This window comes from Mercenaria mercenaria, chromosome 8 (genome assembly GCF_021730395.1).
Source record: "Mercenaria mercenaria strain notata chromosome 8, MADL_Memer_1, whole genome shotgun sequence".
Taxonomy (NCBI): domain Eukaryota; kingdom Metazoa; phylum Mollusca; class Bivalvia; order Venerida; family Veneridae; genus Mercenaria; species Mercenaria mercenaria.
In genome coordinates, this window is record NC_069368.1 from 50,226,485 (window position 1) to 50,298,573 (window position 72,089).

Consider the following 72,089-nt stretch of genomic DNA (forward strand, 5'->3'; position numbering starts at 1 on the left):
TTTTTGCGTAGGAAGATATTAAAGAAATGGAATTTCATATGCGTAACTTTTATTTAGCTCTATTTATATGCAAATTACAACTTTTGTAAACTACGCTTGATCACTCCATTCTCGATTTTGGACCAAATCCTTGCAGTAAATGGAACATTATCTCATCAAAGCTGTAATAAGGCAAAGATCTAGTTCCCAGTGAACTCCATCTCGTATGTAAACGATATATTTTCCGCACTTCAGAAAGGATTCAAAAGATAAGCTTGATACATTTGAACAACAATGGCTCGTAACATTTAAGTCTGATGAATGCATTCTAAAGGAATAAAATAGTTTTCTATAGAAAAATCAAACCAACAGCTGGAATAAAGATCTGTTATTTGTATTCTGAATATATAATACATTAATTAGCATAACTATGCATTTATTAGGACAAATTGTCACCAGTAACAAAATGGCAGGTATTACAGAAAGCGTGTTAATCATTCTTTCTGTAGCAGTATATAGTAAATCGAGCCTGAAAATGCAAACTGCATTTTACTTGTGCGTAATCTTGTGATATGATAAGTATTACATGTAGTATTCACCGCATTACATGTAACTCTGTTGTCATTTTAACAGGGTATATTTTCTGTAATTCAACAGGGTATATTGTCAAAAATTCTATAGAATGTATTATTCAGCAATTTTACAGGATATATTTGTCAGTCATGTGCTGTCAATATCACATCATTTATAACCAACAATTACAGTTATTGTTAAATATAGTATTTTAAGTTGGTTTCTGTCCTAATGTAAGTCTCAGCCACATGCTTATTAAATACCTGCCATATGGTAGAAATCAGATACATTGAACACTTTTACTTTTTTCAAAAGTTGATATTAGAATCTACTTTGCAAATATGTCATCGTCAAGATTTTCCAAATGCTCCTCGTTAAATGTTATAGATAATTAATGGTGCATGTTGTTCTTCAGCTACAAATGAATATATACATTTATCTGTAATATAATTGACTCGACCAGTAAATAAACTAAACTCTCTTTTATGAAAATTTACAGTACTTTCTTTAATATATACATAGGCTGAACATAGGCTTCTCTTTCTAAATATTGTTCTGTATTTTATGGTGTCTGGTGATATTCGTTATATTTATAACTCGTTTTCAAAGGAAAATATCCATAACCTCGTCGAAAATATTCCATGAAATTATGTTTTATTTGAAACATAGATATTATAATTCATTTATGATATGGTCAGCTTTTATGATATTGTTGAAAAGTAACATCCAAAGGTTTTTAATAGTATAAATGGGAAATTCGAATATTTATGCTAGAACAAAACTGCGTTATCTAGCTGGTTTGTACATGTATCAACACAATTTTTCCTACGCTATGTTTTTCTCTCACTTTTTTGTGATTTTTCGTGTGTGTCCTGTTTTACTTCTTTATTCAGTTTTTGTTTGTTAATAAAACTATGACAAGTCATTTGTTTTTAATTAAAACGGATACATTATTTTACCATTCAAAACAATTTGCAAACTCAAGTTATAAGCTCGATCAATTATAGAAACATAAATTTTCCTTCAAATTACTTTTTTGTTAAAACAAAATCAAAGATAAAAAGCTGGACAGTGCTAAACAACAAGAATAGAAATTCACTGTACTTCCTATCATCATTAAAAGCACGACTTCTTTTATTTACATATAAATGTTCTAGTGTCTGGCATTTACAAGGAATTAATTGAAACGCTATCACCACATATAAATGAGGTTTGGCGATAACGGCAAAATAAAAAGCCAACTGCCCGCCATTCTTATTTATAAGGTTATAAAACTGTTACCATCAAAACAATAAAAGCTGCTCAGCAAGTAAATAAAACTGTATGTTTTAAAAAAGAAATGTAACGAAAATATAAATAAATAGCCATTCTTTGAGCAGGTTATAGCAATGGAACTTTCTAAATAAACAGTTCAAAGTCGGTATCCCGAATTCAAAGCTTTTTTACTTCGAGCTAACCAAAATTTGACTTAAAATGATACATTTTTTAATTTGCGTATTTCGGGATGCCTTTGAGAGCTCAGCTTTTTCAGCCCTTCATTCTGTCTGAGATAAACACATTAAAGTATGTAGCAGACTTAAGCAACGAGATAGCACTGAGCTAACTGAAGTTCACGTAAATGCCGCACATCAGCCCTTCCAGTTCCCGTAATTAATGAAACACCAAGAAAATGCAAAACAAGTTACTAAATCATCAACATTACAGTCATGCAAAACATTTGAACACTCCAAAATGATTTCCCTGGTTTTCTTGGAAAAAAATAGTTTACACTCACTGAAAGGCTTGCCAGTCAATAGTGAAAACTATTTCCCGTGGTCTGAAGACTGAGTGCCAATGGTTTCCAATATTGACCGACAAGCCAGTCAATAAGAGTTTTATTACATTACATCACGATTTAATGTTCACATAATTTATAAAATTTTATCTTATTATGAAAAAAAAATATAAAATGTTACTTTATTACGAATTATGGCCGGTCATAAAGGAGGCGAAAACTTTAATTTTTGAATTATTTTCTTTTTCGGCTATAATTTTCCCACTTTAACTATCCTGGATGTATTATTCAAGTAGTTTTTTCGCACCAGTTTTATTATTTACCGTCAATTAAGTAAACTTGCTATACCCCTTTTTATTTTCATTAATTCGCAATTTAACATTCTTTTGCTAGTATAACTATCTACACACAGCTTTTTATGAAAAACCTATGTTTGTCGTAAATTTGTCCTTGCAGCTACGGGCGTTAAGACAAAAATCTAATTAATAAATCAGACTTTAATAGTATACTTTCCTTAAAGCTGGTCATTTATTGATACCGTAAAACTAGAGTGACTGGCATAATATTGAGATTTTATTGAGAAGTCACACTCTAAAATAAATTAGTTTCGCGACTCGCCCTCACTTAGAATCTGCATAGTTGCGTGTTATACTACCAAAGGATCTTCTAACGTCATTGCGGCCGCAACAAATTGTCTCGTATTCTGACTTAATGTTGTTATTTTTGTCCTTTGCAATCGTCGGGTTTATACGATGTTATTGTGTAATTAGTTCCTACAAAGCCATCACAAACATTAATTCGCACTTATCAGATGTTTGTACGTATTGAGTGTATGGTATACTGACTAAAGGTTAGGGTTAGGTTTAACCGAGGGTTAATAGTGTCCATTCAATGAGTGTGTACATTCAATGTTGGAGAATTAATGCCGACCATGAAGCCACTGGGTCGGGGGATGTGAACATCCTAGCTGTTACGAATAGACCAGATCAAATCAAAATTATTAACTGCGTCCTGAATTTCGTTCAAAAGGATTCATTCAGATGCATTGTGAATTTTCACCAATACAAATAGGGCAATTATTAGGAAAACAATTCTTTGTCTATTTATTTATTTTATGTCAAACAAGTTTTGCCAATATTCTTCTTCGTCGCTATCATAATTTGCAAAAAGTGCGTTTATAATAAACAGTTTACTAGAAAAAATACATCAGTACTGATGATAATATATAATAGGCAGTGAAGCCTTGGTTACAATGTGTGTGCGCAGTGTATCTCTAGTTAAATTTTTGTGCGTAAACAGTGTAGCTCTGGTTGCAATGTGTGCACGCATTGTTGCTGTGGTTGCAATGTGTGTGTAGTGTTACTCTGGTCGCAGTGTACGCCAATTTGAAGCTCTGATTGTAGTGTGCGCCAAGTGAGCTCTGATTACACTGTGCGCTAAGTGTATCTCTGGTTGCACTGTGAGCCAAGTGTAGCTCTGGTTGCAATGTGCGCGCATTGTAGCTCTGGTTGCACTGTGCGCAAAGTGTAGCTCTGGTTGCAATGTGTGAGCAGTGTGGCTCTTGTTGCAGTGTGCGCCAAATGTAGCTTTGGTTGCAATGTGTGTGTAGTGTTGCTCTTGCTGCAGTGTGCGCCAAGTGTAGCTCTAGTTGCAGTGTGTGCCAAGTGTAACTCTTGTTGCAATCTGCGCCAAGTGTAGCTCTGGTTGCAATATGTCCGCTCAGTGTTGCTCTGGATGCAGCGTGCGTCAAGTGCTCTGGTTGCAATATGTGTGCAGTGTTACTCTGGTTGCAGAGTGCGCCAAGTGTCGCTCTCGTTGCAATGTATGTGAAGTGTTGCTCTGGTTGCAGTGTGCGCCAAGTGTAGTTGTGGTTGCAATGTGCGCCACGAGTAGCTCTGGTACCAATGTGTCCGCGCAGTGTTGCTCTGATTGCAGTTAGCACCAAGTGTAGCTCTGGTTGCAATGTGTGTGCAGTGCTGCTCTGGTTGCAGTGTGCGCCAAGTGTACCTCCGGTTGCAATATATGAACAGTGTTGCTCTGGTTGCAGAGTGCGTCAAGTGTAACTCTAGTTGCAATGTGTGTGCAGTGTTGCTTTGGTTGCAGTGTGCGCCAAGTGTAGCTCTGGTTGCAGAGTATGCCAAATGTAGCTCTGTTTGCAATGTGCACCAAGTATAGCTCTGGTTGAAATGTGTGTGGAGTGTAGCTCTGGCTGCAGTGTGCGTCCAGTGTAGCTCTGGTTGCAATCTGCGTGTAGTGTTGCTCTTGTTGCAGTTTGCGCCAAGTGTAACTCTGGTTGCAATGTGCACCAAGGGTAGCTCTGGTTGCAGTGTGCGACAAGTGGTGCTCTGGATGCAATGCGCGCAGTGTTGCTCTGGTTGCAGTGGACACCAAGTATAGCTCAGGTTGCAGTGTGCGCCAAGTGTCGCACTGGTTGTAATGAACGCGTAGTGTAGCTCTAGTTTCAATGTGTGTGTAGTGTAGCTATGAGTGGTTGTAAAATGTTTGCCCAGTGTAGCTCTGGTTGCAATGTGCGCGCAATAATGCTCTGGTTGCAGTGTGAGCGCTGAATGTAGCACTGATTGCAATGTGTGTGCTTGTTGCTCTGGTTGTAGTGTGTGCCAAATGCAGCTCTGGTTGCAATGTACGCATAGTGTAACTCTGGTTGCAATGCGCGTATTGTTGCTCTGGTTGCAGTGTGCGCCAAGTGTAGCTCTGGTTGCAATGTGCGCCAAGTGTTGCTCTGGTAGCAATGTATGTGCAGTGTAGCTCTGGTTGCAGTGTGCAACAAGTGTAGCTCTGGTGGCAGTTTGCACCAAATGTAGCTGATTGCAGTGTGCGTCATGTAAAGCTCTGGTTACAGTGCGCCAAGGTAGCTCAGGTTGCAATGTGCGCATAGTGTTGCTCTGGTTGCAGTGTGCGCCATGTGTAGCTCTAGTTTCAATGTGTGTGCAGTGTAGTTTGGTTAGTTGCAATATGTACGCCAAGTGTAAATCAACCAAACATCTATATAGGCTGAGCACCTATCGCATAGGTGCTCAGCCTATATCCTCTTAACTGAAGCTGCACTCAATATGTTTGCCTTGACTTATGAATGTTAAACGCCTTTATGCTATGGCATATAGCATTCAACTATCATATAGGTATAACTCCAATGTCTGCCTACAACGCTGAACCCCGTCTATAAGCTGGAACTCTCCTACTGTCTCAGTAGATCTCTGCCTTAGCTTTCCGATGCTCTGCCTAAATTTACTATCGTCTATAGCGTTCAACTACCGTTAACGTAAAACTCCTATACGCTATCTATAGGTCAAAGCCTTGTTAAAATTCTGCAACTCTTCTTTAGTCTTTGAACGTCAAACGTCTTCTTTTTAACAATTTATTCACCCTGACAGCATAGTTGCAATTGGTACTGGGATATCCTCGATGTGTCTACATCAATCGCTAAATACAGAATGAATTCTCTGTCATCCGTCTACCTATTTAGCGAGCTTTGATTGGTGCTATATATAGAACTTGTTTCTGTTTGGTCCAAATTAGTACATAGTATTGCTTTAACAATTAGTGGTCCCCTTTAACTATTGTATATAACATAATGCGTGATGCTGGGATCCAGCTATCACCATAATTAACCCAAATCAGTCTTAAATGACCCAACTTTTACTATTTACAACGAATCAACTATAGTTATAGCAATGATACAATGAAAAAGGAGACAAGCACTAAATATGCATACTTGTTACATCAGTAATATATTAAATATACAAATTATTCTGACACTGTAACTTAACGGGGAATAGGAACTAGTATGTAATAATTCAATGATACACGATGCACAAAGCCGTATTTGAATAGTAATACTTAATATGCACAAAGCGGGTTTTGATTCTTAACATCAGTCTGTATCTATATTTTTGTTTACGTTTCTGCCTTCACCAGCTACATGGCAAAGAAATCGTTATGTCTAATTGGTTTGTTAATTTTTGTCTCAGGGGAGCATATGGCAATTTAAACCTATTTATTTTCATAGAAAGAAGGGTCAATGCTCCAACTAATTAAGAATAAAAAGTCATTATACCCTGTCGGAGAATAGAAAACGTTTTTTCTGATCACATTTATGTTTGAATTCAGTCCCCAGCTGATGTTTTGAGCATAAGCATCGAAAATGAATTTCACACCAGCAGGAAGATGGATGTGAACAGTGTCAAGAGCCTTTCTTCTTCTTCTTCTTCTACATAATGCTTGCGCCGTTCGAAAAATGACAAAAATTGCAAAATCGCTGACGCGATTCATGGACTTTTCAGAAGTCCCAGTGTGGTTTATGCCCGTATAAACATAAAAAAATAACATTCAATTAAATATTTTCTATTTTATTCACGCAAAAGAATAAATTTGTGCCATTTATTTAATATTCAAGGTGGCCAACCCAAGGAACTTTTCAGTATCGTACTCACGGGAAAAATATCTCGAGTACTTTTCTTATATCTATTTTAATACTTGACGGATTTTGGTAATGTAAAAGGCGTCTAAGACAGGAAAACTAAGTGGGTTTTTTTTATTTCAAATAAATGTGTCTTCTTGGGTTTCTACATACTTTAAAATTTATCACTTTATTTAAATAAAAAAGACCACAACAGACTTCTCTCAAACTCTTTATTTTAAAGCTGTTCGCATTAATATAAATCCAATTTCATGACACTTTCGTTCTCTTTTTCCAAAAAAAAAAAATACAAAAAATACTAAGAACAATAATTGTTTCATCTTTAAAACGTTTGTGGAAGAAACTGGTAAGAAATGAAAGATAAAAAAATCTTTACGATGTTTATATACCAGTGATGAGGTTGAACTACTCAATCTGGTCACGTCGTTTTAATGTTTCTTAATTTAGCAATATTTGAAATAGTTTCCCATCAAAGGATACGTATTCAATAACTATATTAGCACTGAATGTGTGAGAACTAAAAGCAGTGTTTACCTCATAACTACATACCTTCCATACATTTAAATATGATACAGAACCATTTCCTTAAGTTTAAAATAATAGTATAAAACTATTTCAATAAAAACATCTCGTTTTAAGTAATCTTACATGACTCCAACTGATTGCCAATTAAACAAAGAAGAAGTTCAACCTCTGTATATTCTACAATAAACAATGTTTGACGCGCGGACCGGTAAAAGAACATTATGACTTCAATTACGACATGACGTCCGGTTCATTACTACTCGAACAACTGAAGCCCAGCATAATTTTTACCAAAGACACTTCAATGACCGTGTTTAAGAATGAAAACAATCACAGCCTTCTTGTAGTTTGTCGTCTAATTTACCACGATTCATCATTCAGATGCTTAAGATATTCAACACCTCGGGCTAACGCCCTCGTGGTACAATTCTTGCGCATCAAAACTATGAACCATGATAAAATTTACAACAAACTCGTCGAAAACCTTGATTATTTGTTAAAGAAAGTAAATACAAATGAAATATACACGTACAATAAAATATCTATAACAAAAGTGAATTACACGTGTAACATTTAGGCGCTATTGTGATATTTAATACATCAATGCATTCATTTCTGCAACCATGTGCACACGATTCCGGTGATGGATAAGTGAAGTGATACATATCTTTAAATGTATGAGAAAGGTAAAAGCCCATGGTTTGGTCACACAAATACTGACATTTATGAAAATTTTTGCCAATAATCTCAAGTAGGAATAAACGAAAATCTGGAATGTTTCCTCACATGAAAACGTCGAACATTCCTTCTGTGAAACAAAACAATGTTAAACTAAAGCAAGGATATATCGGACCTTGGTTTATGTTAACAAATCATCTGTGTGAACGTGGCCATTATCATGCCTATAGCTAGCCAATACAAAGTGTACATAATTACAGTCAATTTTAAAAGCAAGACAAGACAAGACAAATTTATTAAGACTTGCACAGTGTACATCGTCTAAACACATATTTGGTCACAAAATAATGAATGTATAATAATAACAGGTATCATATTAACACAGTTGTGTGCATAGATTTTAATGAAATGTTAAGATAAACAATTTTACAAATCAATATTTTGGAGGATAACTACTTATAGTTATGTAATAATATTAAGACAATTGTTTCTTAAAACTAATGCTTCTTTAACAAAGTTTGCTAATATGCTCGATGAGTTCTGGGGAAAAGCCCTACACTTTTCACCTGAAATGTCACGTTCGTAATTGATTTACACAACAAAACAGTAGGTAATAAAATACAAGTAAAACTAGTTAGAATTATGAAAGATTTACAGTTAAAATAACAAGTAAAGAATAATATACATGCGCAAAAATACAAATTAACTATAGCATAGGAAGGAATACAAATACATTCAAACAGCAAACACAATCAGCATTCAAAAATTATACATCAACTATTCGAGGCAAAAAGACAAAATAATTACTTCATTAATAAATTTCATCATTAATGTAACTAACATTTAATAACTCAATGCTGTGCTTGCAACGAACCAAAACAGTTCAATATAAATTACAGTCATATCCCCAGCGCCATGTTTATAGGAGGGAGAATAAATCAGTAATTTATAAAGCTGAGGATATGGTTTTACACTCCTGTCAATATAACATTCAGCTGCGTTCAAAAGTTATTTCAAAGACAAAAATCACAGAAAGGGGAAGATATATTAAAAACTACCCTGACGAGAGTAATGGTTCCTGCACCGTGTTTTTGACTACCGTCTATTATGCCTATCAAGCACGCAACTTTTCATATTTTTCAAAAGTTGTAATAGTTATTGCAAAAAATAAAAAATAAATTAAAAAAACACACACAATCAAAAAGAAATAATTCGACAGAGTAATGGTTTTTGTGCCCGGCCGCTTATCATAACGACAAGTTATCTTCGGATAATAAATACAAGAGAAAGTTTTAACAATTCATTAAAAATACGAGTTATTGTGATCGTATTCTACACATTCTCTCATTGTCATCTATCAGTGTGACAAGTTTCATAAAATTCTATTCAGCAGTTGGAAAGTTAGACCTTAAAATTAAAAAGAAACTATCGAAGATGGAGTTATTGTTTATGAGTTATGTACTTCCTCTTTTCTCTTTGCACTTGTTTCTTTACATTTTCCTTTACTGGTTTTAAAGTTATTGCCCGGACAGAAATGGTCACGTACAGACGGACACGCTCGCGTACTGACAGACGGGTGGGCTGCATTTCTAATCCCCTTGCCGCTTTCGCGATGGGAGATAGTAGGCCCTTCCTGATGCAGGAAGCTATGCCATCAAGATTTCGTCTGATGCATACTGTACTTTCCAAGTCATTATTATGTTTGCATCGTAACGTTGGTCAGTCAAATACTTTAAAAGGCTTTAAAGGTGGTCAATCACATTTAAGCAAAATTTAGTGACATTTTTTACTTTTTGTATATTCTGTTAGGGATTTATTTAAGAAACAAAAATACCCATTAGATCTACTTAGAGTTAGATCCCTGTTAGAAATGTATACTTTATTGATTTTCATAAAAATTTGTAATTACTCCCCTTAAATATGAAAATATTTAAAATGCTTGGTATTTCTTTTTATTTCCATATAATTCCGAGTTTTACATTCGCATTGGATAGATATACCAAATATTTAACAATCTGAATCAAAAGGTGGGTTTTAAAATGCATGTAGCTTCTGAATTTCATTTTTTTTCCATTCTATAGGCAAAGGGAGGTAATAATAATTTTTCAAACTTGCATTTCTAATGAATTCAATCTTTATATGTAATTGTTAATGCAATTATTTTACGAATATAATACAATATATCGGTTAGTTATACATTTTCTTAGGTAAAGTATGTTTATCACATTTATACTTATGATAAAATAATTCGATCTTGGTTGGGCAACTGCAATAGGAAAACCAATTATTAAAAATATCTCCAGTGAAAACCTTACTTGTATTAAGCGCTAACTGAACATAAATGAGTGTAAATGATCAGAAGTTAAAGTTTAAAACAAATCCGTTACTTAGCCAAAATCTGATTATCCACCTTTAATAGGTTGATCAGTTCCTGTTTGTTTCTCACTTATCTTTGAAAGCATTGTACATCTTTAAACAAGAGCTGTCGTAGGACAGCAACGCTCGACTATTCAACAGCCTTGTCATATAAAATATAATATGTAATATAAAAGTCGAAAAAGGGGTTTAATCTTTTTTTAAAAAAAGACAAAATTGAGTTATGGGATCCGTGCGATGTAAGTCAGTTTATCACAGTGAATAAGTGTGTGAAGTTTCAATCGATTCCCACAAGTGGTTACTGAGATACCTGCTCACGTGCAAAAACTTAACCAAATCGGGACGCCGACGCTAATGCACGGATGAGTCCAATAGCCCTATCTATTCTTTGAAACAGTTGAACTAGAAAGACAATCTATTTGATCAATATGGTGTCTGTATCTGATTCGGCGCATTATTTATGTCCGCATACAGGCTTCCTTGTTATTTTTAGTCTGTCTAATCTTAATTTATAGGCTGTAGATAGGCCTCCAGCATTTTCATACTTTCAATTTCCTCTGCTTTCAGCACTGAAAATAAGCAAATGAAATTCTCACATCTACCCTTTAACAAATCCTTCAATAAAGTTCACTAACAACTGCATTGTACATATACTCATATTAGATAAATGAACAATGAATTATATCTAAATACAAGCACAAATTATTATATATGTGTAAGTACAATAAATTACTTATACAAGTAAATACATATATATTTGCATGTACAGTATATTAAATAATGCGGTTTTAATTAATGTTATTTTGTTTTGTAAAATTCCCGTGAGAAATTACATTACTGGTTATGAAATACAATAAGTATTATTACGTTATTTTTGTAATGAAAACCATATATATACATCATCGTACTGCCATTCATAGTTCAATTCTTTCTCATAAATTAATTATGCAAACTATAATTATAATAACTTACTTTCTCTCTTGACGGGATATCTTTCTCCAGCTACAACGCACTCGTTCTCCGACAAGTATATTTTTACACTGCAATTACAGTAATATAAATTAATTCATAACGTTCATAACGGGTGTAACAATAAAGAGTCCCATTGTTGAACCAAGTGTGGTCTTGTCACATTTAATTTGAAAGAATAGACTTTCCGAAAATGGGCAGTATATACTACGCCAGTCTCTCTCGGAGGAAGTATGTTTAAAGCCCTGCTCCGCGGCTATTCAAATTCTATTGTGTGTATGCAACCCATGATTACAATAGGTAAAAGTTAACGGCCACGCGCCACACTTTAGCACGCAAAAGTTAACCACAGGTATTTTATATACAATTTTATATAAAATAGACTCTATTTTGACAGGCGTCTGACTGTTCATAGTCAGGATTTTCATGCTTTAGTGACAATTTAAGGTTAAAAGGTAGGACTAGAGCAGGTCTTTAAAGTTATGCAAACTTATTCTATTCCGCGACAGTGGCAGTGACACTGACCTTGCAAACAACGACAGTGACATTTATATAACTTGATGTTGTTGTGCTAAATACTTCTGCAACTTCAAAATAAAAGTAGAAGATGTGTAAAAATATTGACCGAAGAAGAAAATACAAATCTATGACCACTCTGATCCCTCATGGCATCGGCATTGAAGATATACTAACAAATGATAGCATTTAACTCCACAACTCCAAGGGAATCGAATCAGTGGAGCTGGGATTAGCACGTGCAATTACAACGCTAGTAATCCGTTTGTGACAACTTAACTTGAGTGTAGAGGGAGGAATTTGCACAATACTACCAGAGTGTGTACTAGTTTTTAATAAAATCCGGATAACAGTAAAACTTAGACCCTTTCTACACCCTTAGCAGTGATACTGTCCACAGGAGTATGTGCACTATACACCAAAACTTTAAAAAGAACTGGGTTATGGGTTACATACAAAGTTATGAACCGGAAATAAAGTGAATTATTTTAAGATCCTTTTGACTCCTGTATAAGGTAGAACATCCGAGTTTGTGGAGTGTACTACGCAATTTTGCAGTAAGTAGGCCTACTCGTGCCACGTTAAAATCAAATTGGAACGGGGTAACATATAGACCAGAAAAGGTTTCCGGAGGGACGGACGGGAGGACAGCGATTACTCTAGGGCGTAAATGCGCCCTTAGCATCTTTCTTTCCAGACAGTTTTCAATTAACCAACCATCTGTCCATTTATAGATATTTTAGCAAGTGGATATAAAATTGTAAAATAACTATAAATTACATGTATTCTAACCCAGGCAGTCAGAAACAATACAAGCTATTCTCATGTTCATGATAGTCATACTGATCATATGAGCCGTGCCATGGGAAAACCAACATAGTGGGTATGCGACCAGCATGGATCCAGACCAGCCTGCGCATCCGCGCAGTCTGGTCAGGATACATGCTGTTCGCTAATAGTTTCTCCAATTCCAATAGGCTTTAAAAGCGAACAGCATGGAGCCTGACCAGACTGCGCGGATGCGCAGGCTGGTCTGGATCCATGCTGGTCGCATACCCACCATGTTGGTTTTCTCATGGCACGGCTCATATATATATATATATTACTAACAACTTCAGATTCATGTACTGTTTGATCATTGTCACATTTTCTTAAAAACCTACTTGACAAAAAAGTTAAACACTTTTCACATTACAACAGCAATGTAACAACGCTGAAGAACACGATTTGTGGTTTTTTTGAAGATTTTATAAACAACCTATATTCACGTGTGTTAATAAATTAATGTACCTCAACAATCATTTTAACCTTTAGCCTGCTGTTGGCAGGTGAGCCTGCCTTTGCAACCGTGCAGGCTGATCATGGTCTGCACTGTTCGCTGTTCGACAGTCAGTAAATTTTCAGTGAACACCACTTCAAATGATAAATGGTACTGTCCAAACTGAATGATAGGCCAGTCAATTTTAGAAATTTAGCAGAATAAAGGTTAATTATTACGTCCTGCTGTGTAATAAAACGATCACAGATACGTACGGTTTGCCGTCATAATCGACAAGGCAATGCTGCAGCAGACCACTCCCGAATTTATTTTCTATCTTTTCAACACTACCTTCAGAGAACGGTCTCCACTGGTTATGCTTGTCCTTCCAAGACCACCACGGCTTTAAATCTCCTGCACTTCCTGCACCTCCTGCACCTCCTCCTGAAATAACAGTAGCACCATGTGACCTTTAGTAAAAATAAAGTTACAATTCGATATCTCGAATTCCAATGGATCGAGCGTTATACTTCGAGATAACCGAAATTCGACATAAAATGAGCCGTGCCATGACAAAACCAACATAGTGGCTTTGCGACCAGCATGGATCCAGACCAGCCTGCGCATCCGCGCAGTCTGGTCAGGATCCATGCTGTTCGCTCGCTAACAGTTTCTCTAATTCCAATTGGCTTTGAAAGCGAACAGCATGGATCCTGACCAGACTGCGCGGATGCGCAGGCTGGTCTGGAACTATGCTGGTCGCAAACGCACTATGTTGGTTTTCCCATGGCATGGCATAAAATTATATTTTGTGCACTTGTTATAGGGATGGAATTTGAAAATGTCTTCGAGAAAGCCGGAAATTTGAAATATGCGACTTGTGCTTTCTGTTCACACCAGTAAGCAGTATTTATCAATTAGATTTAAATTGCTGTTATAGTGTTCTGATATGTTGCAACATATCAGAATTTAACATGTGTCAAGCATAAAAACTTTTTTTTTCGGTTGGCATGTGTTACGCACATACCAGTACCATATGAAGTATATACATTACCAGAATTTCCTGCAGTAGGGTCTGGGGTATGGGTGTGGGATCCATGGGTCTCACTCGTTGGGGTTTCAGCGTGAGGCACATCTAATGTTCTGAACAAAAAAGACTGATTTGTTAGATTGCATGTAGTGATGGTTTTACAGAAGTGCATAATTTTCATCTGAATTTTGCAGAACTCATAATTCATATATCCTAAAAATAAACACACATTAAAGACCAAACAAACTGAAATGGTATCTGATCTGGCAAAAGTATGAGAAACTGTATAAAAATATCATATTGACAGCTATGCAAAATTACCTTCTTACTCTGTTAGAAGAACAATGTTTTACTTTCTTACTCTGTTAGAAAAACAATGTTTTGCCTTCTTACTCTGTTAGAAGAACAACGTTTTACCTTCTTACTCTGTTAGAAGATTAACGTTTTACTCTGGTAGAAGAACAACGTTTTACCTTCTTACTCTTTAAGAAGAACAACGTTTTACCTTCTTACTCTTTAAGAAGAACAACGTTTTACCTTCTTACTTTGTAAGAAGAACAACGTTTTATCTTCTTACTCTGTTAGAAGAACACCGTTTTACCTTGTTAGTCTCTGTTAGAAGAACAACGTTTTACCTTCTTACTCTGTAAGAAGAACAACGTTTTACCTTCATACTCTGTTAGAAGAACAACGTTTTACTCTGGTAGAAAAACAATGTTTTAACTTCTTACTCTGTTAGAAGAACAATGTTTTACCTTCTTACTCTGTTAGAAGAGCAATGTTTTATTCTCCTAAACGCAATAAATTCACAGAATATGATACTTACACCTCAAGGTCCCATTTATTTGCGGCACCAAACCGATATGTTTCAATCACTCGAGAAGGCCAACGGACCTGAAAAATCAATCAATATAAACGTAGAATAATTTGTAAGATTAATAATTAACAACAGGCAGTAACATCTTTAATTAGCAATAATTAGTAAGATCATTTATTATCATCACTCAATTTAATAATTAACAAAAATTCAGTAGCTTTAACAATTTTAATTAACAATAGTTAGTTAGATCATTGATTGACAATATTCAATTTATTAACTAACAATAGTCAGTAACATCTTTAATTTACAATAGTTAGTAAGTATTTATTAACAAATGGCAGTAAGATCATTAATTAAAACTAAACTTTAATTTGTAAGATCATTAATGAATAATAGTCAGTAAGATCATTAATTAAAAGATTATAAACAACCCTCTCACACTTAAACTATCACCACCGATTTATACAACCTACCTGGACGTATCTATCTCTCAACTTGCGAACTACGACCCCAACAGTCCCATGGCCTCCGTCCTCATCCCCACGCTCCCAGTCTGTGCCTGAAATGAATTAAAACTTAAGGTTTGGCAGATATGTACATAACTTTTAACTTTTTATCCTTATTAGACTCTTTTTACTTATCAGATGTTTGTTTATATCTACATTTTACTTTTATCTGATACACAAGATGGACTAAATTTGATAAAATAACTGAGTAACAAAGCTTAAACAGACTCAATACGAAGTTGAACCAAACACACCTACAATTAGCAGGTCTCGATTAATTTCCAACTTTTTATGTGAGCATCAAATGAGAAAATCGTTTATTAAGTCATTCCAGTTGAGCATGGGACTTAACCCTTAATGGTGTGGGCTACAAAAACGCATTCCTTGCATCATTTTGGTCGACTGTATGTATGTTATTATGCCAATATTGAAGGGTATTTTCTTGTTTTTATCACGTCCGATCGCATTATTTGGTATCAAAGATTTAAATAAAGAAGTGTATAATTACCTCTAATGACGCAACATCCAACCTCAATATCCCCAGGTGTCACGTGTCTAGGTTCCTGTGCCTTCCTTACATCATACTCCCCTTTGTGGCCATGCCTGTAGGCGCCGATCAGACCATTGTCCCATAGAATGTAAGCGACACCTGTACGGGCAAATTTAAAGACATGAATGTGTGACGGTCATTTCGCAAATGCTCGATTGACTTCCGTTTCGTGTTCAGCCTTATTGTACACATTGGAACTTTATTCCATCCACATTCTTACTGGATTTCAGCTTATATTATAAGCATTACATTTCCTTGAAATTTACACGCCGGGCTTAAGATGATGGTTGCAAAAAATAGTTAGAAATCGGAAAGTATTTACAACAAAGCTATACTCTGAAAGCGTCGCACATAACGAAATTGAATTTAACCTACACGTTGATTGAAATGAACATATATTGCGAAAGAACTCAATTATACCCCTTCTACACACTCAATTTGGGGTACTCGAGAAGAAACCACGCTCGTAAGATATTGCTAATAGATCTAATATGTTTGTTTTAAGTACTTTGATCTGTAATGTTGTATTGGGTTCGAGTGGATTTTGCCAGACCTAGATCCCTAAGACACTTTTGCCCAGTGTGATCTGGTCTGACAAAATCCACTAGAGCCGAATGCATCATTGCAGAGCAAAGTATTGTTTTACAAACACTTTTGATACGACTGAAAACTCGTTAGATCGGTGACTTTTTGACGTACTGAGCGTCGAGATGCCATTATACCGTCATTTTGGACTGATTTTTCCATATTCGATGGAGTTAAACTGTTTTTGTATTCGTTAATGAAATAGATGACGTATTTGACACAAAATGTTCGTAGGTATATGATAAACCCAATCATTATTACCTCCATCGAATTCTACAAGATCTTAACGTAGTCACCTTTACTTTGTATTCGTTACCTTTCTGTTTGTGTCCGACGACGGTTCCTGGCCCGTTATTATCCTGGTCCCCCCATTTCCAGTGTTCGGCTCTTTTCACACGGGAACCAATCGGCGGCAAGCCACTTTGCTCCTCAAACCCAATATTGTCAACGTTTCTGAACAAACCAATGTAAGTAAAATATAATAATACATCAGAATTTATTTTACAGCGTTTTTATAACGAAAAATGCACTGATAAAATGTTTCTTAAAATAAAATTAACAATTACGTGCGGTCATTATGTTTCCAGGCAAAATGTTCAATGGATATGTACGCAATGAAACTAAACACTTACCTCGTTGGGATCCATTCTGGAAGATCTGGAGGATCATCTTTATCTTTGACAAAGTTCTTTGTATTTTTACCCTGCCATTATTGAAAAACAACTCGTTAACTAAACGATTTTCTAACACACTGAACTATACATAATTGAGCCGTGCCATTAGAAAACCAACATAGTGGCTTTGCGAACAGCATGGATCCAGACCAACCTGCGCATCCGCGCAGTCTGGTCAGGAGCTATGCTGTTCGCTAACGGTTTCTCTAATTGCAACAGACTATGAAAGCGAACATCATGGATCCTGACAAGACTTCGCGGATGCGCAGGCTGATCTGGATCCATGCTGATCGCAAAGCAGCTATGTTGGTTTTCTTATGGCGCGGCTCATATACACTTTTTTATTAAGCATATAAGACAAGTTTTCTTTTTTCTGTATTTTAGAAAATGCTTCGAACCCTTATAAATGACAATTGCTTGTAAAATAATGTCTGATCAATTCTGACATTTCAATCAATTAAGAGTACTTGTATATCAAAACACCAAATGTATTTGATAGCCGTCATTAGTTATAGTTGTAGGATTTCTTCAAGTTCTAGATGAACACAACAAGGACAAAGTTTACAGTCATATCAGGTTAGTCACTACACGTCTACATTGAAGGCAGATTTTGCAAAGCAAAAGGAAAAAAAGTTAATATACAATATCAATTATCTAGAAATATGGTTTCAACATAGGTATTTTACGGCACTCTGACCGCAGTAGCAGTCTCAAATAACAGGCCCGACAGCGATAAACTATAATTCTAGTTACTGAGCTGACATGTGACCGCGGCAGCGGTAAACTCTACTCTAGTTACGTGGCTGACGTATGTGACCCAGGTAGCGGTAAACTTTACTCTAGTGACAAGGCTGATTAATGTGACCTTGGCAGCGGTAAAATCTACTCTAGTTACATGGCTGGTATATCTGACCCGGCAGCAGTAAACTCTATTTTAGTTACAAGGCTGAGGGCATTACGTTATACGTGAAACTGACGGCGGTAAGGTTTACTATGATTACATAGCTTCGGGCATTACTAAATACCTGACTACGGCAGCAGTAAGTCGTGTTCTAGTTACAAGGCTAACGGTACTGCTTCACGTGGTCGTTTCTACTATAGTTATAGGGTATAAGGTATTACTTTATACATAACCCCGAAAGCGGTCAACTCTTTACTTTATACGTGACACTGGCAGCTGTAAGCTTTACTCTAGTAACAGGGCTGAGGGAATTACTTTATATATGGTCCAGGTAGCAGTAAGCTCTATTCGAGTTACAGGGCTGAAGGCATTACTTTATGTGTTTCAAAGGCAGCCGTAAGCGAGCAGAGATTATAAATTTATACGTGGCCCTGGCAGCGGTAAACTCTACTTACTCTAGTTGCAGGGCTGAAGATATTACTTCATACATGACCCTGGCAGCGGTAAACTCTACAGGGCTGAGGGTATTACTTTATGTATGACCCTGGCAGCGGTAAACTCTACAGGGCAGAGGGTATTACTTTATACATGACCCTGGCAACGGTAAACTCTACAGGACTGAAGGCATTACTTTTTATATGACCCTGGCAGCGGTTAATTCTACAGGGCTGATGCTACTACTTTATACATGACCCTGGCAGCGGTACACTCTATAGGACTGAGGTCATTACTTCATACATGACCCTGGCAGCGGTACACTCTATAGGACTGAGGTCATTATTTCATACATGACCCTGGCAGCGGTAAACTCTACAGGGCTGAGGGTATTACTTTATACATGACTCTGGCAGCTGTTAACTCTACAGGACTGAAAGCATTACTTTATACATGACCCTGGCAGCGGTTAACTCTACAGGGCTGATGCTTCTACTTTATACATGACCCTGGCAGCGGTACACTCTATAGGACTGAGGTCATTACTTCATACATGACCCTGGCAGCGGTAAACTCTACAGGGCTGAGGTCATTACTTGATACATGACCCTGGCAGCGGTAAACTCTACAGGGCTGAGGGTATTACTTTATACATGACCCTGGTAGCGGTAAACTCTACAGGACTGAGGGCATTACTTTATACATGACCCTGGTAGCGGTAAACTCTACAGGGCTGAGGGTATTACTTTATACATGACCCTGGCAGCGGAAACACTACAGGGCTGAGGGCATTACTTATACATGACCCTGGCAGCGGTAAATTCTACAGGGCTGAAGGCATAACTTTATACACGACTCTGGCTGCGATAAACTCTACAGGGCCGAGGGTATATACCTTTATACGTGATCGTGGCGGCGGTAAACTCTACTCTAGTTACAGGGCTGAGGGTATAAGTTTTATAAGTGGCCCTGGCAACGGTAAAATCTAATCTAGATACAGGATTGAGGGCATTACTTTATATGTGACCCCGGCAGCAATAAACTCTTCATCCTCAGTGTCGGCTATATCGTCTTCCTTCTGTAAAATCTTCTCCAGCAAAGCAAATACATCTGCCTGATAGAAAATACTTCTTTGCATGAATAGACATCACAAACCCTATACATATGTCTGATAGAGGAAAAAAATATGTCTTTATAGATCTAAGTGGCTAGTACGCATAAAGTAAACCCATCTCCGACTGCAATTTTACTAATTATTACTGATAAGTTTAAGTGACTTTCATCATCATCGTCCCGCAGTAAAAAAATCTTTTCATTCATATAGCGTTTCAGCACGTGCATTAACTTGCTCTAACTCATGAAGTATCTAAATAAATAAATTTAAACATCTACAGACCCTAAACAGTGCACAGTTTTAATAAGGAAAGCCAACAATTTGAAAAAAAATGTACTTAGCAATACATATACACATTTAAAGCACGCAGCTGAATAATTGCACAAATGTATCACGTATTTTATCGACGAGGAGCCAATGGCAGGGTTATCAATATATGTGGCTTCAAATAGAAATATACATACACTTTACTGAGATCATAATTTTTTAAGCATCTCATGAAACGTATGCTGTTATCAGCAATATATATTATATATCTCATATTTACCTGGTGTTTCCTGTCTAGTCCAGCATGCGGCATGGTACTCTGCACAAGTTCATAAACATCCGGCTCTTGATTATTTTCCACACCCGCATCGAAATCTACAAATGCACGTCCGATCGCCATCTGCAGACAATCAGACGTTACAGTTACAGTAAAATGGTTGTGCTACAATACATGTATATCATCATGTTATGCATATTAAGCCTAGGGAACTAAATTTTGAAATGAACAGTATACATATTTCGTAGTTGCAGTTTGATATTTTGCTATCTGTGTCGTTGTCATGTATGACCTTGACTGACACAAAGATTCGCAGAATTAGGCCTAAGTTCAACGGTTATGAAAGGGATTTGAATTTTAAATGTAATTTGAGCCGTGCCATGGGAAAACCAACATAGTGGCTTTGCGACCAGATTGGATCCAGACCAGCCTGCGCATCCGCGCAGTCTGGTCAGGATCCATGCTGTTCGCTGACAGTTTCTCCAATCCCAATAGGCTTTAAAAGCGAACAGCATAGATCCTGACCAGACTGCGCGGATGCGCAGGCTGGTCTGGATCCATGCTGGTCGCATACCCAATATGTTGGTTTTCTCATGGCACGGATCATTTAATCTTGGAAATACTGAAACATTTGAATGAGTTTTAATGTGTGCCGGTGCTAGTGGGCGTGAGAGGTGTTGCACATTTCATTACCTCTCATGAACAGACTCAATCAAACTGAGTCTGCTGTGCTTCCAAATGATCGTTTTATAGATTTTATTTACTATCACAAGAGCAATCTTTAAGTGCCGTATGGCGGCTGTAAAAAGTCTCCGCGTACTTGCATTCGGTCCTTTTTCTGGTCCTTTGGGATCCTGAATTCCATTCAAAATCTATGAATGTAGTTTACGTTATGAGAGATATCTCAATAAGGAAATAAATACCATCGCATTGTACCTGATATCTATAGTAGTTTCCCACGCTCTGCACTGATTTAGGTGAAACCAGATCACCGTTAGTTTTGGCTACAAACCCTTCTGCCACCGGTCCATTGCTTTCTCCGACTGGCACGCACATCACACCGTACCCTCGAGACTTGAACGTTATTCCTAAATTGAACAGTTCTCGCTGAACCTGAAGTACACGGACATTTGAATATAGCAACATAGTGGACACGAGCTGATCTTCTCGTGGAAGTAAATGACCATTTACATGACTTGCGGTAGATACTTTATATAACTTAATGTCCTTATCACGTCATCAGGTAAAATGTGATTTCTGTTCTTTTTTTTTTTTTCATTCTTATGTTATGCATATATCCGAATTATTCTTATATCTGAAAAATGTACATCTAATATCATGGTAGAGCAGAACAATGGTAACGTATGCCGATATTCCTTTTTAAGGCGTTTTACATACACTTGTAAAATGTGTTCAGAACCCATTTCGATTAATCTAATAACAGTTTTCTTAATTGTGTGGTGTAAGAAATGCCATAGATTTGCTGTTTCAGGGCACTGCTATGATTCCAAATATCTGTAAATTCGCTTTCACTTGAAGAAATATTTAAACCGTGTGTAAATTTTTAATCTAAGAGCCCGCGCAATATTGAACTGCGCACGCGCAAATCTATATCGAGTTGGTTTACTGCAATAAATGGTTCAATGTGCAATGAAAGGTACTCCTACCATTTGCATTTCGCTTGCCGATTTTTTTTCATTAATTAATTAGTTGTTTAATCATACAAGAAGCTTTCACTGGTCGAATATCTGGCTCGAGAGTAATCATTTAGGCGGTAACGAGGCTCTGTCTTTCATAAATTGCAGCACGTGAGTCATCTTACACCTCGGGTGTAAGACGAGTTTTATAGCACCAGTAAAACACGGGAAAGTCATGCCTGTCATGCAAGAAAAATGTTCCTAAAATATAAATTTTGACATCAAAATTATTATCATATTTTTTTTTCAGTGAAGGAAACTAAGACAATAGCATGGTAGCGTGTTAGGTTGAAGAGTTGTCAACTTTCACATTTTTTCTTTTGTTACGCTCTTTTTAATCTAGAGCATTATAATCAGAGGAGGAGGTGAAAAAGCTTGTTCAAAAGTCAGCTAATAAGTCATGTGAATTAGAGCCTCTTCCTACATGGCTCTTGAAATCTTGTATAAACGAACTTCTCCCAATATTGACGAAAATTGTTAACATCTCTCTAGAAAGTGCAACCGTGCCAGAATCATTTAAAACATCACGAATAAGACCATTGTTAAAAAAGCCAAGTCTTGACCAAAACACACTCAAGAATTACAGGCCTGTTTCCAATCTGCCATTCCTCTCAAAAATCCTTGAGAAAGTGGTAAATAGAAGAAATGAGGAACATCTGACGAACAATCAATTACATGAAATAAACCAGTCAGCATACAGAAAATTTCATTCAACTGAAACCGCGTTGTTAAAAGTTCAGAACGACATTCTCGAATCCCTTGACAAAGGTGACGTCACAGTACTTGTGATGTTGGACCTGTCGGCTGCATTCGACACCATTGACCATAACACCCTTCTTCACAGACTCGAATTTAATTTTGGATTCGCCGATAAACCCCTTCAATGGGTGGCATCATATCTAATAGACCGCTACCAAACAGTATGCATCGATGGCAAACTCTCTAAACCAGTCCTTATGAAATTCAGTGTTCCTCAAGGATCTGTTCTAGGCCCAAAATTCTACACGATGTACACAAAGCCGATCGGGTCCATCTGTAGAAACCACGGTCTAAACCACCACTTTTATGCAGATGACTCCCAACTCTATCTATCGTTTAAACCAGTTGACCAAGCATCAAATGCAACCACAATCACACGAGTTGAACAATGCCTAAAAGAAATTATCTCATGGATGAATTCAAACATGTTAAAATTGAATGCAGACAAAACTGAAGTAATTCTTTTTTCGAGTCAAAAACACTCCAAACATGTTGAAAATCTAGAACTGAAAGTTGGCGAATCGAGCATAAGACCATCAAAAACAGTTCGAAACCTTGGTGCTACACTTGATTCGAACATGCACATGGACCATCATGTTAATTCTGTGACTCGAACATGCTACGGCCAAATACGACACGTTGGTCATATTCGACCATATTTGACAACTGAAGCCACAAAAACCCTGATAAACTCGCTTGTGACCTCACGATTAGATTACTGCAATGCTCTTTTGTACGGCGTGCCAAAATCAACAACGAGCAAACTGCAAAATGTCCAAAACACAGCTGCACGTCTTATTACGAAAACAGCCCGTTTTAAACATATAACACCAATCCTTAAAGATCTTCATTGGCTTCAAATACAAGACAGAATCAAATACAAAATTATCATTCAAACATTCAAGGCCTTGCATGGACAGTCGCCGGTGTATATGAGAGACTTACTGGAGGTATACGTGCCAACTAGAAATCTGAGGTCAGCAAGTGCAGCAACAACCCTTGTGCCACAAAAAAGTCGACTGATTACCTACGGGGATAGAAGTTTCAGGGTTGCCGCCGCAAGACTATGGAACTCTCTCCCTGACAATCTCAGAAAAGATTCATCACTTAATTCATTCAAAAGAGCTCTCAAAACACACCTTTTCAAAATTTTCTACAACACATAGATACCAACTGTGACTGTTTCTACCCATAATAAATATGCCATTGTTATTTTTGTAATACAGAACTACGGCAAGTCATTCGTCGCTGACGAAGATCTCTTAACTGTACAATTCATCATGTAATTAACTAAATTGACAATCCAGCTTTTATTTCATCATGTCACATTTTAAGGGTTATTACGTTCTATGTGTGTGTTTTTCGCAAGACTTGAGTTTCACTTGAAGTGTGTGGTATTTCTATCTAATACAGTACATGATGGCACCATTTACCGGGAGGTTGAACCACTATATGCAGCCCGTCTGGGCGTGCCAGATGTTTAAAGCACTGGTATTGGCAATAGGGGTAAAACGACCTCAAGGGTGGGGGTGCGGTCATGGGTGTTTAATACAATAAGGCTGTAAATATTATCATTGTTCATTTATGATATTGTTGTAATAACTATTATTTTTTATTATTGTGTACAACGCCATTGAATATATCATTTATAAAAAGGCGTTTAATCAAATTGTTCAGTTTCGGTTTTGTGATTGCATATGTCATGTTTTGTTATTTTCCTACATATCTGCGATGTGTCACATGTTTAATTGTAAAGTGCCTTTGAACGTATATTCCATATGAAAAGGGCGCTCAACAAATCTGGTATAATAATAATAATAATCAACCCAAATATTTCTTTTAAAACTAATTTACACGGGGTGTATTTTTATTCCTTGTTTACACGAGGAAATATATACACCGAGCAAAAATTTGCGCATATATAAATGCGATTTGCGCCAGGTTGTACAAAGTTTAAAAATACACATGCAAATTAATGCCGGGTATATTTTGGTTCACGTGATGAAAATATTTGCTTAGACGGTCGCCCGCAAAGTTTGCGCAGTGTACAAATCTTAATTAACGACAAGTCTCACTTATTTGTTTAGGCTAGTAAGTAACTTTTAACCCTTAAATTATCATGCTTCACACGATTGATTCTGGCTTTATGACCAGTATAGATCATGATCAGTCTGCACATCCGTGCAGTCTGATCAAGATCTGCACTGTTCGCTATTCAGTCAGTATCTTTTTGGTATGCATCCCTTTTAACACTTAATGGTACTGTCCAAATCGAAAGATGGACAAGTTCATTAAAAATTTAGAAGAGTACGGGATAATCGTAATGGAAGAACAAATGGACAGAGTAAATTTAAGGCAAACAGTCAAAACTCATACAAATAAAACATCCCACATATAAAACATGGTCACCACAGTTCTGGAGATGATTATACTGATCCATAAGGCCAGCATTTTTTAATTTTCTGGTTTACGGGAGCGCCGACCCTACTTTTTGACAAAACAAAATAAAAATAAGTCATTTTCAGTATTTTTATTTTCATTTTACCCGCCGACCGTCCATAATTGCTGCTGCCAAAAATAAAAGTTTAACTGTATGGTAGAGGTTTTTAATCTAGATCAGTAGACGCATGAAAAATGGCGGCCTACATGAATGTACATTGTGTGAAATTAAATAGGAAAAATATACAAGTTTACAGACAATAATCTTTGGAATAAGTTGGCAGAGATAACAAGTATTGTAAACAAATTGGATCTGAGTAGAAAATACAACATCTAAAGCTCGACATTAGGAGTAATCACCTACGAAAAAAGACCTTCACCTGTCAACGCTGTCCAGATGTTGAAAAATCTGGCGTATCACACGTACGAGATTTGTTGTCTGTATATTATAATTGGACAACGATCAAATTCATGTGGGACTGTCAGAAAAATACCACAATTCATAAAAAAGGAAAGAAACCAAAGAAATGGCAAGACGGAAGGGCAAAAGTGAGTCAACTTGCTAAACACATTTTTTTTTACTTTGAAGTCTTGAGGGGTAGAGAAGAAAAAAAATAACTAATGTCACAATTTTCAGTAGTTCAGTTCTATATAAAGTGCAATTTCAATGTAAAACGACACATGTACCTGCAATTGCTTGACAATGATAAATGTAATAAAAGATTCAAACTAGTCAAAATAATTGGACAGTCCGAGTGGAACTAATGGTCATATGAAAAAGATTCTCTCAATATTTCCTAGAACTGCGTAAAATTAGTTTGACTAAAGTTCTAGCCAGCTACTGTAACTCAAAAGATAATTATCAGACATGAAACTCCCAGCAATATTCTCATGTTCACTTAAGTATATCGATAATATCTGTAAGAAGACCTTTTGAAAGTAAGTATGGGATGAACATTCAGACACTATATGCCACATGTGCTTTTGACACTGAGGAACACATAATGACATATCAAGTAATAAATGTTTTTTTCGGACTCATAACTTAATAATTCCAAGTCCCATCTCAGTGAAGGGAAACTGGCTGATTCGGACCATGGCTGATTCGGCCCAGGCTTATTCGGACCAAATATTTTGGCTGATTCGGACCAAATTCTTTGAACAAAAGTACAAAATAACCATATATTTTGGCTGATCTGGACCACAAACTTTGATTTATGAGTCAATAAGGACCATATATTTTGGATTTTTCAGCAATGTTCAGGAAATAGTCTTGATTATAGGGATTTAACTTGAAGTAAGGACATTTATATGATAAAATATACACCGTACAAGCAGGTAAGAAGTTTTGACAAGCTAAAATGCGTCAGTTATGCATTTAAATAAGCATTTCAATAATTCTTTGCATCAGAAATTAAACTTAATACTCACAAATGTTATTTTTACTCATGATATTAGTTTCAGGAACAATTTGGGCCAAATAAGCCAAGTAAATTTGGGCCGAATCAGCCATGGTCCGAGTCAGCCTGTATTCCAGTGAAGAGTCTTATAAATCTCAGATAATGTTGTTTGAACATCAGTCCAGTGGTTGTTATTTTGTACACATTTTAACTGAATCAGAATTCAGATTGTTTTGGCTTGTCGTACAATATAGGTGGCACTGACAGTCGGTAAAATATAAAACAATATTCAAGCCACTGAAACTTTACCAAAGCAATTTAATTTTAAAGTCCGTGTGCATAATATTTATCAATTCGTAACTTTTCATTTCTAGTATGACAGTGCCTGTCTTTTAAGACTGCATCTCCAGCGAAGTAATATGCATGTATGCAGGATGCAGACCTAAAGTAGTCATTGTATATCCCCATTTTAATAGCAGTTTTTATTCATGTTTATATAATAAACATTATGCAGTGTTCTTATGATATGACAATGTCAACTGTGGTATATGTATATTTTATTATGAAAAATGTTTCCATATGTCTATTTTTACTACAAAATAGTTACATACAAAAACACAAATAGTGGTAGAAAACAACAGTATACTGAGATGATGAGATATAAACCAGTTCAGAATAGTTCATTTATGAGCGTGTATGCAATTTAAGCTTGCAAGCTGGTTTTCTGTGGTTTACAAAAAATAAAAAAATTGTATCCTTTTGGACGTTTTATTTTTATTTATTTGGTCGACTGCTCAAAATTGGGACTTTTATTTTTATTTGTCTCCCCCCCCCCCCCCCCCCCCCCCCCCGACCCAAATTTTTTTGAAAAATCTCCCGTAAACCAGAAAATAAAAAAATGTTGGCCTTAAAATGATTTGATAGATTAGAATTCAAGACACAGGGACTAAAAATTAAATTGATCTACCTTTATCCTGTCCTCACTGTTATCACCGTCTCTGCCTTTAAATTGTGTGTCAATCGTAGCATCAAAGTCGGACACAATAACAACTCTTGGCATGACCACGTGATCCGCCACCTTCACACATTCACCTGCGTTATCAGTAAATTATCAGTCACTGATACAAACGAATAAATTCGATAAAAAGACAGTTTGATCTTTCAGGTAAAACTAACATGATTTTTTTAATTTCATCTTTTTAAATGGCTCTAATTACGTTCCACCAAACTGCAATGACGTCATTACGTTTGTGTCGATAAATAGATCTATATAATTATATATATTTTAACTGGTGGTTTTAAAATATTTTTTCGATGACAACAAATATCAAATCATACAAAAAAACAGGTTATAAAGACAGGAAATATTACCCCGTTGCATTATAGCAGACATAAACAAAATTATAAACACGACTCGGCCGTCTAAAGATATATACTCATCGACTGTCTTGTCCGAAGTCAGCAGATATAAGATATTAAGGTTTAACTTTAACCCAGCAAACTGGTATCTAACTAAAGGCCTTCCAATAGCATAAATTATAGACTGGTGATTCATATGTGGAGTTACAATGTATGTAATAGTATTTATATTATACACTTAGTGATAGGTTTGCCCAATGATCAATATATAGTTTTGACTATTGACCGATGAGCCATACAATAATATTTTTATTACATGACATAACAAATAAATGTTCATATTTTTTCTTCAAATTTTAACTTTAGCCAAACAATTTAGTTTTGAACTATAGTCTGATTAAAAGCAGTTGGGTTGTAATGATAAAGGTTATTCCGTCTTACCAAATATTGAAATTAAGACTATTACCATCTGACTAGATGCAAAAACATCCTAACAAATTTACTTACAAAAATTTGATTAACTAAAAAATAAATATCGATTTAATTACTTATTAAAGTTCACCAGCAAACGTTTTCAGCAGATGTCGACCAAATAAATGTCTATTGCAGGTGCATTAAAATGAAAACATATACTTACTTTGAAGTTCTAGATAGCATAAGGCAAGGGTCAATGACGTCATAAGTGGAGTTCTACCTCCAACCTGAAGACGATCTAAGTTTGAAGAAAAAAAAACAACTAATTAAAATGGTGCGTTGTTTAACAGTGTGCTGCATTCTAACATTAAACATGTATGATATCATGTGATATAAGTCAGCATTTCCAATTTTCCGGCAAACATGGTGATAAAAACAAGGAATATAAATCAAATCTTACTGGCAAACATTTGGAACAACGCACGAAACAAATTCAATAGCATTCAAACTTCGCACTGCAAGAGGCTTGTAAAACAAATCAAAACATTCTTAACGTATCAAGGGAATCTAGATAGTCATGTTTAAAAGGCGGAGATTTGTATACGAGCTATGCCCACGTAGCTTTACCGAAATTTATGAGCGCCATTGGAAGGAACGGCATCACGGAATTTATACAATCCGCTGTCAAAGGTATGTGAGTACCAGAACGCATTGCCATACCTACTGTATTCCTGATCTGGAGGAAATCATTGGTAAACGGCTGCATAATGCCTGTAGATTCTCCGCATGCGATAACAGCGAGATATTCCTCCAACCCAATTTCTCCTGCTGACGTATCTATCCCTACAGAAATTAACTTTGTGATCTATAGTAAATTTATTTCAAATCTATACAGAATGGATTTTATAGTAAGAAGGCAAATTTGAATTTAACGTGAACTAGAAATTAAACGTAATTTTCCAAGGTTGTTCCAAGAACTCTGAAGTCTTCAATCGTCATTTCATACTGTTTATATAACTGTCAGACCTTTCTTTTCCTAACAAATACATCAAGCAAGAAATTAAAGTTCTTATCTTTTTACAGCTGTTAAACTTAAATTCCACCAATTTCATCTAGAGAACAAAGATTCGCAAATTCCTTAACAACCGTGGTATTAGTTTTTGATTGTGTTTCAGACTTTTTACATACAAGGAAATGTTGTTTCCAAGATACAATTTTAGATAAACAAGGAAATAAATTTACTGTGACAAAGTAACGCATAAAGGATATGATTATACTCGATTTGTTACATACCATCTATGACCTTATTGACGAATGTTTTAGCCATTTGAAATGGCTCTCCGCGCATGCTCTCTGAGGTATCAATGATAAGCACTGTGTGAAGAGCTGGAGGCCGGGAATCAAGGCTGTTATCCCTCACTGAAATCATAGTGCCGCATTTATACTTGGCATTTTTCATGTGCATAAAATGAATATCAGAACAGAATGACATATTTTGTCTCTACATATATAGATACGCATATAAAGTTACTCTTGATTAACATACTAGTAACACATTTAACCAAGCATGTCGTCAAGCTGAAAGAACATTAATCAAGAGTCGCCAAGCAGGTGTTGTTTGCATACGTCAATCGTAGTTCAAATACTATCAATAAAAATATCTGCAGCTTGTGTGTGTGTGCTATAGTCTATACGTCTACGAATAGATAGAACCGGGTTGTATATGGAAAGTAGAATGGTTAAGGCTAGCAGGTATTAAATGTCTCCGCTACTACTTTCCATGTAAATTTTACAATTTAAAGCATTTCTAGCCTTTCAGTTCTTGCGAGACTACCCTTTCTTAAAGGTCTGTCTTTAGACGATCAAAAAATACAAAAACAAAATATGGGGTTGATAGTAATGCAATAAAACCATGGTCACGTGACTGAGACACGTGATGAAAACGGTAAATATTGCGTAGATAAACATCAGGAAATACATACTTTCATATTCGACGTAAAATAAAGTTTCTTGTATATTCATTTTAAAATCTTCGACACAAAGTTTAAGCCTATAACTAGCTTAAAATCATCCGGAGACATTCCTCTTTACAATCAAGCATCAATTAAGCTTATAATCTGGCATAAAAAATGGCCTTTACTAGACAGGAAAATGATACTATATATTTATATGAACTATATTTGAGTGATAGAGGCATATCCGGCGAATTACTACCGCCGTATCTTAATAGGTTACAACACTCTAAACAGCTGTTCTTCTTATTCTATAAAAACATTGACATATTTCCAATGGCCACATCAAACATCAAGACCCATTTTAAAGGGAAAGGCAATGATGTTCTCATGTTAAAACCATCTGCTAGTATTTCTTAAATCATTTAAAGAAGTGAAAGAATTTTCAAAATCGGTGTAAGAATGGTAAGGTTATGAGCATTTTAATATTTTATGAAAATGGCGGCCATTTTGTTTCCATTGAAACAAAAAACAATATGGCGGATTTATTCAATTTCTTACTACATATCTGAACTGTATTTACTTATATCTGTTAAATAATTTCTCTGCTTTTTCTTAAATTTCAAACTGCCATATATTTTTTCAATAGTGATCCGATTTTAAAAATTCTTTCAGCGTTATGAAAGGCTTGATGATTGCTTTCATATTAAATTAACTTATTTTCAAGATTGCCTTGCCCTTTAAATGTCTGCAACCGTTATATTTTCTTGAAGAATATTGTAAGTGCTGAATAAAAATCAAAAGAAAAGTGAAGGTCATGTCTGATGCAAGATAAATATTTTCAGTTAAACACAAACTGCAAAATAAGCTGAAAAATGAGACACCAAATTGTAATTGTTTCCGAGACAAGTTCTGTCATGTTATTACTTCCTTATGAAAATGCTACCTACATGTCAAGCAAAGATCCGTCATGTGATTTCAGCAAAAATTTGCAAAGAAAATAAGGAAAATAACTCTACAAAGCAAAATAACTGAGGACTATTTGAATCTGCCATTATGCGATTATCCATTTTTCGCGCCATTTTCCTATTTAGTGTCTGTATGCCTAATACCGGGAGCAGTATGACTTGTCACTTACAATGAGCAGCAGAAGAGACGGCGGCTATGGTTGCTGGGTTTACCTCTACCTTAAGATTCTTCATTAGGTTGATAAAGTCTGTCTCCTGCGGCTGGCTCTTTATGAGTTCCTTGCTAGGCAGTGGTGCCTTCGTCATATCTACAATAGTTCACTTATGTATTCTAGCTGTTTAAGACAGTAATACATATATGGTTTACACGTATTATTTTATAGAATCACCATGTCTGTTTTGTCCGATCATTAACGTAGACAAATATAAACAATATTTACAGTAACGATACAGATCAAACAGACATATGACGTACGGAGCCTCAAAAACTGTTTACACGGTTATTGCATTTTTATTTTTTGTTTATAGTTCTGGCAAATATCCCTTTACAAATTAAATATGTCAAAACTTGGGAGTCAATTTTTTAAGAAGACTATTAGACCTGGTCAACGGAATTTCATTTTCAAATAGGTTAGCTGTCCAAAAGTTGAATAACTAGCAGAAAACTGACGTCAAAAAGCACGTGATGCTATTTATTTATTTTTTTCTTAAGTTTGTAATGCATAACGAAATGAAAAAAAAAATCATAAAAAAAAATTCTGGGCAGATACTTACTGTAAAGATCCGTTTTACCAGTGACCGGTGGTTTGCTGCTGTTAAGAAAACAGAGAAAGTATAACATATTTCATACATGTCGTTTAGACTTACTTTTGTAGAAATGTCTGTTGTCTTATATCTGTCAAGGGTTTTGTTTACCAGTATTAAATACATATAACCAAAATATTTAAGTTGTATTTATTCTTAATACGGTAAGCATAAATAAAGACTGGGGTCTCTCGCTCAACAGACATTTATACACGTTTGTTTGTCTAACTTATAAAGCTGAAATGTAGAAGACTAAATATATATAAACTTATATACACTTGTCAATGTTCTAAACTCATTTTATCATGAAAATAAATAAAATATCACTTTTGCCAATATCTCAAATATATATTTCATTGTACCATAATAGAAAGAACGTGTCAAATGACAATGGTTTGTTAGAATAATCGAACTTCGTTCGCTTGAACACGGACACTTCGAACTTCACCATCCCTCAAACACATCCTCATGTCCCGGCAAAATATCTACACAATGCATAATGTATAGTGTTCCAATGCTCGAACTACCGATAACTCGAACCAATTTTACTGGACCCGTCGAGTTCGGGCGAACGAATTTCGACTATATAATGTTTTATATTTCAATTGCATGAAAGGGTACCTAGTTGCTATTGGCTTGAGAACATTTCTTGGAGGGTCTGAGTTGATTTGAACCGGTGATTCTGATGGATTGCTTCCGACATAGATATCTAGCCTGTAAAAACGAGTTAGCGGTATTCTGAATTATCTTCCCGTTTTGTTTTGTTTTTTTTAAAGAACATTTATGATTTTCAGAATAGATAAAATGGACAGCATCTACCGTTTTATGTTTTTCTATAGATATTACTCCAGTTTTGCATGTTTTTCCGAACGAGGAATTCAAAATAAAACAACAGTGCCAAACTGTCAAATCAGTACAATGAATATCTAAAAAAAATGTAGGAATACCCTCGTTTATCGACTGGCTTTCCTCGTCTGCTATGACGGTTCAAGTTCGGATCTGTGTTATCGTCAGAATTTTCAGGAGAAGGTCGGACTGGCCGTCTTGACTCTGAAATACGAAAATAGTTCAGCTTTTATACATTAATTGCATGGTGGCTGATCTAGGGGCGCATGCGTTGCCAAGTAATAAGATATCATACTACGAGGTTTGATCTGAAATTACTACGCAAACATTAATTTGCTCCTTTTGGGTGTACGCACAGAGCATTGCGAAGAAAAGCATCAAATGTCACATATACTAAACCTGTCAGATGGCATGGCATTCGGACCACCGCATCAATTTAAGGTAAATGGACCCGTAATGACAATCGATAAATTACGTATTTTCCGTATGCAATTTCGGATTATTATACCTCTCTTTTGTCTACAATGATAAAATCCCACTACCCGAGAAAGAGATATTTTGACTATCAAAAACATGATCAACCTTTTTGACACGTAACCGAGCGAAAGTGACTGTCAGGTCATGTGACCGTCATATAAGGGCAATTAACTGCTTCAATTTTTTAGCCAAATTATTGTCTCCCTTGTACAGATTATTATAGTAGTGACGTCAATATTCAATGCGTACACTGCGATTACCGCGCTAAAGATGAAACTATTAAAAACATTTTAAAACTTTTTATGTATTAAATTACCTTCGGTATAATAAAATAAATATCATATATTTATATAATGTTCCGGCTTTTACGGAAGGACATGTGTGAGCTATATTTACGTCCGAAGGATGCCGAACGAGAGTACGTAATAACACGGAAATTGCTGAGTGTCTTTACGGGTCCACTACCTTTAATCAGAAGTACAAGAAAAAGATATAAGCGGGCAGTCAATGCTCGTTTTTCTAAGAGGAGATGAGCGAGTTATTTGTGGGTAAAGTTTGATGAGTGAGTTATTTGTGTGTAAAGTTTGGTCTCTAAGCAAAGGGAAAACTTTTAACTGAACGAGAGATTTTCCGAAGGGTGGACACGTATAAACAACCCATGCTATAGAATAGGAAAATCTTCATTGTGTAAAAGAATTATATTTAACATATACGCTTAAACTAAAAGAGAAGAAAGACTGAGAAAATTGGTAAAAAGACGCCATGAAAAATCATCACTTGTAAAAAGAATCATATTGATATAGCACTTTAGCCAGCAAGTATTATCTAAAGAAGCGATATTTTTGTATGTATATAAACAAGATCATTCCGTGGTGAGTTATATAAGGGATATGCATCACATATTGATCCGCAATATGAGCGTTTTATCATCATTAAAACGACCAGAATGTCGTTGCTTTTAATGTCCGTTTCAAAGGGAAACATCATTAAACAAAAACATCCGTATTTGCCCTGTTAAAATAACACTCTAGCTATACATTATAGTAATTATAAAAGCAGACGGCTAAATACCAAAAACAATAATAATAACATTAACGTGTGGAGTCAGAAAGAACACAAGTACAAGTTTGGAAGAAAAAGCAGAGCACTAATGTACTCACTAGTTTTGTGCTTGGTACCCGCAGTCTGCTGTGCGGCTCCTCCCATATCCCCACCACATACACATTTTCTACCAGACGACACTTTTCTATTTATAGATTCGACAGATTCCTGCAGCTTCCCTAAATCTCCGTATACGTTCTCTCGGAACTCTCTCATTTCTAATATAAGTTTTTGCAATAGTTCCTTGTGATTATTCTGTTCTTTATTCATTAATATAAGACACTGCAACACTTGCTGATCAAGCGGACCATTGTTCTCCCGGCCCGAGTCCGTTCTCGCTGGATTGTCACGCCCACTCATTGTAAACAACTTTATGCCTGCCAATCTATAGTCTCATTTTATGACATGTAACTCCTGAAAATTTCAGAAATTCTAAAATTTATTCATCTATTATATTGTAAAGAATATAATAGGCAAAAATTCATTTAAAATATTAAAATAATACTGAACAAATTTATGAGAGGACCTTATATAGATGCCATAGATCACGTTTTATGAAGATCCACAGTGTGGTTCTCGATAAATAGTCATTAAAATGTATTTTACCTTTATCCCTAGCAATATCTAAAAGGGATCAACTGCCCCCATTTGAACAAATTTGAGAGAAGACCTCATAATGATCCTACAGACCAGGTCTGATGAAAATTCATCTAACCATTTATTAAAAGAATCTGTTTAAAGGTATTTCTAGTTTTAGCTCTAGCAGCCCGTAAAAGAGGCCAGGTGTCCTCAATCGATAAATTTTAGTAAAGGGCCTTATAATAATGCTGCAAATCAAGTTTGATGAAGATCTATCAAGCAGTTCATGAGAAGAAGTCTTTTGAAGGCATTTACATTTTTGTTCTAGTTGCCCCTGAAAGGGGGACCGACTGACCCCACCACCCCAATTATTAAAAATTTGGGAGAGGACTTTTATTGATGCTACAGCCCAACTTTGCTGAAGATTCAACTTTGATGAAGATCCTTCTAGCAGTTCATGAGAAGGAGTCGTTTAAAGGTATTTCTAATTTCGGCCCAAGTGCCGCCATTTGAATAAATTTGGGAGAGGATCTTATAATGATGCTACAGATTAAATTTTATGAAGAACCAATAAGTGGTTCATAAGAAGTCTTTTAAGAGGTCAAGTGTCCCCATCTGAACATTTTTGGGAGAGCGCCTTATAATGATGCTATAGACCAAATGTGATGAAGATCAAATAAGTGGTTCATTAGAAGAAGTCTTACAAACGCATTAGTTCTAGTGGCCCTGGCCCCTAAAAGGGGCCGACTTCCTCCATTTGATCAAAATTGTGGGAGGACCTTATAATGATGCTATACACCAAGTTTGATGAAGATCCTTCTAGCGGTTCATGAGAAGAAGCCGTTTAAATGTATTTCTAACTGTTGGCTCCAGCAACCCCTAAAATGGGCCAAGTGCCCCCATTTGAACAAAATTGGGAAAGGATGATGATGCTACAGACCAATTTGATGAAAATCATTTGAGCGGTTCATGAGAAGAAGTCGTTTTAAAGTATTTCTAAATTTGTCCCTAGCGGTCCCTAAAAGGGGCTAAATGCCAGCGTTTGAACAAACTTGTGACAGGACCTTATAATGATGCTACAGACCAAGTTAGACAATATCAAGGTATTTCTAATTTCGGCTCTAGCAGCCCCTAAAAAGGACCAGGTGCTCCAATTTGAACAAACTTTGGCTAGGACCTTACAATGATGATACTGACAGTTTTATGAACATCCTTCAAACAGCTCATGAGATGAAGCCGTTTGAAGGTATTTCTAACTTTGGCTCTAGCGGAGTGTCCCCATTTAAACAAACTTGAGGACTTTATAATGATAGTTCAGATCAAGTTTGTTGAAAATCCTTCAAACGGTTTATGAGAAGAAGTCGTTTCAGTGTATTTCTAATTTTATCATTAGCGGTCCCTAAAAGGGGGCTAAATGCCCGCGTTTTAACAAACTTGTGACATGACCTTATAATGATGCTACAGACCAAGTTAGACAATATCCCTCTACATAAGAAGAAGGTTTTTTTTTTCTTTCTTCTATTTTAAGCTCTAGCGACCCCTAAAAGAGGCCAAGGTGAACCTATGAACAAACTTCATAGAGGGTCATGTCAGGATGCTACTGACCAAGTTTGTTGTAATTCTGATCAGAGGAGAAGATGCTTAAGTGAAAATGTGGACGACGGCCGTACGGCGAACGCCAGACCATCCACCTATAGTAATAGCTCACCTGAACCTTAGGTTAAGGTGAACTAAAAAGGTTCAAAGATTTTCGAAGTATCATACAGTAGAATCGACGATTTCCAGAGTTTTTATCACAGTGCAGCAAACCAATAAAAATAATGTTTAAAACATATTTTAAATTAGAATTGTAACCGTTGTACACGGATGCACCCACATACTGTGCCATCCTCTAAATAGTAAAGTTTTAGTACAGACTATCTTCACATGAAGTATGTTCATTTTAAAGTTTGAAGCGAATTGTATTCAGGTAAGGTTGTGCATCTGAGCAACTTTGAATCCATTCCTTCAAAAAGTGTATGAGGAATCGAACACACCTAATGTCTTCACTATGGCCTATTTTGTGAAATTAAAAAAAGTGCCATAATTCTAAAAAAGAAAACAACCACAGAAAAAGTCCATTATCTCTGGTCATCTTCACATGATGGTCCTTCATCTGTAAAAACTTTCAAGCATATTTTTTCAAGTGTTTGAGGAGTTCTATATAGCAAAACTATCAAAGGACCATAACTGCAGTAAACAAAATAGTCATAGAAAAAGTTCCTTCATTACGGCCATTTGCACATCAAACTTGTTCATCTGTGAAAGTTTGAAGCAAATCAGGCTAATAGAGTGGGAGGAGTTGGACACACAAAACTTTGCTCTTTATTCTATTTTGCAAAACTAAAAAAAGGGCCATAACTGCAGCAAAAAAGTCACAGAAAACATTCTTCCTTTATGGTCATCTGCACATCAAGCTTGTTCACTGTGAAAGTTTGAAGCAAATCAAGATACTAGTGTCGGAGGAGTTGGACGCACAAGGTTTTTCTCTATATTCTTTACTACAATACTATAAAAGGGCCATAACTGCGGTAAAAATACTCACAGAAAAAAATCCCTCCTTAATGGTCATCTGCACATCAAGCATGTTCATCTGTGAAAGTTTGAAGCAAATCAAGCTAATAATGTGGGTGGTGTTCGACACACAAAAGTTTAGGACGTACGGACGGACGGACGTACGAGCTGCAGCAGCGCTTTAATTTACGTTCCCCACATAATTGTGGGGGCATAGAAGTAAAACACACGCACGCAAACACACACACACACACACACACATAACTATAGTATAAGTGAAGTCGCGGAAACAAGTGACTTACCGCCCAAAAGGTAGAACTATGACAGCGTCCTGGTGCCAGCAGATAGATTTAAATTTGCCTTACGTACGACTTACTATTAGTATCTCCTACGTAGAAGATATAGTATGTCCTATGTAGGAGATACTAAGTCCTATGTAGGAGATACTAAGTTCTACGTCCTACGTAGGAGATACTAAGTCCCACGTAGGAGATACTAACTCCTACGTGGGAGATACTGAGTCCTACGTAGAAGATACTATGAAGTCCTACGTAGGAGACAGTAGTCCTACATATGAGATACTTAAGTCTTACTTTGGAGACACTTAGTCCTACGTAGGAAATACTAAGTCCTACATAGATCTTTAACATATTATATCTCCTACGTAGGCTGGCACTCGTACGCTGCGCCATATAGAACGGATAGATCTAAGTGAAAAAAATGGAATATAACATTTAACAGCATGCTAACCTGACATATGCAAAGTTATCAATATCTGAATATTAAGCACCCACGTCGTCAACAAAATACTTAGCATGCCAATAAATATTGAGAAATGTTATTTTTGTCCACTAATTTACCTGTTAATTAATCCTTTTAAAGGTGATACTCAGCGATGGATGTAAATCCTTATGTAATAGTGTACGAAAGTCGTTGTAGGACTAAAACATATGTACATGGAATTTTAAACATGGGAAACCAAACTCTTAATGTGTATTTTACTTCCGCTTTCACTATATACCTAGTTATTGTTTCATAAACTGACCTAGAACTTAAAGTTGAAATGAAAGTTTTGATAAATAATAGTATTGTAGTTGACAAGGAACAGATCACGACAAGACAAAACGAAACAATGAATCCAACGAAAACGAAAGTGCAATACCTTGAATATTATTATACAACTCACCCCGGAAATTCCTAAGTTATATAGTAATTATTTAATTTAACAAATTAGTTGCAATAACCACCTGTATAATTAATCCTAATTTACGTTTGTATTTATTAGTGTGATAAGCTTCATAAGGAAACTATTAATAGGTCGAGAGCTCACGAAACCGAAAGTAATTTTTTCTGTAATTTTAATTTCCTTATATCAACGCGTGCCACTAGAAAAGAAAAATAAAGTGAAAAGTAGTAGGCCTAGATAAAAGTATCTAAATACATACAACTAACGTGCTCCAAAAACGAAAGTGAGCATTCACTCTCTTTATATAAGTTAAAATATCCTTTACTAAAAAATATTGTACAAAATGTTTTAAAAAGTGTCTGATTTCAAAAATCAACTGTTTTGATTAATATCCAGCAAAATTATACTATTTCGTGGTTAAACAAACATATATTTATAACGTTCAAGGTTTGGAAAACCCAAACCCACTCACTGGTTGGAAGTATGTACAATGTGTCTCACGATGGGACGTTGTGTGCTATTAAACAGGGTGGAATATATGTACGAAAAGGAAAATACAGGGAGAACAAAGAATATATGGGCATTTCATATCGAAAATTCGATAAAAGTATTCAAGTATAAGAAAAGCAAAACTAAAACCCATTTCCTGCTACCTTGTGGGCTCAACCTCCGCGCAGGAATATTGACAATCTACTGTACCGATAAGGGGAGGTAGGGGCCTAACACTGTGTTGGAGTGTAGTACGGCTTAGATAACACGACCTTACTGTCTATTCTGTCCCTTTGTTTAGTTACTATGAGTTAAGGTTTCAAACGCTTAAAATTGTACGCATTTTCTTCAAAATCCAAAATGAAATCGTTTCATTCCTCCCATTAGGCTCTATCTCAGTACTTATTACACGACTGTGTTTACCTATTATCATCTATAAATACACCTTATTCGAATACAAAATTGAGAATTCCTTTGGAAATTAGACCGGATCTATGTAGTTTCTTGTTTCTTTTTTGTCTATATTTCTACACACACAAAAAAATCTAGCCTTTTAGTTTTTTACACCGGGTATTCCGAATGGGTCTAAAATGACGTGCTGATCTTAACATGATATATTTTGAATCACACCTAACTGAATATGTCGGATCAAAAGTAGAGTTTTAAATAATTAATTCCAACAAATATAAAATTTGCAATATTATATATCATGAACACTCAACGTCCCTTTTTTCGATATTAAATTTAGTTGGATCTCCTTTGTTCGAGTTAATTTGAATAGTCTGGGTATGTCAAATTATTGGTTTGAACAAAAAACTCCATATCGTACGTTTAGCTCATTCAAAAGGGCTAAACGACATGCAGTTTATACAAAACTGGAACAGTATTGTTAATAATTCTAGTAAATGTTTGAATTACAGAATGTATAATCAAGAATTTGTATTTGAAAAATATTTCAAATTTCTGCCAATCGATCTTGCTGTCACACTATGTAAATTCAGGTGTATGATTCATAAACTATAATATAGAAAAGGGAAGATTTTATAATATTGCTAGAGAACAAAGAATCTGTCAATTATGAAATAATAACTTGTTAGCTGATGAATTTCATTATCTCTTCAATTGCACCTTCTTTAATAATCGTTAGAAAAAATATATTGACGACTACTAGTATTACTTTTAACATCCTAATGCTTTTAATTTCTCCAAACTGATGAATTGTGAAAACAGAACGACTTTACTTAATTGGCAGTCTAATATATAGTGTCTAGTTTTAAATAATTTGCCAGTTTTTGGGTGATGTTTCCGTAATCAAACTTGGCAATAATCTAGTGACTGCTTGTTCTTCTTAGGCGGCTCGGCATTATTTGGGTGTAGAAAAAATGGATTATTTAGACGGTTTATATAGTTTGCCAATTGTGGTTGCGGGTCCACTACCTTTAATAACAATAATTACATCTCGTTTAACACGCCATGTTGTTGTATGATATACTATGTTTATGTCAGGTGCCCATAAGGGCCTTGACTTGAAATAAACTTCGAACTTTGACAACATATGAGCCGTGCCATGAAAAAACCAACATAGTGGGTTTGCGACCAGCATGGATGCGCAGGCTGGTCTGGATCCATGCTGTTCGCTAATATCTCTAATTCCAATAGGCTTTGAAAGCGAACAGCCCGGTCTGGATCCATGCTGGTCGCAAACCCACTATGTTGGTTTTCTCATGGCACGGCTCAATTATAATTTTTAAACGGTTATTTGGTCTCAATCAAGTTGTAACTAAGTACACACCGTGATACGGGAAAAAGTGATAGATAGTTTGTATAATTTTCTGGAGAATTTATGTCACAACAGCGTGGGAGGTGAACCCGTAATACGCAGGCTCGAATCTCAGGATTCCGGTCTTGTGTACGGATGGTATTATATCATTTTAAAGTCCACTGGATTATCGATTTGATTTAGGATGAAAACCGGGTTTTTTATCGGTAGAAATGAGTAATGACAGTGATTCAGAATACCCGGAAATATAAATCAGATAATGTATTTTATTGACACTTCAGTTATCCCGTATTCGTGAATATATATATACAGTCTATTTATATAGAGAGGGTATTTTTCATACCTGTGTATGTGAGACATGTGTTGGCTTAATATGGATTTTCAGGTTCCTGTGGTAAGTCCAATACTGATTTTATGAAAAACTGGTTTGGATGATACCAGAGTACACTATACTTAACCCTTAGCCTGCTGGCGGCAGATGATTCTGCCTTTGCGACCAGTGCAGACCAAGATCAGCCTGCACATCCGTGCAGTCTGATCATGGTCTGCACTGTTCGCTATTCAGTCAGTAAATTTTCAGTGAAAACCCCTTTGAGTAATAAGTGGTACTGTCCAAATTGAAAGATGGACCAGTCCATTATAGAAATATAGCAGGTTAAGGGTTAATTAATAGATGAAGATGAATTCCATTTGAGATCGCCCAAGAAAAATTGGCACGTGCGTCTGAAAAAAAAATACGTGACCAAGACTATGGTAGCATAAAAAAGTTGTTTGTGAATTTATTTTTGAAGTCGGTCATGTTATTTTTCAAAAAGAAGCTACCAAATGTGGTCGTGTTAACTTGGTAAAACAAAACAAAAAAACTACTCATGTACGGAAGAGTGTATGTTGAATGTTTATCAGTCGTCGGAACCATGATGCAGTATATACTACTTTAACCCAGTTTTAATATCATGACGATTGTATGCATCACATCAGTCAGAATGTCGGTACAAAAATATATGGATCAATATATTCCACATTCAATCACATCATATAAAACTGCATGAAAATGTTTATTTTTAGTCTCTACTGGCAAGCCGACTTGTACACTAAAAACTTCTTACTGTATAGTAAGCTAAATCAGTACAACAAAAGCCACTTCACCTCTCACTAGATAGTATCTTCGCCTTAATGTTTACAGGATGGAGGGGTAATATAGTTTGAGATTCATCCAGCAACGCATCTTCGTTGATCTCTGGGATCAGCTTCCCTGCTAGACCAACATCAAGAGAATTGAAATGCTGATTTTAGCGAAACTTATACTAGTAGAGTATTATTACAATTATGTATGGTGTCACAATAATGTTTAACCTATATGGTATTCTTCGATATATACAGGAAAATGGTCCCATTTCCTTTGCGCTAACGAACCCGCATAAAAATCTCTAAATTTTGCTTTTTAAACATTTGATTTGTATTTTGCTTTAAATCTTGACACTTTTATGCAAACAACATGCATTTCACTGAGTAATAAAAAATGTGCAGTTAGACGTGGCTCGAACCCGAGACCTTTTACTCTATCAGCGGGGGTACCCAGCCGCCTACACATATCCATGTCTTTTAAATAATCAGTTCATATTAGATGACAATTGGGACAAGTAGAATTTTATGTTGATTCTGAAAAATCGTAAATTAAGTACAACAAAATAGTGCGTATTTATAAAAAAAACAAGAGGGCCATGAAGGCCCTGTATCGCTCACCTGACCTATTGACCTAAAGATCATCAAGATTAACATTCTGACCAAGTTTCATCAAGATATGTTCATAAATGTGGCCTCTACAGTGTAAACTAGCTTTTCTTTTGATTTGACCCCGTGACCTAGTTTTTGACCCAACATGACCCAGATTCGAACTTGACCTAAAGATCATCAAGTTTAACATTCTAAGTTTCATGAAGTTACAGTCATAAATGTGGCCTCTAGAGTGTTAACAAGCTTTTCCTTTGATTTGCCCCCATGACCTAATTCTTGACCCAAAATGACCCAGATTCAAACTTGACCGAAAGATCATCAAGTTTAATATTCTGACTAAGTTTCATGAAGATATAGTCATAAATGTGGCCTCTACAGTGTTAACAAGCTTTTCCTTTGATTTAACCTAGTGACCTAGTTTTTGACCGAAGCTGACCCAGGTTTAAACTTGACCTAAAGAGCATCAAGATAAACATTCTGACCAAGTTTCTTTAAGATATGGTCATAAATGTGGCCTCTACAGTGTTAACTAGCTTTTCCTTTGATTTGACCAGGTGACCTAATTTTTAATCCTACATGACCCAGATTCAAACTGGACCTTAAGATCATCAATATTAACATTCTGACCAAGTTTCATGAAGATATAGTCATAAATGCGGCCTCTACAGTGTTAACAAGCTTTTCCTTTGATTTGACCTGGTGACCTAGTTTTTGACCCCAGATGACCCAATATCGAACTCATCCAAGATTTTATGGAGGGTAACATTCTGACTAAGTTTCATTAAGATTGGACCAAAAATGTGACCTCTAGAGTGTTAACAAGCTTTTCCTTTGATTTGACCTGGTGACCTAGTTTTTGACCCCGATGACCGAATATCGAACTCGTCCAAGACTTTATGGAGGGTAACTTCTGGCCAAGTTTCATTAAGATTGGGTCAAATTGTGCCCTCTAGAGTGTTAACAAGCTTTTCCTTTGATTTGACCTGGTGACCTAGTTTTTGAACCCAGATGACCCAATATCGAACTCGTCCAAGATTTTATGGAGGGTAACATTCTGACCAAGTTTCATTAAGATTGGGCCAAAAATGTGACCTCTAGAGTGTTAACAGTCAAATTGTTGACCACGGACGGACGGACGGACGGACGACGACGGACGCCGGACACAGGGTGATCACTAAAGCTCACCTTTGAGCACTTCGTGCTCAGGTGAGCTAAAAAATCGGAGCTCAAGTGAATTGAATGGGCCAATCCGTGAATTGCGGTAGCGGCTCTCATGATTAGTTTGCAGACACAATATAATCAATTCATAATTCTGCCTTCAAAACTGATTGTAAATATGCCTATATCTGCTGGGTATAGAAAAATTTGATTAAATTAGTTGATTTATATGGAACGCGACAGTCTGCTTTTGTCGAACCATATCAGTCTGTGTTTTCTAAATAGTGCCTTATGCTGTGAAATGGCTATTCCATTATGTCAGAACCGCGCTTTGACAGGATTAACATAACTGTTTGTCATAACACAATATTTGGCCAAGTTCACACTTTGACAGAATAATACGACAGTCTGATATACATGTAGTAATTTTTTTATTTATTTGGGTTTTACGGCGCACCAACACAGTATAGGTTATATGGCGCCAAACAGAACTACAAATTTTGGTTCCACGTCTCATTTACATCGAAATAAAAACATGAGGTATGGAATCAAAATTTGCATACCTGCTGGAATCACAGAGTTACTACAAAACCCAGACTATTAAGACCCTATTAGTCCTACATTTTTGAAAACAAGAACATAGATTCTGAAACTTCATATATTGACTGCAGTGAAATCTCCCGACAGACCGCTGCGGGCGTTTCATAGATTAAAGTCAAGTAAATAGTTTAAATTTTGAACATGTCTAAAATAAAGTTTGGAAGTACTTATTATTTCAACAACCCTGCTGGAGAGGTTTCTGTAGATTAAAGCAGCTGCATTTCCTGGACTCAAAGTGAAACTATCGTATTTTGTCCTTTATATATTTATTTATATAGATCTGCAGTTACAGTACTTCTCGCCGAGCTCTCGTTTTAATCATTGTCTCAAATGCGGTATTTCATTACAACTCAAAAGGTATAAATCTGTTACAAGTTATTCATGATCAAACAGTATGGTTTGAAAACTCTACCGTCTTTGTCAACGGCGCTCTTGCAAACTTTGGAGAGGAACTTACAACAGTGCTACATACTAAGTTTGACGACTAACTTACGGATGGAGAAAAAAAAGAGACAAGAGGGCCATGATGGCCCTATATCGCTCACCTGTTATCATTGCACTTGAGGACAAGAAGGTCCTCAGAAAAATATCTAAATCCAAAGGACAGGAACAACAAAGGGAAGAAATTTAACCAAAAAGAAAAAAAAATTCTTACAAGGTATAGATATGTCAAAATACACCTAAAAATTGGAGGTACCATCCATGTTGTACCAAAGAAAAGTGGTCTCGGTTTTTTCCTATGGCCAATAATAAACAAGAGGACCATGATGGTCCTGAATCGCTCACCTCTTCCCACATGACCCAGTTTTGAGTATGATGTCGTTTTTTTCTATTATTTGTGACCTAGTTTTTGAGCTCATGTGACCCAGTTTTGAACTTGACCTAGATATTATCAAGATAAAAATTCTGACCAATTTTCATGAAGATCCATTGAAAAATATGGTCTCTAGAGAGGTCACAAGGTTTTTCTATTATCTGACCTATTGACCTAGTTTTCGAAGGTACGTGACCCTGTTTTAAACTTTACCTAGATATCATCAAGGTGAACATTTTCACTAATTTTCATGAAGATCTCATGAAAAATATGGCCTCTAGAGAGGTCACAAGCTTTTTCTATTTTTATACCTATTGGCCTAGTTTTTGACCGCACGTAACCCAGTTTTGAACTTCGCCTAGATATCATCAAGATGAACATTCAGACCAATTTTCATACAGATCCCATGAAAAATATGGCCTCTAGAGAGGTCAAAAGATTTTAATAATTTTAGACCTACTGACCTAGTTTTTGATTGCAGTTGACCCAGTTTCAAACCTGACCTAGATATCATCAAGATGAACATTCAGACCAACTTTCATACAGATCCCATGAAAAGTATGGCCTCTAGCGAGGTCAAAAGGTTTTTTATTATTTGACCTACTGACCTAGTTTTTTAAGGCACGTGACCCAGTTTCAAACTTGACCTAGATATCATCAAGGTGAACATTCTGACCAATTTTTATAGAGATCCATTCACAAGTATGGTCTCTAGAGAGGTCACAAGGCTTTCTATTTTTAGACCTACTGACCTAGTTTTTGACCGCACGTGACCCTGTTTCAAACTTGACCTAGATATCATCAAGATGAACATTCAGACCAATTTTCATACAGATCTCATGAAATATATGGCCTCTAGAGAGGTCACAAGGTTTTTCTATTTTTAGATTTACTGACCTAGTTTTTGACCGCACGTGACCCGGTTTCGAACTTGACCTAGATATCATCAAGATGAACATTCAGACCAATTTTCATGCAGATCCCATGAAAAATATGGCCTCTAGAGAGGTCACAAGGTTTTTCTATTATTTGACCTACTGACCTAGTTTTTGAAGGCACATGACCTAGTTTCGAATCTGACCTAGATATTATCAAGGTGAACATTCTGACCAATTTTCATGAAGATCTTGTGAAATATATGGCCTCTAGAGAGGTCACAAGGTTTTTCTATTTTTAGACCTACTGACCTAGTTTTTGATGGCACGTGACCCAGTTTCGAACTTGACCTAGATATTATCAAGCTGAACATTCTGACCAATTTTCATGAAGATCTTGTGAAATATATGGCCTCTAGAGAGGTCACAATGTTTTTCTTTTTTTAGACCTACTGACCTAGTTTTTGATGGCACATGACCCAGTTTCGAACTTGACCTAGATATCATCAAGATGAACATTCTGACCAACTTTCATAAAGATCCCATGAAAAATGTGACCCCTAGAGTGGTCACAAGCAAAAGTTTACGGACGGACGGACGCACGGACGCACGAACAGACAACGGACGACGGACACCGCGCGATCACAAAAGCTCACCTTGTCACTTTGTGACAGGTGAGCTAAAAAGTTACTAAAATAAGCTATTTATAGTAACGTAAAAGGGAAGTAATTAAAAAAAAATATTGTAAGTGAACAAAAGAAGGATCTGCCAAATAAATCTGTTGACATAAATGATATTTCAGATCAGTCTCTTCATTAGTTACAGAGATATACCCATTTTAATTTGAAATAAAGGGAGGTAAAATCAGTCCATAATTATCTACCCTGATTGTCTCACTCCAACTAATAACAACTAGAACTGTCACAGGAGTGACTCATACCCCAACCATACGGTCTTGTCACAGAAGAATGGCAACCGTAAGTAATCTTAAAAATACTAAGCATAATATAAAAATGTCAAAAAAGCTTAATACTCAAAAAGAAGTTTACTCGTCTTTGGAGTACTTCATCCTGGGCTTCCACATTTAAGTAATACTAGTATAATTATGTGCCCTGGATGAGGGATGAGGTAAATACAAAAAATCTCTAATATTAGACATACACTAAAGGTGAATACAAAAAAGTGTCTTACCGACCAATGTTACCACAGAAAAATGTATTTACTTTTTACATAGGACTGATAATAAAAAAGTTAGAAAAATACCTAAAAATCTTAAAATAGGATTTCTAAAAATAGACTAATTCCTGAATTTAAGGGGAAGAAACTCAGTACAAAAGTTAAAAAAAGGTTACTTCCCTTTGGCTCTAAGCCAATCAGAATGAGATATAGTGAAAATACATCAAAATTAACCTTAAATTCTAAGTAAAAGGGGACATAATTCAAGAAAAATTGGTGTCAGAGTTATGCACCTTGTGTCACATGATGTGGGTGATGAGGTGGAACATCTATTTTAAGTTTGAATAAAATCCATTCAGTAGTAACTGAAATACAGATAATATACATCAAAATTAACCTTAAATTCTAAGTAAAAAGGGGCATAAGTCATGAAAAATTGGTGTCAGAGTTATGCATCTTGTGTCACATGATGTGGGTGATGAGGTGGAACATCTATTTTAAGTTTGAATCAAATCCATTTTGTAATAACTGGGATATAGTGAAAATACATCAAAATCAACCTTAAATTTAAAATAAAAAGGGGACATAATTCATAAAAAATGAAGTCAGAGTTAAGCACCTTATGTCACATGATGTGGGTGATGAGGTGGAACAACTATTTTAAGTTTGCTTCAAATCCATTTAGTAATAACTGATATATAGTGAAAATACATCAAAATTAACCTAAAATTCTAAGTAAAAGGGGACATAATTGATGAAAACTTTGTGTTAGAGTTATGCACCTTGTGTCACATGATGTGGGTGATAAGGTGGAACATCTATTTTAAGTTTGAATCAAATCCATTTAGTAATAACTGAGATAATAGAATTCGGGACGGGACGCGACATGACAAAACTGACTCCAATATACCCCCCAAACATGTTTGGTTGGGGTATAATAATGAAATTTAAAATAAGTCCTATATATAAATCCATTTTGATTACAATCAGGGGAGGTAATCAGATATAATAAAATAACTCTGGAACCTACAATTGGATCTGATTTGTCACGGAATCCAAGATTTATTGTTGTTGAAGATATTTTGGAAGTTTGTATCAAACAAAACCATAAATGAAGTCTCTATATGGCTGCAAAAGCCAAAATAGCCAATTTTGGACCTTTAAGTGGCCATAACTCTGGAACCCATAATGGAATCTGGCCAGTTCAAAAAAGGAAGCAAGATCTTATGGTGATACAAGTTGTGTGCAAGTTTGGTTAAAATCAAATCATAAATGAAGCTGCTATTGTGCAGACATGGTCAAAATAATTTTAATCAGGGGCCATAACTCTGGAACCCATCATGGGATCTGGCCAGTTCAAGAAAGGAACTGAGATCTTATGGTGACACAAGTTTTGTGCAAGTTTGATTAAATTCAAATCATAAATGAAGCCATGGTCAAAATAGCTAATTCTGGCCCTTTCAGGGGCCATAACTCTGGAACCCACAATGAAATCTCGCCAGTTCAAGAAAGGAACCAAGATCTTATGGTGATACAAGTTTTGTGCAAGTTTGGTTAAAATAAAATCATAAATGAAGCTGCTATTGTGCAGACAAGGTCAAAATAGCTAATTCTGGCCCTTTCAGGGGCCATAACTCTGGAACCCATAAAGGAATCTCGCCAGTTTTAGAAAGGAACCAAGATCTTATGGTGATACAAGTTGTGTGCCAGTTTGGTAAAAATCAAATCATAAATAAAGCTGCTATTGTGCAGACAAGTTCAAAATAGCTAATTTTGGCCATTTCAGGGGCCATAACTCTGGAAACCATGATGGGATCTGGCCAGTTCAAGAAAGGAACCGTGATCTTATGGTGATACAAGTTATGTGCAAGTTTGGTTAAAATAAAATCATAAATGAAACCACTATTGTGCAGACAAGAAATTGTTGACGGACGCATGGACTGACGACGGACGAAGGGTGATCACAAAAGCTCACCTTGTCACTATGTGACAGGTGAGCTAAAAACAAATTCAGATCAAGGGTGGGTTCAGGTGGGTAATGTGTAGAATAAATAGGGAGGCTAAGAACCGTTGTACCACAAGATAAAATAGTCAAGATAAGAACATGTTGCTGCATACCACGTGGGTCGCACAACAGCTTCCTGTCTTATGTTGTCTGTTTATCATATACAATGTTCAACAAAGCTTACCTATAACGTATGCAGCATCTACAGCTTGTGAAAAGCACTAGGACGTTTAATAACAAAACAAGATCTAGTCATAAATAAATTTGTTTTAACAAATTTCCTTACACAAATAATAACACGTAATACACTTATCACATATACTGCCATATATGCAGAGTTAAATTTCAAAATCACAGTCTTTGAAGTATACACAGATCATCTTAATGCTAAACTTTAGCTCCTTTTCAAAATACCAGACTTGCACAGAGAACAGTCAGCACAAAGTTAAATTAAGCACATATTATATCTATACATATAACATATAAAAATTCATTTTAATGTAAGTCAGCAGTTTATCAAAAACAGCAGTTGAATAGATAGTTGGAAGTGTCCGGATAAACACTGCCCCAGGCTGACTACAAATACTCAAGACCCGCACTGGTAGCATAAAAGAATAATCTGGTATGAATTGTATGGACGGAATTAAAAACAAAAGTGAGAATTACGTACAAACCACTGTAAAAATAAGCTGTCTTAACTAACCAATATCAAATTTGTTTGCATAACATATCTATAAAACAACTTCAATGGCTTTAAATTATGGTAAAATATGGCTATGTTCTTATATCAAGAATACCTTTTCATAAAAACTTAAAAAAAAAAATCTCGGCAACAATTCTATGAAGTCTGATCCTCCTCATAACATTTTAATGTACTGATAACATATACTGAATATCACAGACATAACACTGAAATACTGATCAAATCCTTTAACTGAAATAAAACACTAATACACATCGTAATTCATACATCTTGGATTATGGAAATCAGTCATTTTTTTAATATATTCATTTTTTTTAAATCATACATGTGATTTAAAAAAAAACAGAAAATATTCATAATGTAATTCATACATCTTGGATTATGGAAATCAGTCACTTTGTTTTTAAAATATATTTTCATTTTTTTAAAATCAACACTGTGATTAAAAAATAACAGAAAAATATTCCATTTAAACCAAAAATGTCATCAAGTAGTTGTTATAATTATGATTTTCAAATTCTAACTGTTTCTGAAACGCAAATGCCCATTTTCATCAATAAGTAAATAAAGTAATTCACTATTCAGCCATTCTTTTGGAATTCCAGAGATTCATTTTTTAAAAGAAGAATTAGAAATGCCAAATATATGATTTGAGTACTGGACAATCAGGTGACTTTCTGTACAGGTAGTGTCATAGGTATAGGTTCTAGTTGTGCATTTTTCAGTGGAATATTTTTCATCATGGCTTCATACTGTAGGGCATTCTGCTTGCGTTCTTCCTGTAACCAGTGCAACATCTCTATCCTGTCCCACTTCATCTTATCATGGTATGGTCGACCCTGAATATACATGCACACACATCAGTTTATGATAATACTAGGAATGTGTACTCCAGACAAGTGTTCATATAAATATAACAGCATGTACATATAAACAAAGTGTCTTTTACATATCAGTAACAACTTCCTTCAAAAATTCATTGTGTTTTTTTTTCATGTACATGTATACACCTGAGATGGTCACCTTTGAAAGTAGGAATGTATTTAATTTTTGCCAAGATATAAAAAGGACGTCTAGCATACAAAATTGACTATGCCATCAGAGCAGCTGTGTAGATCAAAATTTCAAATGTGAATCAATTTCAGTCATCCAATAGTTATGGTTTAAGGTAGTGGATCTGTAATACCAAATGGCAAATTCTGCTTTTTTATGAGTTCTCCCATTCTCCTGTTGTTGCGAAAAATAATTTTGTTATGGTTTAAGGATGCTGAAATTGCATACAGAGGACATTTAATTGCACAGAAAAAGCCAATTGTCATTATGGTTCTATTAACTTAATAGTAAAATGAAAACGTTATACTAGTTTATACAAAACAAAGTTTACATAAGTGACACTTTGCACTGCTAATTTGCTGCATGAAATATTACCATAAGTGCAACAACATCTTACTTTATATGTAATAACATCTTTGAAGTTTTTCTTAATCAGCTGTAACTCATCCTTTATTTCTGCATCAGCTGCATCTATTCTCTGAAATTACATAAAATGTGTGATAAGTACATATGAGCCGCGCCATGAGAAAACCAACATAGTGGCTTTGCGACCAGCATGGATCCAGACCAGCCTGCGCATCCACGCTGTCTGGTCAGGCTCCATGCTGTTCGCTTTCAAAGCCTATTACAATTAGAGAAACCGTTAGTGAACAGCATGGATCCTGACCAGACTGCACGGATGCGCAGGCTGGTCTGGATCCATGCTGGTCACAAAGCCACTATGTTGGTTTTCTCGTGGCACGGCTCATATATATGTGGTATGTTAAAGCATAAACTGTTGTTTAAATTTACTTTGTTTGATCCACCTTATTCATTATAGGGTTTTCACAAATTGTGGCTTTAAAGCTACTTGCCTACAGTTTGGATGAGTTTTCAACATGTTCACTTCCACCAATTTTGGCATAGAATGTATATATATGTAACACTAAAAAATAATAAAGTGGGTGAAAATAAAAGTTAGATATTGGTAAAAATGCAAGAAGAATGTAAATTTTCTGCATTATTTCAAAAGCGTTGCAATGGTTTACTACCTTCTGCACAATATTTTTGGTTATTTATAAGAATATCTTGCAAAAATTTTACGTCAATAAGTTTGTACCACTAGTCACTTTCATAGTACTCACTTTTTATGGATTTTTGAGAGAAATTATATTTTGCCCAAAATGTATGGGCTAGTCCCTTTAACTCCTTGGGGCCGAAATGCGACTAAAGGCACTATATTTTCTACCCCTGTAGCGTCGATATCCGACTATACGTGCGTTATCAGGACTCTCCAAGACGGCGATTGACAAGTATAGTCGCGGCACCGAGATCATGCTGATTGCGTCACATACTTGTTAATTTTTGATAATCCTGATAAAAGCAAAATTATTTTGCATACCGGCTATTATTTCTTAGATGTTATAATTATTAATTATGCTAATAATTAGTTTCCTTGTTAAAATAAATGTTTGTAAATATTCGGTAAAGGAAATAAAAAAGACGAACTCCACTGAATTTTGTTCATACTGTATTTCAAAAGATTAAAATAATGTCGGCTGCCCGAGATTTTTCTTACATTGAAGAAAATATTCATTACCATGCTGATTTTAACATATCAGTCCGTCGGATGATGATTCCGACGATGAAATTTCATTATCAGAGAAATGAATGGTCAGAAAATGTTAACTGTTAGAAAGCTGAAATAGTCGTACACTTACATCGCTTTAAATTCAAATGGTTAAAAATAACACAGCAAAACATGTTTCATACATAAAAATGTTTGTAAATAAATGCTTTTTGTAAATTTAATAATTATTCAAAGATAGGTGTAAATAATATAACTTAACTGTTTCAGTGCGGGTCACACAATGTTTGTGTACATGTTTAGAAATAAATTATACATCAAAATAAACCATCGATATTCACTCAAAAATGTGTGGTAATTTTGAATAATGCTGATGTAAATACTCTGTATTAATAATGTATTTCTATTTATTGGAATCTAATGTATTTACATGTGAAAAAGTAATAAAATTGGAAATGTTCAAATATTTATTAAACGCAATGGGTGTGTAAAAATGATTAATGTTTCAAAGTGAAATTATAATTCTATTTGGATATAACTTACAGACGAAAGTAGATAAATATAAATATTTGTTCAAACTTGGAAGATTTTGTAAGTATAGTTTAATTTACACCCATGTTAATTATATTTCCATGCATGATTTCAATTGACTGCCTGCAAGAGTGGTTATGAGAAAATCAGATAATGTTCTTCGACGTCAGGTGGTAATTCTGATCTCGCCGCAGCATGTATATTATCATATCGGCTTCTGGGAGTTAATGAACAAGATCCAGGTATGAATTATGTCTCTCTGAGGGTGGGAGTAAAATCTTTGAATTTTTTTTAAATATATTAAAGAATGCCAATTTTATGGCCAAAAATATATTTTTCTCACCACTGAAATTTGGCAAACTCAAGTTTTCGAAAAACTCACTTAAAATATATAATGTCCCTCTTTTATATCTAAATGTTAACCTAAACAATCAAAGCCTATGCAATTACATACCTTATAAAAATAGCTTCTCTGTTGTGCCTCTTTCAGCCTCTGAACTGAACTTCTTTTCTGACCTGAATAATAAGGAGTGTAAACATGGATCATTCTTTTTTTAGCCTTTCCCTTGCTAAATTTCTATAATGAACTTGTCCATCTTCCAATTTGGACAGTATCATTATCTGTTAAAAGGGATGCTTATCAAAATGATACTGGCTGAACATCGAACAGTGCAGATCAAGATCAGACTGCACGGATGTGTAGGCTGATCTTGACCTACACTGGTTGCAAAGGCAGAATCAATAGTGTCCAGCATGGTAAGGGTTAGGCTGAATATCAGTAGCAGAAACAATTATGTTTCAGATTAAAACCGTAACTCCTACTACAAGCAATAAACACTAGCAGCCATGTATTCTCAGAAAGAAAAGAGAACTCAAAACAAAAGCAATATGAAGATCTAGTGAACCCTTAAACAAATAGACCTGAAGGTCTAAAGTACTCTTAAACAAAGACAACCATAGTCTACTGAAGTTAAAACCTTTTTCAAGGGAGATAAAATCTTAAAATATTTTTATTCATTATCATACAGCAGTTGCTTATCCTTGTTTGATTTTTCTCTTTTAGCTTGTGATCCATTTTCTTTATTGATGCTGTAAAATTTGAACCAATCTGAACAAAAATTTGTAACAGAGTTACCAGTGTCCCCCGCCTAGGAACATTTTTCATAAAAACATATTGCATGCCAATACAACATCTTCTAAGTAATAGGGCAACATACTAACAATATATATAAATCATATAATTCATGAAGGCGTTATGAAGTTTGAAATGTCTGGAAATCTATAATTGGTGAATGCCTGCAAATGTAAATATCTGTATTTTAAAGATTTACCGTAGATACCCATGTATAATGCGCACCCGTGTATAATGCGCACCCCCGATCTTAGTCCAAAATCCTGTGAAAAAAACAAAAAAAAACATTTTTGGTCAATTTTGATGTGGATGGAAAACGAAAGTAGAGTTTACATTGACACCGGTAATAAATTTTATCTCCGCAGCGGAGAGCAGCATCGGTCTCACGGTACTATCGATTTTTGTTTTCTCGAAAATAAAACCAGTAAATTATTGTTATATTTGTTGTTTTACCATTTTTAATTCACTATTTTGAATAAATAAATAGCAGCTGATTCAATATTTCGGAATGGTATCTTTCAAAATGACATGAGCTTCTCAATTCAAACTGATAACAAAAGGTGTGATAGTCTTTTTGTCACGATCATAAAGCCAGTAATTACCGGCAATTAACGTGTCACCTCGTGTCAATTATGTTGTTCACAGTTTGGTTTCGGTTAAAGATAATTCTCGATCTTTAATTAGTATCATAATTTTTGTGATTTATAAACATTTCTTTCGTCAAAATACTTTTAAATTTATATGAAATTAATTTTGTTTGAAAGAAAAATAAACAATTCGATCTTTTACGGAACGTAACGGCAATCTTAGATTTTAGCGGAGACAGTAAGCGCGGGGAGTAGTTTCCCTTTACCAAAATGGCGAACATCGGTAACAAACTTGTTTTGAAGTTGGAAAATTGTCTATACCTGTGTATTATGCGCACCCACGATTCGGGGGTGGTCCCGGGGGTCAAAAAACTGCGCATTATACATGGGTATCTACGGTAATGTGATTTTATTTAAATTGGTAAGGAAAAATAAATAAAAACATAACGAAATATTTTATCACATTAAAGGGAGGTAATAAATAAACAAATAAAATGCAGGACACTTAAACCATACTAAAAAACCTTGTTTTTAAATTACACACCAGAAAAAGTTAATTCTACTGTTTGTCAATGCAGAGCTGCACTACATATCAACCTTAATAATGTTAAAATCCCCTGATCAATGGTAGAGTTATGGACCGGACAAGAAACAGACTATGTTAACCTTTAACCTCTAAGTGTGACCTTGACCTTAGAGCTAGAGATCTGGGTCTTGCGCATGACACATCGTCTCATTATGGGGAACATTTATGCCAAGTTATTCAAAATCCCTCATGGATGGTAGATCTATGGACTGGACACAGTAGTGTGATGGATGGATGGAAGGACACTTTCTATTTCTATGTCCCCCTTTTTTTTCTTCGAAAAAGGCAGGGGACAACAAAAAAAACAATAATCACAATGATGTAATGTAGCAGGAATTCATCAGAATAATTTTTTAAAAAGAAGAATATTTTTTATATTGTTATTTTCTCTGACATGGTCTCTAGGTGATACAAACCAAATAATGTAATTTAAATTACCTTTCTCAAAGAATCTGTTCGGATCTGATGCCATTCTTTCAAATTTTTCCAGTTTTACTAACAAAGCCTCCCTCTTCAGTACAAGATCTGTAACCTTCTCCCATTGCTCAATTGCCTGGAATCAGAATTTATTGAAAACATGTTTTTAGTCAAGATTTTTTTCTCTGTAAGAAGCTATCCCAATTAATTACACACAGATCTATTTGTCTTGCACACTGTCTTGTTGTGCTGATTATAACAAGAGTTGTCTGTAAGACAGCGCGCTCGTTTTTTCTCAGCGCTTGACTCTGAATTACCGCTTTGCCAGTAAAAAAAATCCAAGATAAAAAGGGACATAACTATGTCAAAATTCAAATCAGAGTTATGAGAATTGTGTCTCCTGGTGTAGACTTTGACAGTAAATAACTATTTTGAGTTTCAAGTCAAAAGCTTTAATAGTAACAGAGATATTTTACTTTATCAAAATTTTTAACAAAAAATTCTAAGTTAAAATGGGACATAATTCTGTCAAAATTCAAATCAGAGTTATGGGGATTATTTCTCCTGGTGTAGACTTTGATGGTAAACAAGTATTTTAAGTTTCAAGTCAAAAGCTTTGATAGTAACAGAGATATTTGACCTTATCAAAAACTTTAACCAAAAATTCTAAGTTAAAAGTGGGCATGATTCTGTCAAAATTCAAATCAGAGTTGTGGGGATTGTTTCTCCTGGTGTAGACTTCGATGGTAAACAAGTATTTTAAGTTTCAAGTCAAAAGCTTTGATAGTAACAGAGATATTTGACTTTATAAAAAAAATTAACAAAAAATTCTAAGTTAAAAAGGGTCATAATTCTGTCAAAATTCAAATCAGAGTTATGGGGATTGTTTCTCCTGGTGTAGACTTCGATGGTAAACAAGTATTTTAAGTTTCAAGTCAAAAGCTTTGATAGTAACAGAGATATTTGACCTTATCAAAAACTTTAACCAAAAATTCTAAGTTAAAAGGGGGCATAATTCTGTCAAAATTCAAATCAGAGTTGTGGGGATTGTTTCTCCTGGTGTGGACATTGATAGTAAATAACTATTTTGAGTTTCAAGTCAAAAGCTTTAATAGTAACAGAGATATTTGACTTTATAAAAAAATTTAACAAAAAATTCTAAGTTAAAAAGGGGCATAATTCTGTCAAAATTCAAACAGAGTTATGGGGATTGTTTCTCCTGGTGTAGACTTTGATAGTAAATAATTATTTTAAGTTTCAAGTCAATAGCTTTGATAGTAAAAGAGATATTTGACTTTATCAAAAACTTTAACCAACGGTGACGCCGACGCCGAGGCAAGTACAATAGTTCTACTTTTTCTTCGAAAAGTCAAGCTAAAAATTAAACACCTGTTACTTATTTTTCATACTACAAAAGTTATAATCCTCACAAGAAATGTGGAGTATTCAACAAGTACTTCGGCAACAGTTCTGAATCCTGGCTTGTTGAGCTCATCATATAGGACAAATATACAAAAATTCTCTATAGTAGATAAGAACTTATATCCCAGACTTGTAAATGGGATGGCAAGAATAATGGACATAGATACCGAGTAGCAACTATTATGCTATGCCAGAATATTTTCAAGAAGCATAAATACCTTACAGTTAGACTTACCTCTGCAAGTTTAGTAAAGAACTCGTTACAGCTGTATTTGATGGCCATGTCAAGTTTGAGATTGTCAGGCATCTCAAGGGATGTCCATACTTTCTCTAACCTGTCCTGCGGTGTCAATGGTACCTCAGCTTCCTCACTCTGTAAACAACACTCCAACACCTCACTCATAATTTCTTACTATAAATTTCTTTTAAATATATATGAAAAACACATAGGTATGAATAAGGACTTTGTCTACAGTCAGATTCTTACAAAATGTTATTTTATACATGTATTGCAAAACTGATTTTTCTATCCTTTTTTCAAATATAACAGGACCAAATAAATTTTTTTATAATGACAATCTCTGCTCATGTTATAATTAATCTACAAATGAGCCGCGTCATGAGAAAACCAACATAGTGGGTTTGCGACCAGCATGGATCCAGACCAGCCTGCGCATCCGCGCAGTCTGGTCAGGATCCATGCTGTTTTAACAGTTTCTCCAATTCCAATAGGCTTTAAAAGCGAACAGCATGGAGCCTGACCAGACTGCGCGGATGCGCAGGCTGGTCTGGATCCATGCTGGTCGCATACCCACTATGTTGGTTTTCCCATGGCACGGCTCAAATGTTTTCACTTAATAACTTATAAAGACCATATAAGTTACCACTTACAATCAAGCAAGGGTAAGGCAATGAATCCAATTCTTTTCATACATGAGTTGCCCAAGAATCACATGGTACCTTTTCAAATAATAAACCTGGGCACACATTATCTTTAACCCTTAGCCTGCTGGAGGCAAGTTATTCTGCCTTAACAAACAGTACAGACCAAGATCAGCCTGCACATCCATGCAGACTGATCATGGTCTACACTGTTCGCCATTCAGTCAGTATAAGCACCCCTTTCAACAGTTATTGGTACTGTCCAAATTGAAAGATGGACATGTCCATTATACAAATTTAGCAGGGTAAAGGTTAATGAAACTTTTGCATAAGCACACTGTAGTATGACACTTAAGAAGCCTACCACAGATGATCTGTCTGTCTCTATTTTACTTGTAGCTGTCATTGTTGTAACTTTAGAGGCCCGTGACTGTGTTAGGTCCCTGAAATTACAAAACAATTTATCAGTCTTAAGCAGGACAGAATACACTATCACTATATTCTTTCTCTTTATGATTTTGACACGCAAAACGTCTACATCCCCGCAAGGGGTTCGTCAGTTATGGAAGATAGATATACAGAATACAAAACTAGAACTACCACTGAAGGTGATTAATACCCCCAGCTACAGGGAAAGTAAAATGTTGTGATCATTAATTTTGACCTTTGAGGGTGGCCTTGACCTTGGATCTAGTGACCAGGGTTGTGCATGTTGAATGTCATGTCAGTGAGGTTAACAACTGATGTGCCTTTTTGTGGTGAAGAAGTAGACTGGACATAAATTTAAGCTATCTGATCTTTGACCTGTAAGTGTGACCCTGACATTGGAATAAGTGGCCCATTCATATGCTCTGCAAGTTGTCTTGAGAAGGTTAACTGAGCCTTGCCATGAGAAAACCAACATAGTGGCTTTGCGACCAGCAGGGATCCAGACCAGCCTGCGCATCTGCGCAGTCTGGTCAGGATCCATGCTGTTCGCTTTCAAAGCCTATTGGAATTAGAGAAACTGTTAGCGAACAGCATGGATCCTGACCAGACTGTGCAGATGCGCAGGCTGGTCTGGATCCATGCTGGTCGCAAAGCCACTATGTTAGTTTTCTCATTGCAAGGCTCAACTATTAATGCCAGTTTTAGAAAATCTTTCCAGCAGTTTAAGAGGTATGGACCAGACACAACTGTTCTTAAACCTCCAACTGTGGCCTTGACCTTGGACTTAGTGACCTAGCCATGTCCTCTGTAAGCCATCTTGAGGAGTTAACAGTTGATGCTAGTTATATGAAAATCTTCCCAGCAGTTTAGAAGATATTGAAATGGGTACAAATTTAACCTTCATTATGATCTCTGATCTCTAAATGTAAACCTTGACCTTGGACTTAGTGGCCTAGTCATGTGCTCTGCGTGTTGTCTTGAGGAGGTTATCAATTGATACTAGTTTTATGACCATCTTCTAAGGGGTTTAGATTGTTACTAGAAGACATGCAGTTGACACAACGTTATTTGACCTTTCACTTCGAAGTGTGATCTTGTCCCAAGACCTAGAGACTTGGACAGTGTGCTCTGCACATAGTCTTGTTGAAACAGATAACTAAACTTACTTACAGAAGATTTTCCCAGCAGTTCACAAGATATGGAGCGAAACATGATTTAAGGATGGACGGGCGGATGCATGACTGCAATATAGCCCCTTTAAACATTGTATCTACAGGTTGTATAACTATAATAAGTAAAACACAACATCAGAGCATCCCCTCAGTTTTAAAAAATCTATCACTTAGTGAACAAAGTCTTCTTATACCAAAATATTATTAATTCAAACAGATTCCAGTCACTTTTGACACCAATGTACGTCTTATGATAGATTTAGCAAATGGCAGTAGAGGCTACAAACTGAAATCGCTCAGTGTGTAGAATATTTCAAAGCAAATATGAACGTTTTATCTGCTTCAATTGGTAACATTCATAAATGAAATGAGCCGTGCCATGAGAAAACCAACATAGTGGGTTTGTGACCAGCATGGACCCAGACCAGCCTGCGCATCCGCGCAGTCTGGTCAGGATCCATGCTGTTCGCTAACAGTTTCTCTAATTCCAATAGGCTTTGAAAGCGAACAGCATGGATCCTGACCAGACTGCGCGGATGCGCAGGCTGGTCTGGATCCATGCTGGTTGCAAACCCACTATGTTGGTTTTCTCATGGCACGGTTCAAATGTCCCGACAGACAATAGATTTTGAAGCACAGCAAGCTATTTACAACTGCTAATGGCTCAGACAGAAAGCCTACAAGAATGACAAGTCAAGCCCTGTAATAAGCAGTCAACAATCTGACTACTATAAAAAATTTCAAATCAAAACATAATGTTAATTTGATGAGACAGCTGAATGACTGCTTAAGGCAAGCAGTTGTTTAAGACAGATGGCCATTAAGAAAGGTTCAACTATATATATATATATAGAAACATTTTCTTGAAATATATTTATACTCTTACAGTCTCAGCTGACTGAAAGTCAATTAATTTCTTATATGGAGAAAAGTTTCATTGAACACTATACTAACTGTCGAGACTTTTTAGCAGAATGTCTTGCAGCAGCCCTCTCTTGCAGGGTCTTTGCTGATCGCTGGGTGTCCGCTGATTTTGGGGCCTTTAATGTACTCTCGTCTACTTCCTCTGAAACAATAATAATGTTCATTAGTAAGGTTCAATACTTTAACTGATAAATCTTACATCTTGATATAATATCAAGTATCAATTCTGTGTTATAATTTAAACAGTATTTATACGAACACCCATCTTTAGGCTTTCTGACCTGAAGTATTATCAAAGTAAAATGAAATATACTAGTACAAACAATATTCCAAAACTCCTAGGTCTATGAAGTTTCTTTCTCAGTATGTGGTGGTATAACTACTATGCTTCTGAACTCAAACATTTAAAACTTAGAAACATAGATTTTTGCTTAATAACTTCTTAAGACAAGTATTCCCTTTCTTGTGAACTCACCGAATTCACCATGAAATGCTAGTGGAATTTTGACATTGGTATACAAGGTTCTTCCAGGGTATATTTGTTTTGCTGAGTTAATGTCACACAGCCTAAATTATAGGTTGTATGGTGACTTTCCAGCTTTGATGATGGAGGAAGACCCAGGTACCCCTCCATGCATTACTTCATCACGATTGGGCACCTGGGTAGAACCACCGACCTTCAGTAAATCAGCTTGATGGCTTTCTCACATGATGAATTCAACGCCCTGAGTGAGGTTTAAACCACATTGGTGAGGGGCAAGCGATTCAAAGTCAGCGACCTTAATCACTCAGCCACAGAGGCCAACTCTTTCAGGTTGTAAGGTGATGCATTTATCATGTGGGAACCCAGTGTAAGGCATTTCAATTACATTGGTATTATCTCTATATTCCAAAGACAATGCCCAAAAATAAACAAATACTAACAAGGACTTTACATGGATATATACCTTCAACAACGGGATCTTTTCCGAGTCCACCCAACAGTACACTGTTAACATTCCAGAACCCCTCCTGATATTCTGCCTTCTGTTCTTGTAATGCTTTCAATTTCATCTCTTTTTCCCTGTAAAAAAAAGATAAATTTTGCATTTTATTCTATTGAAAGTTTCTTCATACCGCAATAATTTAAACAAAATATTGCTGTGAGAGAATATAGAAAGCAAAATGTCCTCAACATACTATCTGTTAGAACTTAAATTTCATGAAAATATGCTTTAATTTGTTAATAGAACAAAATGAAATCAACACTTACATAATTTAATCAGGTAATAATTTCATTATATTAAAATTTCAGCACTCAACCTTTTTTCAAGGTTCAACAAGAGTCATGTTATACATGACCATCTCTATGCCAAAGCAACTGTTTCAAAAAGGTGCCCCCCAAAAAGAAATAAAAAGCTGTTCATTAACCATTTGCCTGCTGGCGGCAAGTGATTCTGCCTTTGCAACCGGTGCAGACCAAGATCAGCCTGCATGTCCATGGCAAATCATGGTCTGCACTGTTCCCTATTCAGTCAGTAAATTTTCAGTGAACTATCCTTGAATAATAAATGGTATTTCCTAAATTGATGGACCAGTTCATTTTAGAAATATAGCACGGTAAAGGTTAGTAGTGTATCATGATCTACCTTTCCATTGTCTGTTTACTGGAATGAGTAGTTCTGGACTGAGAGCGTTTCTGTGACAGCATCCCAGTGGTACCCAGGGTGGCAGGGTAGTGATGATGGTGGGGCTGCGCTGGTCCCTCATCCTCATCTTCATCCTCCTCTCCCGAGTCGTAGAAATGGAAAACTGCCGCCATATAGTCCGTCTCCTGTAACCACAGAAACAAGTCTGATGTCAGCTTAATAGCTAGAGCTTGCTTTTTTAAAATGATGCCTTTTTCCATACCGCTTCTATTAAAGGGCAGTATAAATGAATATGCGACATTTGCACATAACATAAAAACATGTGTTGGTAGAAGACAAACATAAACTACATGTAATCAGAACAATGTTTGTTACTTAATTTGATTTAGGGGGAAAATGAAAAGGGAAAACAGTAAGTGTAAACAGAATCTTTTATGCAACCACAGCAAAAACAGGAGGGTCATGGAGGTCCTTTATTGCTCATTTCAGTACTACTCCTCTAAGATAAGATCAAGTTCACATAGACTCAACCAAAGTAATTCATACTCACACATGACGTCTGTACCAAGTTTGGTATATGTGTAGTAAGAGTTACACCACCTATAAATATTGCATTGAAATTTTCACTCAGTCAAAAGAACATCTAATTATACCTGTACTCAGACTTGACTCATGAGAGGTGTGAGGCAAAATGAAGAGAAAGATAGATATATATCAACTATTTTCAATGGCAGATGGTGCTTTCTGATCATGCTGTGGTAATATGGATTGTAAGCTTTACCTGAGTGGAGAGGTATTTCATGTAATCATCACTCGTTATAGTAGATTTCCACCAGAGAAGCCAGGAGGCGTATGTTCTTGCCATTTTGTCTTGAACGAATGATGGAATATCTTCCTTCGTCAATAACTGAGACATTTTGGACGGGTTACGTATAACTTCATGTACCTTGTCCATATTTGGCGTCTGAAAAAAAGAAATGACAGTTTCTATACAGCATTTGAATAATGTAAAAGAAATGTTTCAATATGCAGAACTAAATACTTATTAATGCGTTAAAATGTGAAAATAAATAGTGACAGTGGAAGTAAATTTTGTTTGATTTTTCTACTAACAAATGTTAATAATATGACACTTATATTAATATCATCAGTGAATCCTGGTGTGAAAACTAATGTTTTAATAATTGGCTTTTAAAAATATATTTGACAAACAACTGTAGGAGAAAATATGTATAATAAAAAAAAACCAGAAACACTTTTAAAAATTACAAACAATTGCACAGGAAAACTTCTCTGTCAGAAAAAATGTTTGTTTGATATGCACTTTACACATTCCTTATATTTCAGTTATGAAATGACAGACAGCTAGCAGCAATCCTGGATTCTTTACTATTTTCATGTTTCAATTATGTAACAACAGACATTTAACCTAACTCTTTACATTTTTATATTTCAGTTATGTATGCATAACAGTAATCTTGAATTTTTACCATTTTTCATCATTTATTAATGTGAAGACAAACAGTTAACCTTTGCAGCAATCCGGGATTCTTCGCCACTTTTCACATATCTTTTATTTTATGATGAACAGGTAACCTTAGCAGTGATCCTGGATTCTTTACCATTTTTCAGCATTTATTTATGTGAAGACAAACAGTTAACCTTAGCAGTAATCCGGGATTCTTTGTCATTTTTCACATATCTTTTATTTTATGATAAACAGGTAACCTTAGCAGTGATCTTGGATTCTTTACCATTTTTCAGCATTTATTTATGTGAAGACAAACAGTTAACCTTAGCAGCAATCCAGGATTCTTTGCCATTTTTCACATTTCTTTTATATAATGATAAACAGATAACCTTAACAGTGATCCTGAATTCTTTACTATTTATGTGAAGACTAACAGTTAACCTCAGCAGCAATCCGGGATTCTTTGCCATTTTTAACATTTCTTTTACATTATGATAAACAGATAACCTTAGCAGTGATCCTGGATTCTTTAACATTTTTCATATTTCATTTATGTAATGACAGTAACTTAACCTATGCTGTGATCTAGAGTGTTTACCAGAATAAACTTCATTCTCATACATAAACCACATGCGAAGAAGAAGTACTGCTGTCACAACAGATATTATCCTCAACAGGGAATATACATAATTTTACACTGGTAACCAAGAGCTCTTACAACTTTGTCATATTGTCTGTCTACTTTCATAAAACAGATGTTCAGTTTGCACATCAAATTTGTTAAATTTACGTTATCTTTAGACTTTAAAAACAATCATCATTTCTGTGCTTAGGAACGGTTGAGAAGCTGAGAGAAACGATTAAGCATGGGCATTTTAAATGAGCCACGTCATGGGAAAACCAACATAGTTGGTGTGCGACCAGCATGGATCCAGACCAGCCTGCGCATCTGCGCAGTCTGATCAGGATCCATGCTGTTCGCTTTTAAAGCTTATTGGAATTGGAGAAACTGTTAGCGAACAGCATGGATCCTGACCAGACTGCGCAGATGCGCAGGCTGGTCTGGATCCATGCTGGTCACAAAGCAAACCCACTATGTTGGTTTTCTCATGGCAAGGCTCAAATACTGTCTTTGGTACAAAGGCACACATCAAATAAATATGTAAGCAGGAAGTCAATGGTTTGTTGATGTCGACAACTGGAAACAAAAGGAAAAGGCAACACACACAGCAGTCAGGTTTGAACAAGACAATATTGGGTAAATAGTCCGCAGGATAAAATGCACAGTATATTTGAGGTTCCTTGTATAGAGCAAGGTTATAACTTAAAGCATAAAAACAATAATACTGAAAATAAATGATACATAAAAATGATAAATAATGACACAACTGTTGAGTATACATAATAACTGATGTGTATACATGAATTAAGATAAAAGGTATCATATAAAAAGAATGAATTGTTGTCAAAAAAGTGAAACATTATCATATTTTTTTACTTTTCTCATTCTGATGTCTTTCCGATGAAAAATATGGTTAAGTGTTAGAAAAGCATTGTCAAAGATCCAAATCAGTTTAAATCTTAAATATGTTGTTATGAATATATTCTATCTCAGATGCCTCAGTACAATGAAAAATTTTGTCAAGCTAAGATTATAAAAAACATAAGAGCTTCAAACATTGAAACGGTTCATCATACAGAATTATCACGTATGTGAAAGTCTGTCAAAATTAACAGAGGTGATTCAACTAAATAAAACAACTTTAACCTTTAGCCATCTGGCAGCAAGTGATTCTGCCTTTGCGATCAGTGAAGACCAAGATCAGCCTGCACATCCTTGCAGGTGATCTTGGTCTGCACTGTTCACTATTCAGTCAGTAAATTTTCAGTGAAACCCCTACGAATACAAGACCCTGGATCGCTCACCTGAGTAATATGAGCTACAAGTTTCAAATGTCAAACTGATGATAAAATATTAAGAAAGTCAGTAGGTCACATTCATTGTCAATGAAATTCAGTTTTACGATTTGTGTGCAAAACTGTGTACGTCATCAAAATTTCAAGGCTGTATCTTAAAAAACAAGAAAGTAGGTCAGTAGGTCAAGGTCACAGTCAAGTGACATCATATTACTTGGGGTCATCAAGTAATTATAATTAAACAGTCTTGGAAATAGGATCAGATGATTTTTTAAGTATTTTTCCTATATAACTCACATAATAACTAAGTGACCCCAGGGTGGGGCCTCTTTTAACCCCAGCGGCATATTTTGAACAATTTTGGTAGACGACTACTAGACAATGCATCATACCAAATATCAAAAGCCTAGGTCGTATGGTTTCAGACAAGAAGATTTTTTAAAGCTTTTTCCTCTATAAGTCTATATAAAAGTTGGGACCCCCAGGGCAGGGCCTCTTTTCACCCAAGGGGTACAATTTGAACAATTTTGGTTGAGGACCATAAGACAATGCTACAAACAAAATATCAAAGGTCTAAGTGTTGTGGTTTCAGACAAGAAGATTTTTAAACATTTTTTCCTATATAAGTCTATGTAAAACTTGGGACCCCCAGGGCGGGGCCAGATTTGACCCTAGGGGGATAATTTGAAAAATCTTGGTAGAGGACCACTAGATGATGCTACATACCAAATATCAAAGCCCTAGGCCATGTGGTTTTGTACAAGAAGATTTTCAAAGTTTTTCCCTATATAAGTCTATATAAACCACATGACCCCCGGGGCGGGGCCATATTTGACCCTAGGGGGATAATTTGAACAACCTTGGTAGAGGACCACGAGATGATGCTACATACCAGATATCAAAGCCCTAGGCCCTGTGGTTTTGGACAAGAAGATTTTTAAACTTTTTCCTTTCGGTTGCCATGGCAACCAGAGTTCTGCATGGAATTCAATTCTTTGAACAATTTTGAAAGGGGGCCACCCAAGTATCAAAGCCCTAGGCCATGTGGTTTGTACAAGAAGATTTTCAAAGTTTTCCCTATATAAGTCTATAAACCATGTGACCCCCGGGGCGGGGCCATAATTTGAACAATTTTGGTAGAGGAACACTAGATGATGCTACATACCAAGTATCAAAGCCCTAGGCCATGTGGTTTTGTACAAGAAGATTTTCAAAGTTTTCCCTATATAAGTCTATATAAACCATGTGACTCCCGGGGCGGGGCTATATTTGACCCTAGGGGATAATTTGAACAATTTTGGTAGAGGACCACTAGATGATGCTACACACCAGATATCAAAGCCCTAGGCCCTGTGGTTTTGTACAAGAAGACTTTTAAACTTTTTCCTTTCTGTTGCCATAGCAACCAGAGTTCTGCACGGAATTCAATTCTTTGTACAATTTTGAAAGGGGGCCACCCAAGGATCATTCCTGTGAAGTTTGGTGTAATTCTGCCCAGTGGTTTTCAAGAAGAAGATTTTTTAGAAATTGTTGACACACTACGCACGACTGACGACGGACATCAAACGGTCACAATAGCTCACCTTGTCACTTTGTGACAGGTGAGCTAAAAAAAAAAAGCACTGACCAAATTAACTGACAGACCAGACCTTTTAGAAATTCAGCTGGATAAAGGTTAAGCAGCCAAATTATGGCATTATGTTGAAATGCAACAAAAAACACAAGCAAAATATACACAGACCCTGTAATAATAATGATACAAAAAAGCATGTGCATTGTCGGTAGGAATCAATAGTGATGTACAAACATGTAAAAAACCTAGAAAAACAAGCACGCTGTCTATAACATACTATAGATGGTCACAATACTATACAACACAGTGCAACATTTACCATGTGGCAACCATACTTACAATAATTGGAACAAGTTCAAACTATAGTAACAACAAAAATGACACATTCAATCTAGAGACAAAAGCACCCATTTATTATGCAGAGTCAAAACTGAAAAACATCTTGCGTTCCTTACTTATACACACCTACCATTTTTTTTATCAATTCATGTTTCAGTGAAAAAAATATTTTAGGTCTATCAATCATTCTAACTTCATAAAAACTTTTTTCTGTAAAACATAAATTCCTCCCATGATAATCTGTACCATTTTCAGTCCCAAGATCTCCAAGACTATGACCTACTGACCCAGCATAATAGGGGTCTTTTATGACCACAGGCAAATAATTTTAAGTTTGTGGACTTTTACAGAGGAAGCTATTTTCAGCCTCAAAGTCACTGTGACCTTGAACAGTTCATCTACTACCACAGGCAAACATCCTACGAACTGTAAAGGCAGTTGGCCAAAGGCTTCTCAAGTTAGTGAGAGGACATCGTTTTAAGTTTTGAGGTAACAGAGACATTGACCTCTGACCTACTGAGCCTTAAAACAATAAAGGTCATCTGGTGACCAAAGGCAATAATCCTGTGAAGATTGACAACTATAGGCCAAAACCTTTTTTACTTACTGAAAGGAAACCATTTTCAGGTTTAATGACCTACTGGCCTTCAACAAGTGTCATCTACTGGCCACAGTCACCTTATGAAGTTTGAAGGCAGTATGCAAAAGGGTTCTCAAGTTAGTGAGACATATTGTTTTAAGTTTATAGATCACTGTGACATTGACCTTTGACCTACTAATGCTCAAAACCAAAGGGGCTTTCGAATGACCACACAGCAATAATGTTATGAAATTTGAAAATTGTATATCAAAGCATAATTATCTATTCAGTAAATATACCATTTTCAGGCTCAAGGTAAAGGTGACCTTGACCTCGGACTTACTAACCAAAACAACAGGGGTTATCTACTGACCTGTCAATGATCTTATGAAATTTGACAAATGCATGACAAAGCATTCTTTAATTAGTGACGAAAACTGTTGTCAGTTTCAAAGTCACTAGACCCTTACCATTGAATTACTAAACCCCTAAACAACAAGTGTCATCTTCTGCTCATAGGCAGTCACCACACAAAGACTGATGACTGCAGCCAAAGCATTCTTCAGTTATTGCATGGAAACCATTTTCAGTCAGGAGGTCATTGTAACCTTGATCTATTGACTTACTGACCCCCAAAACAACAGGGTAATCTACTTGCCACTGTCAACCATCCTATGATGTTTGGCCACAGTGAGACCAAACATTCACTAGTAATAGAATGTAACAAAATGGTTTACCAACCAACTAAACAATGGATAGACAGACGGGCTATGAGCAAAACAATATACCCCCTCTCCATCGGAAGGTGTAGAGTTGGGAGGAAAGGCGCATAAAAATGGACTAAACCACAACTGGTTGAATACCAAACAAACTCTCACTGTACATCTGTAATGTGCTTACCACATAAGAAGAAAGGGATAAAGACTAAAGTAAGCATGCTGATATATTCTTAGTAAAAAGTATTTTTTTAAACACTTGAACTGTAGCAAGATGTACAACATCTGCATGACACCATTATTAACTACAATCATGCCTGTGTGACATATTAAATCAATAAAGTGAACATCCATTACATACACTATTCTTCACAGCAAGCATTGCTGCAATTCTGTCAAAGTAATCAAAATAAGTGTTAAAATAAAAAGTATTAAGCTATCTGAAAGTAGTACATTCTTTATTCTAAAGTTTCAGATTCCACAACTTTTATTTACAACACTATCCCAAGATCTAGAGAAAGTCTAATTTTCCATTTGCCCCAACATTACAGAATACACCAAGATCTTGCTGGCCATCATAGAATAAATCAAGACCTAGATCTAGGTCTAAACTGCAATATCTGTCAAGTATAACTAAACTAGAGAGGCAGCTGGAAATTGTGTTTGATCAAACTGAATTGAAATGTAGAATAAAATATTGGTTAACTCTTTTCCGTACCCATGTTCTTGCAGCTATGTACCTGCACTTATTACTAAATGTAAGTTTTTTCCACACATACCCTGATGGGATATATCAGTATAAAATGTAGAATTAGAACTATTTTGCAATCTTTGAAATACCAAGTCATTCTCTTCTTTTTTTTACTCTAACTCTTTAACACCTGGAGGGATATTTTATCTAGATGCATATTTCATTTTTACCTGGAGGAATATTTCACCTACTCATGAAGGAATATTTCTCCTGGAGGAATATTTTACCTTGAGAAAAAAATCACCTTCTCCTGGAGATATATTTCACTTGGAGGAGTATTTCACCTCTTCATGAACAAATATTTTACCTTGAGGAATATTTCACCTCCCTTATGAGGAATATTTCTCCTGGAGGAATATTTTACAAAGAGGAAAATTATATTTTCCTGGAGAAATAATTCACCTGGAAGAATATTTCACCTGGAAGAATACTTCCTTAGGAATTCTCTATGTACAACAAACTACAATACATCTATAGTCTATAATACAGTAAGTTAGAAAACATGTCAAAAAGGCAACTTCAGAAACAATGCAATATCAAACTCTATCAAACTCTAGTAGCATTAGATTTCAAATACTTCAATAACACTGTATTCACAACAACTGGTATACCATGTCTAATAGTTCTTGTATAGGGGTCTGTAATACAATACGTTCACTTGAAATAATTACATCGTTAAAAGTATTAAAAACCATCAAAGCAGTTAATCCAAATACAGCATAACTGTACCAAACTGTACCAATATAACTTCACATCAGTTTGGTAAATGTTTCAGATTTTAAGAATGCATGCATTACTTTAATAGGATTATTTATTTATTTTGCTGGATTGAACGTCACAATGACACTATTATAGGTCATATGGCCACTTTGCAGCTTTGATGGTGGAGGAAGACCCCAGGTGCCAATCCGTGCATTATTTCATCATAAGCGGGCATCTTGGTAAAACCGACGACCTTCCATTAGCCAGCTGGATGGCTTCCACACATGAAGAATTCAAGCCCCAAGTGAGGCACCTTAATAGGAATTTAATTTAATAAACTATATATAAATATGAATTTTTCATCAAAGCGGAAAAAGCTTAAAGCACAGGGTTATACATATATATATCATATTAGATGACATTAAATAATGTTTCTAACTAAATGGAATTATTATTTGTCCTTTTCATTGGTCAAATAATTGATGACAATTCAGGTATGAGCTTTACCAACGAAATGTATTGATCTGTTTAAAAATCCTCATGCATGAACTTCATAGAAAATGTTGTAACACTTTGATGTCATACTCATGTTTAGACCATGACACTGGGCCAATTGATATTTTCAAAATGTTGTCTTATCTATATTAAAAATATTGCACTTTCTATACATATGCAAATATACAGTATATCAACACAAGGTCACATTCAGATAAAAAACAAGAAGGTATCAGTTAAAAAAAAAAGACATGTTAGCTAGGCATATGCAACAACTGAAAAATTATGAAATGAGGGTTTTATAGAGTTTGTTAGGTTATGCTTGTAGCATACAATCTAGGCAATTACCAAGTGCAGTAAATCTTCTAGATTGGTCTGAAAACAACAATTCATATATCATGTCATCATGGGCTGATGTAACTATGTCTGTATTTAGCAAAATGTGACTTTCTCATGCTATGTATTCAGTTATAAATCTTAATATAACTGTATAAGTAGTTAATATGGCAATCTGAAAATGTCTTCTATTTCTGCAAATGAGAAATGTTATGAAAGTTAAAGTCATGCACAATTTTTCATCAAAATCTACAATGAAACTCTATCATGTTTCTTAAACTAACCTGAAATATTTAATTAATAATCATCTAATTATCATTGACTGCTATCATATTCATGGAAACACTCAAACATATTTCAACATTAAAAAAATATCTACTTTATTTGTTTATCAAAATGTTTGTGACATATATATATTTACAACTTAAACAATACTGATAGGCAAAACAAATTCGGGAAAGAGTTTCTAAAAAAGCTTATAAGCTTACTAATCCCTTGCTTTTGTAACATATTTTGTAATTGTATGCTATTTGTAGAATAAAATATTGTTTAAACCAAAACAAAGTAAACCTAGCACTATATGTACTGTATATCAGTATGGATGATGGGAATGATGGACTGGGTATCAGTACAGATGATGAGAATGATGGACTGGGTATCAGTACAGATGATGAAAATGATTTAATGGGTATATCTGTTCAAATGATGTACTGGGTATCTTTTCAAATGATGAGAATGATGTACTGGGCATCTTTTCAAATGATGA

General features: G+C 35.6%; 2 protein-coding genes across 14 annotated transcripts in view; both read right to left on the reverse strand.

The window, feature by feature from the left end:
- Positions 1–10,650: 10,650 nt before the first annotated feature.
- Positions 10,651–39,244, reverse strand: LOC123566376 (uncharacterized). 8 transcript variants are annotated; one of them, XM_053549933.1, is made up of 23 exons: positions 39,039–39,244; positions 38,454–38,534; positions 34,521–34,875; positions 32,985–33,087; positions 32,659–32,751; positions 32,008–32,042; positions 31,404–31,541; positions 29,607–29,732; positions 29,034–29,156; positions 28,537–28,611; positions 27,508–27,632; positions 21,182–21,358; positions 20,249–20,368; positions 19,603–19,701; positions 17,210–17,280; positions 16,894–17,030; positions 15,951–16,091; positions 15,410–15,495; positions 14,943–15,010; positions 14,141–14,229; positions 13,362–13,530; positions 11,316–11,383; positions 10,651–10,912 (listed from the first exon to the last, which is right to left on the reverse strand). In XM_053549933.1, the coding sequence occupies exons 3-23, from the start codon at positions 34,819–34,821 to the stop codon at positions 10,848–10,850; spliced, it is 2,409 nt and encodes an 802-aa protein (XP_053405908.1). In that variant the 5' UTR covers positions 34,822–34,875; positions 38,454–38,534; positions 39,039–39,244; the 3' UTR covers positions 10,651–10,847. The 8 variants fall into 8 exon arrangements, with proteins under 8 accessions (XP_053405908.1, XP_045216330.2, XP_053405909.1 ...); XM_045360395.2 differs by having other exon boundaries at positions 32,008–32,045; XM_053549934.1 differs by having other exon boundaries at positions 13,362–13,520; positions 14,140–14,229; positions 32,008–32,045.
- Positions 39,245–50,473: 11,229 nt separating this feature from the next.
- Positions 50,474–72,089, reverse strand: part of LOC123566374 (uncharacterized) — a 32,652-nt gene continuing 11,036 nt past the window's right edge. For 2 of the 6 annotated variants that reach the window (XM_053549937.1, XM_053549938.1), the window contains exons 5-16: positions 71,336–71,362; positions 70,402–70,428; positions 63,225–63,407; positions 62,444–62,628; positions 61,763–61,878; positions 60,846–60,957; positions 58,655–58,733; positions 57,644–57,781; positions 56,008–56,122; positions 53,719–53,780; positions 51,564–51,644; positions 50,474–50,952 (exon numbers count right to left, since the gene is read on the reverse strand). In XM_053549937.1, the coding sequence (XP_053405912.1) occupies positions 50,779–50,952; positions 51,564–51,644; positions 53,719–53,780; positions 56,008–56,122; positions 57,644–57,781; positions 58,655–58,733; positions 60,846–60,957; positions 61,763–61,878; positions 62,444–62,628; positions 63,225–63,407; positions 70,402–70,428; positions 71,336–71,362 (1,299 nt within the window). In that variant the 3' untranslated portion in view covers positions 50,474–50,778. Of the gene's footprint in view, positions 50,953–51,563; positions 51,645–53,718; positions 53,781–56,007; positions 56,123–57,643; positions 57,782–58,654; positions 58,734–60,845; positions 60,958–61,762; positions 61,879–62,443; positions 62,629–63,224; positions 63,408–67,743; positions 67,765–70,401; positions 70,429–71,335; positions 71,363–72,089 lie in introns of all 6 variants that reach the window. The other 4 variants (XM_053549941.1, XM_053549940.1, XM_053549939.1 and 1 more) reach the window with 4 other exon arrangements.

Coding starts and splice junctions, on each gene's coding strand:
- LOC123566376 (XM_045360396.2), bottom strand. CDS start 34,821: ATGAGTGGGCGTGACAATCCAGCGAGAACGGACTCGGGCCGGGAGAAC. Junction 32,752..32,984: donor AAGCCAGTCGATAAACGAGG/GTATTCCTACAT, acceptor TCGTTTTTACAG/GCTAGATATCTATGTCGGAA. Junction 13,531..14,140: donor CCCTACTGCAGGAAATTCTG/GTAATGTATATA, acceptor CTGTTATTTCAG/GAGGAGGTGCAGGAGGTGCA.